Source organism: Erinaceus europaeus, chromosome 9 (genome assembly GCF_950295315.1).
Source record: "Erinaceus europaeus chromosome 9, mEriEur2.1, whole genome shotgun sequence".
NCBI lineage: Eukaryota > Metazoa > Chordata > Mammalia > Eulipotyphla > Erinaceidae > Erinaceus > Erinaceus europaeus.
Window position 1 is genome coordinate 38,197,190 of NC_080170.1, and position 70,530 is coordinate 38,267,719.

Sequence of the window (70,530 nt, forward strand, 5' to 3'; positions counted from 1 at the left end):
ATTGCTGCCACCAAGTTAATTTTTGTTATTAATAGTATGTTACAAAATTGTGAGATTACAGTGTATAGTTCCACACTACACCCACCACTGAAGTTGTATATCCCCGCCAAAGATAACCACCATAGTTCTCACAAGTCAGTAAGACCAACTTTTGCTCACATTTGTTTAAAAAACATTTTTGTCCAATCCCTGGTATTTTTAGATGCCTAAATCTGTATATGTATTCAAACATTGTATATGTTTGCTGTTGGTTTCATCTCTGCCTTAATATCTTGGTATCCTCTGAAATAATTGACCTATATTTTCTTAACTCTTTTTTTCTCTCTCTCTCTTTACTTATTGGGGGAATTAATGATTTGTAGTCAACAGTGAAGTACAATAGTTGGTATATGTGTAACATTTCTCAGTTTTCCACATAACACTCTAAGCCTCCCCCCCAGGTCCTTCCTCAGCCATCATGTTCCAGGACCTGAACACTCCCCCTCCCGCCCCAGAGTCCTTTACTTTTGTGCAATACACCATGTTTTCGTGTGTGTGTGTGTGTATGTGTGTGTGTGTGTGTGTGTGTGTGTGTATGTGGTACCTTAGCAGTTTTTTAGGTTTTTACATTTATATTGGTGGTTTAAATGGATATGTATTCCAGCCTCCCCAATGAACTCTTTCTTAATTTGTTAAAATTCATATTTGTGCTGGGGAGACAGTATAATGGCTATGCAAAAGACTTTTACGTCTGAGGCTCTGAGATTCAATCCCTAGCACCACTATAAACCAGAGTGAGTAGTGCTATGGTCTTTCTCTCTGTATCTCTTTCTCATTAAAATAAAATATTAAGAAATATTTTAAAAGAAGAATTAACCCCCCCACCACAAAACTTAAATTTATTATACAATTTTCTTTGATTGTGAGAGAAAGAGACACTAGAATACCTCAGGCATTTATAGAGTTCTAATCTTGTTTGTCTGGTTTTTTGTTGTTCTGGTTTGTTGTCATCCCATGAGGAAGTTAAAACCTATGGCCTCAAGTCTGCAAAACACGTGCTCTAACAAGGAGACATCTGCCTGGTCTTAGAACCTGCACTTATAAGTGTTTATTCCTAGGAATTTTATACTTCTACAAAAGTTCTTTTACACTTTTTAAACATTAAGACTGTTTCTTTTTTTTTTTTTTTAAGACTGTTTCTAAGTTCGGCAAAGTGTATCAAAAAATATTTTTTTGAAAAAGCAGGTACGTCTTGCAGACAATCAGCCGAAAGAGTAGAAGCTATTTGGAAGCATCTGAGTGTGTTTATTCTATTTTAAAAAAGTAAACACTGACAAAACATAGGATAACAGGAACAACACAATAGACCCCTTTGTGGGCCCCCATAGGACCTTGCTCTCAACTTGGATCAACATCTGTAGAGAATGTTCCATCCTCCAAAGGGAGCATGGACAACATACTCTATGCTACACCTGAGGAAGATGGGTCCTGATATTGGGCAGCTTGGAGCGTTCCTACACATGACCACAGAATGTGAGCTCAGATCTATAGGGATGCAGAGGTCACATAGGCTCCTAAGATGAGTGTGCTTTTTATGCTCTGCGCGGCAATGAGCCCCTTCAAAGAATTATCTGTTTAATGACATAGGAAATTGGTGCAATCTTTATGCTGATTTTATGCAGAAGATTGGTGCTATTTTTATTCCCATTTTTTTACACAGGAGACTTCTCAGTCCTAGTAAGTTTGAGGAAGTTGACAGAAATCCTTCACTGGGTAGGTGGATTTGATCCCAAGTCTGTGCATCTCCAAGAGCATCCCATAATCAGCCAAGAGAACTGGAGCTGGGCCACCACAGGAATTGATTCCGGGTAGTGCCTTTTCAAAACGTACTGAATAATAATAATAATAATAAGTAATAATAATACACTCCTTCGGCAGGTCCAGTTAATGTTTCCAATGGGCTTCCTCCAAAGCAGGGGTCAATCCAGACTTGACCAGAGAACACTAATTAACAGTTATGGGACTCTTGAGTAATCATAACTGGTTTTTTTGGAGCTTTCGTGAGAATCGACCATTTCTATGGCAGGGCAAGGTTTGAAAAGAAAAGACAAGACAGGTGGAAACTACAGTAGGTTCGCTGGAGCAGCTAGCGCACGTGGAGACAGAACTTTCTGGGCAAAGTGTGGCCGCGCTTCCCGCGCGCTGCGCGCAGGTGGCGCCCAGCTCCGGGGCTCCCAGCCGTGGTCAGCGGGAAGACGACGAGCCGGGGAGCCCGGGAGGCCACCCCGAGCCTCCGCCAAGGTGAGATAGCTCGCAGCCGCAGCGGGGGAGGAGCGCGGGCAGGAAGCCGAGCCAGCGCCGGCGAAAGAAAGACTCCAATTCCCAGCCCCCCGCCCCGCGGGGTGCGGGGGCCGGCGACGCATGCGCAAAGCCCGGCCCCCAATTCCCCCAGCGAGCGAAGTAGGCCCCCGGCGGCCAGGAGGCTGCGAGCTGCGGCGGGACCTGAGCGCACGCAGAGGCGCAGCGGTTGCGGGGGGCAGCCTGGCTGCGGGGGGCTGCAGTCCGGAACGTGGGGCACCCGCGCGGGCCCGGCACTCTGCGGGCACCCAAGGAAGGGCCAGGCGTCCGCAGCCCCTGAGAGGGATGCGTGAGTCTCGCCCCGGCTCGAGGGCAGGATGTGGGAGCAGGACAAAGGCTGGGCGGGGGAGGAGTCGGGGGCGGCCAGCCGGTGACCGGCGCCGGAGAGCCAGCTTCGGGCAACGGCGACTAGGGGAGCCGGCAACTTTCGCTGCAACTTTTTGCAAAAGGGGAGCCAACAGTCCCGCAAGTGGCGGCACAGCTCCGGGGCGCCCCGCCGCCCCGAGAGCAGAGGGGAGGAAGCAGCGCAACCTGGCCAGGACGGGAGGCGACCGCTGGCGACGCTGAGCCGGGCAGGAGCGAGCTCCGGGGCCAGACGGAATAGTGCGGGGTGGGGGCCAGGGCGCGCCGCGGGCGCTGAGGCTGCGCGTGTCCACGCAGGGTGCGCGCTGGGAGCCCAGTAACCACGGATCGCGGCGCTACGGACGCGGCGATGGATGAGCCGTGGTGGGATGGGCGCGTGGCCTCGGACGTCCACCACACTCTGCGCGAGAAGGTCAGTGCCCCTCGCCCGGCCACTCGCAGGGCGTATAAAGCCCCTCCCGCCCTCAGCCCTGCGCCCTCTCATCGTCCCCCATGGGGAGGTGGGAAGTCCTGGTGCCCAGCCTCCCCCTTGCCCGTCGTTTGCTCCCGGAGCGCAGGGTGGAGAAACAGGATGAAGGGGTTTTCCTGACTGGGAGCCCCGAATTCCTGGTCCACTAAACGGAGATATCACCGTGCTCCCGATATCACTGTTTCCCATATGTTGCCAACCTAGGTGACTTTTACAGGGTATATGAACGAACTCAAAAAAAGAAAAGAAAAGAAAAGATTCCTGAGTGTCTATTTGATGTGCAGTAAAAAAATAAGTATCTTGGGTCCTAAGATAGCTCAACTGGGCCGGTACCTGCTGTGCCATGTGAGAGAGCCCTAGTGCACAGAGGGGAAGAAGCTTCAGTGCTGTGGTGTCTTTCCCTCTCTCTCTCTGGCTCTCTCTCCGAAAAAGTCGGCATGGAGCGATGAAATCCTGGAGACTAGGAAAACAAGTAAATAAAATAAACAGATAGCTATCAAGTTTTACCTAGGAAATGCTACTGCTTTTGCATTTACTGTAAAGATGTAGCAGTTCCCTTAAGATAAATTTATTGAAGTAAATGTAGTGAATTGATATAAACATAGTAAATGTTGGAGTAAAGAAGTATAAGGAATACTTGTGCCTCCCACGAAGATGTCTCTAGTATGGGATTGAATAAAATTTAGGGAACACCAGTCTAAACCTGAGACTGTTTCAGAAGAAAACAAGCACTCCCCTGCCAGTTTACCTCCCCAGGTGGAAAAGGAGCAGCTGAAATGTGATCCCTGCCCTCCCCTTAGAGGGATGAGATGAAGGCTGGAACAGCCCAGGTGCGTGGCTTGTGGGTCTGGCCTGCTGCCTCTGGGCAGAGACAAGGGAAGGGTAGTTTCGAGAGAAGGAGAGAAGTGTGTGTTGGTTTTTTAGAACTACTGTAATGAAGTTCCGCACACTACCAACAATAGGAAAACAGGAGACATCACAATCAGACTTGAGGTCCTGAGAGCCCCAGGTTTAGTTCTTGGCATTGCCACATGCCAGAGCTGAGCAGTGCTCTCTCATGCCTGAGCCTCTGAGGTCCCAGTTCAATCCTTGGCACCACCATAAGCCAGAGCTGAGAAGTGCTCTGTTCTCCTTTCCTCCATCTCTCTTTTCTTCCCTCTCTTCTTCCTTCCCTCCTGTCCTCTCTGGATGTTTATCCTGTATCTCTTTAACATTAATAAATAAGGTACTTTTTAAAAAGAAAATAAACTTATCAACAACATCAGAAATGTGTTCTGGGGACTAGACCTTTCCAGTCAAGGTGTGGGTAAGGTCCAGCTCTTTCTAAAGCCTCTAAAGGACAATCTTTCCTGACTCTTGCTGGTTTCTGGCACTGACACATCTCAGCACTCCTCCACTTGTAGACGCCTCACAGCAGTTTCTGGCTCTTATTGAGTGGCAGCCTATATGTCTGTCCTTGTTCAGAATCTCCATACAGTCATTTGGCACAAGTATACATAGAACTCTTATCCAAATCCACTAGCTACTCAGGGTTTTCTCCTTACTAGTGGGTAACTGTCTTCCAGCCAAATTACCCCCCCACCCCCACACCCCTTCTAATTTCTATCTTGCTCTTACATTGTTTTTCCAGACTCTGGCTTTCCTCTCCTCCCTTGGTCTTCTCCTAGGAGTATGGGACCAAGGTGCAATGCTGTAGTTATCCAGAAAAGAAACCCCTGTCTGGTGGTTCAATGACAGTGGGGTGGGACACCAGATATGTCTTGGTTCTTATTGGAGGTAGTGCTTAAATACAATTTAGCAAGGTTACTGGTGAAAATGGGGCTTCCTTGTTTATCATTGGCCTCTGGTGGCTATTATTTCTGCTTTTAGCTTGGAAGGAATGACTTTGACCTCATTTGTCCCTTTCTACCAGGAAAGGTTTCTGAGCTCAAGATAAACTCAAGTCAGCTCAGTTATTTTAGAATCCCCAAGCATTTGCATGTGAACTTGAGTGTTCTGAAATCTCTTAAAGCCTCTCAAGGGAACAGGGTAGGTCCCCATTAATAGTGTCTTCCCCATGCCATGGTGTCATCCTTGACTGATCAGTTGCCTACCTTAGAGGGCAGCAGGGTTAGTCTAGCTCTTACCTGTTGGAAAGCGAAAATGCAATCAGTTCAGAGCAGCGTTACTCACAATGACTTAAACAGGGAGTCACCCAAAATGCCCACTGGCATATGAGTGAGTGAAGAAGTTATGGTATATATATCCAGTGGAATACAACTCTGCCTTTGAAAAAATGCAGTCATGCCTTTTGGAACAAAATAGGTGAAACTTAAAGTGATTATGCTAGTGGAATAAGTTAGGAGTGAAAGATAGTTACTAGATAGTTTCACTCATATCTAGCATAAATAAGTAGAATAAAGAAACTGGATGAAGCCCCGTGGTGGTGCACTGGGCAGAACATGCACATTACCATGTCTGCAGACCCAGTTTTTAGCTCTAGTTCCCCACGTACAGGGAGAAAGCTTCACAAGCAGTGGACCAGTGCTACAGGTGTCTCTCCCTGTCTGACTTTCTGTGTCACCTTTGATCAAAGAAAAAAAAAATTGGCTGCTGGAAACAGTGAAGTTGTTCCAGCACTGAAGCACTGAGCCTCATTGATAACCCTGGTGACAAAAACAGAAAACAAAAATCAATAAAGGGAATGACAAAACAACAGTACTAACTCTTAGGCTGGGTGAAATCTACGGTGGTTATTTATTCAAGGGAAAGAAAAAAGTCAAGATGGGTGGGGCGGGTGGCGGCGCATCTGGTTGAGTACACATATTGCAATGCGCAAGGACCCAGGTTTGAGCCCCTAGTCCCCACCTGCAGGGGGAAAGTTTTGTGAGTGGTGAAGCAGTGCTGCAGGTGTCTCTCTATCTCCCTCTCGATCACCCTCTTGATTTCTGGCTGTCTCTATCCAATAAATAAAATTAATAAAAAAAAGAAAAAGGTCAAGTGGGAGGAAGAGCTAGAGGTTTTTGTTTGTTTGTTTGTTATTGTTTTGTTTTGTTTTTCCAGAGCACTGCTCAGCTCTGGTTTATGGTGGTATAGGGGATTAAGCCTAAAACCTTGGAACCTCAGGCATGTGAGTCTCTTCGCGTTACCATTATGCTCTCTCCCCCACCTGAGGGGTTTTTTCCATAGTGAGATGACACTGGAATTTTGGTGATCAGCTCATTCAGTCTTCTACACATAAAGAGATGTGAAACAAAATCCCTGAAACTACAGGGCACAGTGCACCAATGATAAATCAAAAAGATACATTTCTGTGCTAGAAAGAAAAAAATTCCCAGTTGATATGGAGGCTCTCCAGTGCCTGGAAGCTGACATTACTAGAGCAGATGAACCCTAGGTGAAGCTCTAAGCTCTAAGGTCACACCTTCCGAATATATTGTTTTCCCCTTGATTCTCCCTGCACTAAGATGCAGATGCTTCTTGAGTAGGGCTGACTTAGTCACTTGAGAGTGCTGAGTTCAGTGAAGACTCAGGGAACCTTCCCTTGAGGGGTGGGGCAAGTCCTTTGTTTTGCAGAAAGCAGTGGTCTGTGAGGTATCTACTGAAGTAGCACATTTTGAACACACAAGCAGTGTTCCATTTGTCTGCCTGTATTGCCAGATGAGTACAAAGCAGGCTTCCATATGTGTTGTTGACTTGACTAGAGTAGGGACCATGGAGGGAGTGGGAGTGAGAGCCCCTTGGCTGGAATGCTGCCTTCCCTTAGTTGTGGATACATGTGAGAAGACAACCACTTTCTCTCTCTCTGCCTCCCTCCATTCCACCCCCCCCACCGTGTGTGTGTGTGTGTGTGTGTGTGTGTGTGTGTGTGTATGTGTGTGTATTGTTTTTATTGCTACCAGGGTTATCACTGGGGCTCAATGTTAACACTGTGAATCCACCACTTCTGGTGGCCATATTTTCCTTTTTTTCTATTCTCTATTTTATTTTATTTTTCCTCCAGAGTTATTGCTGGGACTCGGTGCCTGCACTACGAATCCACTGCTCCTGGAGGGTTTTTTTTTTTTTTTTTTGCCCTTGTTGTTTATCGTTGTTGTTATTATCATTGTTGTTGTTATTGCTATCATTGTTGTTGGGTAGGACAGAGAGAAATGGAGAGAGGAGGAGAAGACGGGGAGAGAAAGATAGACACCTGCAGACTTGCTGTGAAGTGAGCCCTCTGCAGGTGAGGAGCCAGGGGCTCAAAACGTGATTCTTACACTGGTCCTTGCACTTTGTGCCATGTGTGCTTGTAGATGCCATGTGTTCAGTGGCCCTGGACCAAAGTACAAAGTAAACATCTTAGGGAAAGAACTATGAGTGGGACCCAGACAACAGAAACCTAGATTATTCCTCCCAGACTTCTGGTGTTTTTGAAACTCATTGTCCAGTGAGCAGCACAAATAGATAGACTCTGCTGGTCCCTACTGATTTAGGCCCACCTTCCATCAGACCTTCACTCTAAGGTACTAAAGCGAAGGGAAATACTTAAGGAGCCTCACTTCCAGGGTAAATGGAAGAAGACTTTCTGAATACAAACGGCTCACCTCAGAGACATGGCAGGTTCATTTCCAGACCACTGCAATCAAGTGAATAACGCAGTTGAACAAGTCACGCCTGTTTTTCAGTTTCCCAGTGCCCATGTTGTGGTTGATTAAGTGCGCAGTAGTAGGATATCTGAAAAATCAGTGTTTGTGCCTTAAATTAATTATGACTCAGAAACATGAATCTAGCATAGGCTGTTGGGAAAATGACACTAGTAGGGTCACCATGAACCTGCAGTTTGTGACAAAGGCAAAGATCAATTTAAGGAGTGTGCCTGTAGAGGAATACAAGGAGGAAAGAAACTCCTTTTCCCAAAGCCATGTGCCCCAAACCTGACTGGCCATTAATAACTCGTGACCACCTTCAGACAAAAGTCTTCTCAAGTACCACCAGATGACGTGACCTTTAATGACGATCTTAAGGGCTTCTACTTGCTGTGTGTGTATATATCAGGCAGTATACCAGATTCACCCTGGTTTTATTTTTCATTATTGTTTATTTATTTTTATTTTTTCATAAGCGCCGTTCCCACCACCAAAAGACTGTGTCCCATCCCACCCTCCCCCTGTTTATTTATTTATTTTTTTATTGACACAAGCATTATTGCTGCGACTCAGTACCAGCATTACGAATCTACCACTTCTGGTGGCCATTTTTCCTTTTTTGATTTCTGTTTTAATTTTCTATTTTATTTGATAGGATAGCAAGAAGTTGAGAAGGAGCGAGAAAGATACATATAGACCTGCTTCACTGTGAAGCATTCCCCCCACAGGTAATGAGTGTAGACTCGAACCAGATTCCTTGAGCATGGTCATGCCACCACCTGGCTCTTCACTGTGGTTTTATCTGTCCCCATGTTGCTCTGGTGATTGAGGTGTTAGTTGTCTTTGGGTACGCTGCCAGAGCTTGAGAGAGAACTGACTGAAAAGCATCCATGCTGACAAAGAATGGAAGCAGGGGACAGGGAACCTTCAAGGACTTGTCACTTCTTTGTATGGTTTGTGTTATGGTGACTCTCTGGGAGCTGATCCCCTCAACCATCCTGAGAAGTCAGTAGTTCAGGTGCTGGCCCTGCCTCGTGCATCAAGAAGGGCCAGTTGCAGGCCAGAGTCTTGGTAGGTCCTGGTGGGTGCCAGTGCCTCTCTCTGTGTGGTACTTGTCAGGTGAAGTGAGAACCCCTTCTGTTCTAAGCCTTTGGGGTGAATGTGGTGGACTACTCAGACTTTCTAGAGAAAGGGGGGCTACCTCATGGGTGCCCCTCTGTCATCTGAACTGACAGCTAAAAGTAGGAGAATCTTGTTCTAGCTCCATTCTTGGGTCCAGGCAGTGTGATCTTCAGCTGGAGAAATAGCTCAGCAAGTTATGGACTTGTATGCCTGCGGGCCCAGAGGACCCAATTTCAGTCCTTAGTACCACCTTCAACAAAGCTGAGTGCTGCTCTGATTATCGCATAAAATTCTGTCTATCTAAACTGCATTATTTTTCTATTTATTTGTTTATTGAATAGAAACAGAAAAAAAATTGAGAAGGAAGGGGAGCATGGGGGGGGAAGAGAGACACCTATAGCACTGCTTCATCATTCATGAAGCTTTCTCCCTGCAGGTGGGAAAGAGAGGCTGAAACCTGGGTCCTTGGGCACTGTAATACATGCACTAAACTGGATGCACCATCTTTTGGTCCCAAAGTGCATATGCTTTTGGTGACCTCTAAAGCCCTGCTGCTAGTGAAGTTTCCCCTGTGCAGGTGCTTTCGTGTGGTGATGGGGCCCTTGAACCTGGACCCTCAAGCATGATAAAGTGCGTTCTACTGAGTGAGCTAGTTCCATTTGCTTTCTCTCTTCTAACATCAGAGTATTTTCCCTTCTCATCACCGATTCCTCAAAGTTCTCTATGGCATCTACTTCCTTGTAGAAAGTGCTGACTCATAGAGAAAGTGTTTCCTTATGGAAAGTGGTGACTCCAGTCCACCCTCAGCAGTTTGGCCCAAGTCCCCCGCACTCCCACTTTGTGTCTTCTTCCCTTTCTTTTCTTCTTCTTCTTCTTCTTTTTTTTTCATTTCATTAAAATTTTATTTACCACATAAAGCAAACAAAAAGAAACATTTTGCCCCATTAGATGTAATCTTTGTTCTGTCTTCTTCTTTTATTTTTGTTTATTTTTTTTATTGAGGGGGTTAATGCTTTACAATGCAGTCATTGTCACATGCATATAATTTCATTGTGCACCCAGCCGCCTTCCATTACCCCCTCCCTCCCCAGAGTTCCTTGCTTTGATGCAATATACCATGCCCAGTTGATGTTTCAATTTGTTTTCTCCCTCCCTGTCCCTAACCTGTTCCCTTTCTTATGGGTTTCTGCACTCCCCAGGGAGCAGTTCTTCCTAAGTGGTGAGATACATCCAGATCTACTGATAAGGACGTGTCTCAGACACTGACCATGGAATGCTTCTGCTCAGCTAAGTTTCAGGACCATACACAGTCATGTGTCGATTAATATTGGTTGAGAATGAGTGGCATATAAGACAGTGATTTCGTGGGCTGTACCATACAGCCCCGGTCTGTAGTGGACTCTGTTCTCTAGGTTCATGTAATTATACTGTATGATGTTAAGCAACCACAAAATCTAAGAATGCGTTTCTCAGATTGTCCCAGTAGTTACACGGCAGGTGACTTGATACCTGGGCACTGATCTTGAGGAGCCCTTAACTACTGATGGGGTTGCTTTATGGTCCTGTTGTGAGATCCTCAGTGGCCAGGCTTCTGGGCTCTTCTGTTTTCTGTGGTCCAGCTTGCAGAAAGTGACCTGGGCTGTCAGTGCAGAGGTATACATATGCACAGTGAATGAAAGGTAGGGAAAGAGCTCAACTGGTAGAGTGCAGCACTTGCATACCTGAGTCGTTCTCCCATCCCTCTCCCCCCATGGTGAAACTCTGTTTCATATGAAATAAATAAATAAATAAACAAATAAATAAATTTTTTAATAAGAAAAGAAGACACGAGGGCCAGGTGGTAGCTTACCTAGTGGAACATACATTAGAGTGTGCAAGCCTCCACTCCCCATCTGCAGGGAGGAATATCTCATCTCATCTCTTCTCCTACTCCACCCCCTCATCTTCTCCCTCCTCCTCCTCCTCTTCTTCTCCTTCGTCTTCCCCTCTCTCTCTGCATTCCCACAATACTTAGCTGTACTTGGTCTCAGTGTACCTTACCTGTCAACAAAATGAATGACCTTGGAGCCTTGCTTTTATCTGTAAACAGCCACTGGGACCCCTACTTCATGGATGTCCAGGGAGAAAGTGGGGATCAGCCCCTGGGCTGTGGGTGGAGCAGGGGCCAGCAGGATCCCTGGTTGGTTGGGGAAGCCTGTTAGAGGAAGACTTTTCAGTTTGGCCTTGGTCTTGTGTCCTTGCCCTAGACTTGTTCTTTGTCTTCCTAAATCACATAGCCCCTTGGGTAAAAAGAGCTTGGGCAACCTTTCTCTAATGTCTGAGTGCCTGGCAGAAAGAAGTGACATTGTGGGTTGCTGTTTTCTCTCAACAACATGTTTTGTTAAGTTATTACACATAGAGAGAACACTTTTGTTTTTTGCTTGTCACTTTAGGAAACTATATAAAGGGTCAGTACAGTCAAGTGAACTTTCCCCTACCCCCAGTCCGTGGAAGTAATTGCAGTGGATGTGTTGGGGTAAATTCTTCTCTTCCTTTGTGTGTCATGGTGGAACATTCTTTGTTTTTTTTTTTTAATGGAAAAGAATTCAAACACTTGGTTCATTCAGCATATGGTTAATATGCTCCCATTTTGTTCTTCTCCATCCCACTCCTGATTTTTGAATACAAGCAAAAGTAACTGGAACCAGTCCATTGAGTTTAGTTACAATCCATAGTATGTCAGTATAGTTAATGAAAATGTCAACTCACTGGTAAGAAAGAGTAGGCAGTACATAGGCTTCTTCCCACCCGTTCTCCTAATTGCCTTCCCCAGAAGGCACCACCACTGGCCTCAGTTTCTCATGAACTCTATGCCAGTTATTTTGTGCTTTTGTGAACACAGGTGTGTGTGTGTGTGTGTGTGTGTGTGTGTGTGTGTGTGTGTGGTGTGTACGTGTGCACATGCTTTCTAACATAAGTGGTGGTATAGTTGATATGTTTTTCTGTTTCATTTGTTTGCCTCCTATCTTTTTTCTTTCTACTTTTTTTTATTTAACAGAACAGAAAAGTTGAGAGGGAAGACAGAGAGGGAGCTAGAAAGATAGACATCTGCAGACCTGATTCACCACTTATGAAGCATCCTCCCTGCAGGTGGGAAGTGGGGACTCAAACCTGGATACTGGCACTTGGTGATATGTGTACTTAACAGAGTGTGCCAACCTCTGGCCCTCCTGAGAAAATTCTTAAAATGGGATAACAAGCTGGCCACATGGTATGTATGACTTTGAAAACATGGCATGCTCACAGTTACTAAAATCCCCCAAGATTTCAGCAGTATGGAGGAAGACCTCCTGCTTCCTGAGGACTTTTCTAAGCCTGAATATTGTCCAGTACCCTCCAAGAAGGTTGGATGGTATCTTTTGACTGTATTTTATTTATTTATTTTTAATTTTTATTAGTAATTTAATAATGATTAACAAGATTGTGTGATAACAGGAATACAATTCCATACAGTTCCCATTACCAGAGTTCCGAGTCCCATCCACTCCAATGGAAAATTCCCTATTCTCGACCCCTCTTCCCAGACTTTTGGTATGGACCAAAATCCTTTATGGGATGCAGAAGACGGAAGTTCTGGCTTCTGTAATCGCTTCACCACTGGGCGTGGATGTGTTGGCAGGTGGATCCATGCCCCCAGCCTGTTTCTTTCTTTCCCTTGTGGGGTAGGGCTCTGGAGAAGTGAGGTTCTAGGACACACTAATGAGGTTTTCTGTCCAGGGAAGTCAGGATGGTGTCATAGTAGCATCTGCAACTTGGTGGCTGAGAAGTGGTAAGATATAAAGCAGGAAATTGTATAATAAAGAGGAACCCAAGGGCAGGAACAGAGCAGGTGAAATTAGGGGTTTCCCGCTTGACTGTATTTTAAATAACCTGGAATCCAGAGTGAGAGAAAAGCACTGGAGATTGGAGAGGAGAGGCACAGACAAACTTAACTCTGAATACCCTCCATCACTTGGGGAACCCTATCTGCAACTGAGGCCCAGCCTGTACCCTTTGTTTGGTGATGTTTGACTCTGGGAATATTCCCTGAGTTACCCCTACCCCCCACCATTGTGGTGTGTACTGTGCTGGGTCCCCAAGGGCAGTTACTTAGAAACTGAGTCCTATTGAGACTGAACTTGTATAGTCCTGCAGCCTTGGGCCTCTTGCAGGTCACTGGAGCAGATGGTGCTAGAGCCTGGAAGTCTTTGGGACAAGGGAATCCATGCCCTGCCACCAGCAATGGTCCAGAAATGGTCAAGTGACTAGGCTGGTGGGTTGTAGGAGACAAGAAGGGGCAGGGAGGGTTATCAGAATGGAAGCATTACAACTTGGACAGATGTAGCTATTATCAGGAAAAGCTGGAAAAAACCTGGATGTCCATCAGCAGGGAGTGGAGTTCACTCTGGTTCATCCTTCACTAAAGGGGGTGGAATTGTCAGAGGGGACGAGAGAGACAGCTTCATACTTAATGAGGGTGGAGCTTTCTCCAATCACTGTAAAGTGTCCAAGGAGCTCTTCTGGCTATTGGAGCAAACTACTTTTTTTCTTCTTAAACCTTTTATTCCAGATATTTGAAAAGGTGCTAAAAAAAAAAAAAATGAAGAGGACAGTAGGACGAGCCCCTCCCCCATAACCTCTGCCCAGCTGCAGTGCCAACAGCTCCACCAACAGCAAAATCACCTTACCCATAGCTACTACCAACAAACAAAAGACTTTTTAAAGATGGGGGGTGGGGTGGGAGAATGGCATATATGCAGAGCCAGGGATGGACCCAGGGCTTCAGGAAGTACATGCTGAGCCACCTCCTCATTTTCATAGTTTTTTTTTTTTAAAGCACAAGAGTTCTACCATTATTAAACCAAGCAAAGGCAGTAGTAACTCATCCTTATCTTCTTTTGTTAGGTTTATAATTCTTCCCAGCTCTCTCAAAGAAGGCATTAATAGCTGGTTTGCTCTGATAAGAATTTATATAAAGTCCATCATATTTGTACATTATTCTTAGGTTGGTCTTTAGCTTGTAACTCACATATCTCTTCCCCAGAGCAGCCTCCCCTGTCTTCTCAGACAAGGTCATTGCTGGGCCTCATGCCCCTGTCTCAGCCCAGCCTCCTCCATTCCTTCCTTCTGTTCAACACAGTTCGTAATTACAGGCATGATTCTGTGATTGTTCAATTCTAGCTGATGGGCTCATGAGGGCAGGCAGGGGTTGTCTCTCCCCAATTGTGAGCAGAGCTGCTGTAGAAGGGGTCCCTCCATAGTGTTCCTTGAAGACCTTTATCAGGGGGCCTACATTTTTAGCCCACACACTGACTTCCTGGGCACCCCTCATTCAATGACCTGGAGGGGCAGGGAGCCCAGGACAGATGCCTCTACCCTACTGGTAAAGAGAGGTCTCCATTGGTGTCTGCTATCTACAAGGACCCTTTTCCTAAGTGGGAGAACAAAGCCTTCAAACCTCGCCACCTGTTGTCCTGAATCTGATACACACACCCCCCCCCCACACACACACACATATGAGAGGAATTGCACTGAGTTGGGCAGTAGTGATGGTGTAACTGCCAACTTCCCCTTCTGGGTCATGCCCTAAGGACAGGGGGAGAAGGTGGGGTAGGTGGTACAGCTGTCAGCTTTGAGCTGGCCTCTCCTTTTCTGGTAATTTTCTGTTTTGAAATTGTTTCAGACACTGTAGTCACATTGGTAAGAGTGTCTGCCTATTCACCCTCTCATCATTCTCTTTTGTCTTTAGATGCTTATTCCACAGAGCCAAGTTGCAGACATAATAAACCCCCTTATCTCTGAGGCTTAAAGATTTATTTCATTTGAGAAATAAATCCTTTCTCAAAGCAATGGTGGTTTTGGGGTAGTGAATGTCAGACCACTGTGTCATCCCCCTGGTGGCAGGGAGAGGGGATTCTGGAGGAAGCCTTTGCTGGCTGTGGGTCTGGGGAGGACTGGGCCCTAGCTACTTCCTGGCACAGTCTCGGGCTAGGTAAGCAGAGAGTTGTACCATTCAGTAGTCATTCAGTGAACTCCAGGTATAACCTGAGTAGGGGGACTCTGGGCACCATAGACCCATGCCCTACCCTGGGGACCCTCAGCACAGTCGGGGGTAGCGTCACATAAAGCCATTTAGCACCATTTTTGCCACAGTTCCTAATGGCCAATGAAGGTCAGTAATGTTGATCTCTGATCACTTGGGGCTGAGCATGCCTGCAGTTAAGACTTCAGCATCCTCCCCCTCCCTCAACTCCCTTTCAGGACCCCACCCCCACCCCAGTCTGGTAGCTGCTGGTATTCTCCCTACTTCACAGGAGGCAGACAACTAAGAGAAGGAATAAGTACCCACAGTCACATAGCAGCTAGGTGGTAGAGCCAGGTGTGAACCCAGAACTCCCATTCCCGACTACTACATCAGCAGTGACTTTCTGTAGCCCCAACGTCAAGAATAGTTTCAAGAAGGAGAGGCAACAGGATCCAGGCAGTGATGCAGCCATTATCATGCACAAGGACCTGGATTTGAACCCCTGCTCCACCTACAGCAAGGGACACTTCACAAGTGGTGAAGCAGGTCCGCAGGTGTGTGTCTTTTTCTCTTCCTCTCTATTGTCCAGTCACCTCTCAACTTTTCTCCATTCTATACAATAAAAACAGAAAGGAAAAATGGCCACCGGGAGCAATGGACTCGTAGTGATGGCACTGAGTCACAGCCATGACCCTCATGACTAAATAAATCAGATAAGACAAGATAGAATAAGCAAGTAAATACAAAGAGAGGCAGTCTGGATTGCAGAGATAAGTCACAGGGTGCCAGGCAGGGAGCTTTGTGGAGGAAATGCTTGTTCCAGGGCCAGTGGGAGGGTTTGGGCAGGCAAGGGGTTCCTTGGAGAGAGTGTAGTGAGGGGTAGATGAACCTGGACCATCTGTTCAGGGGTGCAGGTCTCCCCAGATCTTACATGTAACCTGAGCACATGGAGAGGAGGACAGTACTGGGTTACTGGAGTATGACCTTGACCTTAGAGACCAAATTCATTTGGCAGCAATCCAGAGATGGTGTTGAACCAAAGCAGGAAATGGGGGGCGGGTGCTGGGGAGGTGATGAGGGTTTCAGCAAGGAGCTTCAGAAAGGTCAGTGAGAAGAGGAGTGGACGAGTTCAGAGTTCAGGTTTGTTAGTTGGAACTAAGTCCTTTCGGTTGCTGAGCACAATTGCCTGGTTTCTTGAAGCGCTCCCAAGAGATGTTAGTTTCTCTGGACTCTTGAATGAACCCCACTGCCCACAAAATTAAAGGAGTTAATGTTTACTGGGTAATAGCAGTGTCCTAGATATCGTCACATGCCCGATGCACAGTGTCTCATTTGATATTTAAAGTTGTCTTTATTGTTCTTAAGATATATTTATTTTATGAGAGATTATAATGCAAGTAGAGCATCACTTAGTTACACATAGTGTCAGGGATCAAGACTTCAAACTTGGCGCTAGTGCGTGTAAGTCCTGAACTACCCACTGAATTACCTTCCTGGAGCCACCTTCCTGGAAGACTACTAATAAAAATCAAGGACAGGACAGGGACATAACTCTGGTAGAGCATAGGACTTCCATACATGAGGCTTCAGCCTTGATCCTCAGCACCATAAGAACTGAACAGTGCTCTGGTATCTTTCATAAAAAAAAAAAATCAAATAAAACAAGACACTAAATCTTGCAGCCTGGGATGCAACCCGGTGGCTAGACCACTAGACTTGTCAGCTTGTGGTCCCAAGTTCAGGCCCTGACATTGGAGGTGCCAGCGTGATGCTCAGAAGGAATTAGAATGTTGGGGAGCAGGAGCTAGAGGAATGGAGTTAAGAGCTGTTGAGGTCTAAGGCCAACGCTGAGGAGTGGTGCCAGGAGAAAGGAGGGGAGAGCCAGGGTTGGGGCTCTGGGCTGGACATGTAGACATCCAACATGGGGTGGGAGGGCATTGTCTTCCTTGTCCCCAGTAAAGGAGGGCTTGGGGGAGTAACTCTGGCTCCCTCCCCCCCAGAGAATGCAGAGGGATGTGGTTGTACCAGGAGGAACTGAAGAATGGGGGGGGGGTGTCTTATAAAAGGCCGCAAGTATGCTCTGTAGGGTTTTTGGGAAGGCTTGATGGCTTTCGCTTGTGGGGGACCCTTGAGGCATGGGCAGGCAGGTCTTTGGACCTGGATGGATGCCTGGCAGGCATGGCTGGGCATGGTGCAAACACCAGAAGGGGGATTTATGACTCTAGGGAATGAGGGGGTGTATTCAGAACTGACTCCCCTGCCCTTCCTCAGATGAGCTCTTGGGAAGTGTTGCAGAAGGTGTGATTGGGGGTGACCTGTCTGTCCCCTCTTCTGGCAGGAAGCTGCAGGCCCAGGGGGTGAGGATGTCACTGACATTCTGTCATGTGTTGAAACTGTTCCTGCAGAGAAGCTGATGTTTTAAGGGCAATGCCTCCATGGGCCATGTGAAGCAACGGTGGGTAGGTGGGGGGTCGGGTGGGGGCAGAGGGAAGCAGGATGATGCTCTGGCCCTCCCTTGCCCCTTCTCTCTCTACTTTGTAAGTCTGCTTCCTGTTGGTCACCTTGGTTATACTTGGTGTTTCTTCATGTCTTGTTGCTCTTTGTTCTCAAGCACGCCCGACCCCTTAAGCTGTTGCCCCACAAGCTGGCTGGGTGCCTGGAGGCCCAGCCTCCCTGGGGAGGCAGCAGTTGGCAGCAGGAGGCTGAGCTGGCAGGGAGCATAGAGGAGGCAAGAGTGGACTGCCCCTGGTGGGGGAGCTCAGCCCTGACCCTGTGTTAACCACACAGTTGTCACACTCAAAATCCCAGGTCACATTCTGACTCTAGCTACCTCCACTGACATCCACACCCTGGATTTGCCACTAACCTGCCTGTGGCTGTGACAGTTCTCTTCTGTGACTTAGTTGCCCACTGCTAATACCAGTGTCAGTGATGTTGCTTTGGCCCAGGATGGCAAGTGTTGGGATGGAGGGCCTAAAAGGGGTTCCAGTTGTCGGGGGGCCATTGTCCCATGAGAAAGATGTGCGCAGAGACAGGAAACCTATACACATGCCTAGTTCTTTCCTGCTGGTGGATGGCTGCTGGCTTCAGCCTTTTCTCTGCTCTTTCTGGACTTTATCTTGTCACTAGATATTTCTTTTTTTTTTTCCTTTAAAAAAATTTTGGGGGAGGATTAATGTTTTACAGTCGACAATAAATACAGTGATCAGATGTTTCATAATCAATTAAATACAAATTATTTTTGGAAGAAAAACATATGCCAACCTGAGCTATCCCAGGGAACCCCCAGAATGTAGTGTTAGAGCACTGAGGTCAGAAAGCCTAACTGCAGACCCGTTCTTTGTTTTAACTTTGATGACTGTTATGTGACATTCAGACTCTCAGGCAGAGTGCCAGTTCTCTTCCCCCCCTGCCCTTCGCCAAAGGCCTGCAATTACATATACACTGCACATGCATATATATTAGATATATTTAACAGCTGAGGCAGGCAGACTTTCCAAGGCTGGCAGCCCCTAACTCCTGACTGGCTGGGGCTCCCATGAGTAGGCATCATCTGTGGCCTCTTGTGTCTCTCCTAGATTTCCTGATGCCACAGCCATATGAAAAGTCTCACCAGGACATTTCTGTAGGTGGAAATTAGGGCTTTTCATCTCAGCAAGCTTTCTAGTACATTTTCTCTATCTAGAGTCTTGTAGTTTTTTTAGGCATGGACCCAGGCATTCTGGACAGCATCTTGCCTTGCAGACGCCCAAGGGTTTAATTTACCCCAGCTCACCACCAAATACCCAGTTGCCAGCAGCCTTGAGTGCCAGTTCCCAGAACAGATTGTCTAGGATGTCGATATTCTTCCTCCTGCAAGGCATGGAAGGCCATCATAGTGGTCTGTGGATAAAGAAACATAACCCAGAGCTTCCCCAAACTGAGTGTTTTCCTAACCACGTTTCAGGCCTCTAATGGGCTGAGAAAATATTGCTTTTAGAGCAATGTGATGTGCAGTGTTTCTCAAGCTAACAGTCCACAGAAACCTTTTCTTCAGGGAGTGTGTGTCAGCACCAGGGTTTCCTGGAATACAAATTGGGAAACGCTGGCTTTGAAATGCCTGAGTATAGGTTGCATAGTCAATTAATCTTTCAAAGCTCCTAGTCCTCTGTAAGCACTGACCTGCTTTCTTCCTCCTTCCCTTCCCTCCCTCCCTTCGGTCCTTCCTTCCTTCCTTCTTTCCTTCCTTCCTTCCTTCCTTCCTTCCTTTCTCCACCAGGATTACCACTGGGCCTCTGTGTCAGCACTAAGAATCCACAGCTCCCAGTGGTCATTTTTCCTTTTTGTTTTTCTTTCTAATTGTTGTTATTTTTGATAGGACAGAAATTGAGAGAGGAGGAGGATATAGAGGGAAAGAGGAAGAGAGATACCTGCAGACCTGCTTCAGTGCTCATGAAGCTTCCCTCTTGCAGCTGGGGAGCATGGGCTCCTGCTTTCTTCTAGTTGACTTGCTATTGCTCTTGAGTAGATGGAGGCAAGCACAAAGCCATCACTTGCCCCAAGATTCAGCCGTCCCAGTTTCTTGTGCCTTCTCTGGCCCTCATGAGCATTGAGAAATTCTTATTATGACTTAGTTCCACACAGTCTCTGGTCCTGAGCACATCATTACTGATTTGCCTTTTATTTCGGGTAGTCACCACCTTTCCCACTTTGGCTTTGGTGATCATTGAGCATTTCTTACGTATTGCAGAGCTGAGTAAGACAAACCCAGTCTCAGTCCTCGTGATGTTTGTAGTGACGAGTGAAGGACAGCCAAAGTGGATGGTGGGTGGATGACTGGGTGGGTGGGTAGGTAAATAGAAAGTCCTAGATGCTTGAGGAGTATCTGACAGAAGCACAGCCAGGGAACGTTCTTTTGAGAGGTGACTTCTAAGATGATCAATGAAGGGGGCAGAACGGGTCAACAATGAGAAGTCAAACCACGAGGCAGAAATAACAGCAAGAGTTAAGTGAAGACTTCCCTTCTCTGCTTCCCCCCACACATGAGAAAGGTAGGGTGACTGACAGAACAGTTCATGTGACCTTCAAATATCTCTGAGGTTAACCTCAAAGTACCTCAGAGCAATTGTATGACAAGCACTCACTGACTTCTCTCCCTTGGATAGCTTGCACAGTGACAGGCCAGGACCTGGTCCACAGTCTTAGTTGGGTCTGTGGCCTGCTTACCTGCTTCTTCAACTAGCTTTGGTATTTTGCAGGTGAGTATTTGCCACGATCTGAACCCCTGGGGAGGAGACACTCCTGAAAACTTGGAAGTTCTACTACGTCTGTATAGATTGGTGTGGGGCTTTGTGTATGTCATGGTGCACTTGACCTTGACCTTTCTGTGTGCTCGCCCTCTCAGAGAATCCTCTCTGCTTTGGAATCTCCCAGGCACCAGCTGAATAGTTTGTAAAGACTTGAGCCTGTCATCTTACCCACCCCCAGAATGATTCTTCTGGTTTGGGTCTGGAAAATGCTACCCTCACATCATTGGGGTGGTCAAGGAGGGGGCTGTTGGTCACCTCCTGGGGGAAGGAAGGGTCTAGAGGGTCAGTGGCTCAGGGATGATTCATTCTTCCAGTCGGGTTTGCTCAGTCACACTCACATTCATCACAGCAAAATGCTCCATTCGTTAGGGAGCTGGGGCTTGGTGCCTGCACAATGATTCCACTGCTCCTGGCAGCCATTTTTTCCTTTTATTTATTAACTTAATTTAATGTTTTCTTTATTTGATAGGATAGAGAGAAATCGTGGAGAGTGGGGGAAGATAGGGAAATGAAACAGAGACAGCTGCAGTACTTGCTTCACAACTTGTGAAGCTTCCTCCCTGCAGGTGGAGACCAGGGACTCAAACCTGGGTTCTTGTATATGGTAACAGGTAATGTGTGTTTCACTGCTGGGCGCACCACCACCTGGCTCCTGTTTTTTTAAAGAGATTTAATGACAGATCCCTGTCATTATACATTTGTTCAAACCCAGAGACTGCAGTACTAAAAGTGAACCCCAATGTGGCCTGTGAGTTTGGGGTGGGAGTCGTGTGACAATGTAGAGTCACTGCATTCATGAATCTCTCTGGTGTGTATGGGAGGGGGAGTGTACTGATAATGGGAGTCAGTACTGTTGGCGTGGAAAGAGGTTTTCAGCTTGAGGGTTTAGTGCTGGGCCGCTCTATAGAATGCAGATCTGCCTTTTAGTCCTCTGAAAAACTCCAGGCTTTGCAGAACTAGAAACCTCAGCTAAAGTCTCTGCAGAACAAATAGCCCTGTGGGAGTCAGTGTGCCTGTCCTGTTGAGCTGCAGCGTCCAGCCGATCATTTCCCAATGAGGGGGAAAAGGCATTCAGCACAAGGGTTGTGCTCTAAGGATCTGCATTCCTCTCCAGGCACCCTTGACCCCTGGCGGCTGGAAAGCTGCTGCAGCCCACTCAGCCGCCAACCCCTCTGCTGAGTAGCAAGATTCCAGAAACAAAAGAGCAGCCTTTCAGGGGCAGCTTGGTAAGACTTGGCAGCTGGTGCAGCCTGTGGCTCTGGATGGGGAAAGGAAGGAACCCAGCCAGGCAGGGTGGCCTTCCCCTCAGCAGAGCTGGGGTGGCATCAGTGTGGCTGGCAGCAAGATACAGGAAGGGCAGCAGACAAATGATGGAAGAGTGAACAGAGGTTTCTAGAACCCTCTCCCCCCCACCCCTGCAGGCCCTTCCTCACCTGAGCCAGGCAGGTGGCCTCAGGTATATGCATTCACAAGCCAAAAGGGGAGCAGGGGGAGGACACAGGGGAGGATAGCCAGGAGGGGCTTGGGGAGGGAGGAATTTTCCTTACAAAAGATGCTTTTTTAAAAAAAGAGTTTGGAATTTTTTCTTTTTAAAAATATTTATTTATTCCCTTTTTGTTGCCCTTGTTGTTTTATTGTTGTAGTTATTACTGTTGTCATAGTTGTTGGATAGGACATAGAGAAATAGAGAGAGGAAGGGAAGACAGAGGGGGAGAGAAAGACAGACATGCAGACCTGCTTCACCGTCTGTGAAGCAATTCCCCTGCAGGTCTAGCAAGTCCGCCTTCCTTTTAGAAACATTAACACTGGGCTAGAAGGACTAGAACTAGTGTTACCAGTGCTTATCTTGGAGGGGCTAGGGTCTTACATGAACTTTCCTCTAATGCTTCTCCAAATTGTCTAGACTTTTGTAATAATTCATTGCATAATCCCTTGATTATTTCAACGACTGTTTGCAGAGTAGAAAAAAAAAGGAAAGGAAAAAGGGAGACAGCATGATGGTTATGCAAAACTTTCATGCCTGAGGCTCAGAGGCCCCAAGTTCAATCCTTAGCACCACCATAAGCCAGAGCTGAGCAGAGCTCTAGTCTCTCTCTCTCTCTTTCTCTCTCTCTCTCTCTCTTAAAATAAACTTAAAAGGGAAAAGAAAAAGGTCAAAGAAGGTCCAGAGGCCTGCTGCATCAAGGCCCAGCTCTAAGCGCATCCCAGGGGCTCCCCATCAACCCCACATCAGCACTCTGATAAAGCGAACCCTTTAATAACACTCTCCATGCCTGGAACTGAGTGAAATGGGCAGAGGCATACAATGCCTAGGTCCTGCCAAAGTCCTATCCAGAAGAAGTGTTTTTCTTTTTACTAATCATGTGTTCACTAGCACATTTCAAATATAGAAAAACAGGATAAACATCACGCATGATCCCTTGCACAGAGAGAAATACTGTTAAGTCATACATGGGTTGCTCTGAGGTTTCTCAGTACAGGGACCCATGCAATGGGCTCCTAATACCCAAGTAGGCTATATGTATCTCTTTTTTTTAGAGAACTGTCTTTTATATCTTCTGCCTACTTTTTTTTTCCTTTTTGTTGAATTGTATGAGTTCTTTATAGATGTTTGATATCAACCGCTTGTCTGAAGTGTAGTATGCAAATATCTTTTCCCATTTGCTGGGTTTACTGTTTATCCTTATGAAATTTTCTTTTGAGGTGTAGAAGCTTTTTGATTTGATATAGTCCCATTTGCTCATTCTTGATTTTAATTTTCTTGCCCATTGGATGGAGTCTCCAAATACATCTTTAATGTTAAGGTCCTGAAATGTTTCACTGATGCATCCTTCTATATATGTTATAGTTTCAGGTCTAATATTCAGATCTTTGATCCATTTCGAGTTAGTTTTAGTGCATGGTGTTAGGTGGTGGTTTAGTTTTGTTTTTCTAAATGTGGCTGTCAAGTCATACAACACCATTTGTTAAGGAGACTTTTCTTTTCCCCATTGGGCAGTTTTGGCCCCTTTATTATATATAATGTGCCTATACATGTGTGAATTTAGTTCTAGACTCTCTGTCCCGTTCCATTGTTACATATGTTCATTTTTTTTTTTTTGACATTTATTTCCTTTTGTTGCCCTTGTTGTTTTATTGTTGTAGTTTTTGTTATTGATGTAGTCGTTGTTGGATAGGACAGCGAGAAATGGAGAGAGGAGGGGGAAGACAGAGATCGGGAGAGAAAGACAGACACCTGCAGACCTGCTTCACCGATTGTGAAGTGACTCCCCTGCAGGTGGGGAGCTGGGGGCTTGAACCAGGATCCTTGCGCTTCGCACTGCCTGCGTTTAACCCGTTGTGCTACCGCCCAACTCCCACATATGTTCATTTTTGTTCCAATATCACACTGTTTTAACTACTCTTGCTTTGCAGTATACAATGAAGTCAGGAATAGTGATGCCTCCATTTTCCTTCTTTTTCCTTAGGAGTGTGCCTACTATTTTGTGGCTGACATCTCTTTTAGATCAAAGTACATGCATGCCAGAGAGAGGAAACTAAGAAATGTCAATAAGTAATGAATCTGGGTCAAGGCTGTTTATGCTGTGTTTTAACAACTTTCACACATTAAAATTAAATTTAAAATCATCTCACAGTCCCATGCACAGGGGAATGAATCCTTGGATCCTGTGTGACTGCTGTTTCCTGGTGATTCCCATTCATTTTTCATCCAGTCCTCACCTACTCAATAATTCTTTCTTTTCCTCCTTCGCCACCCCTTTTTTTATATCCTTCCGTGTTGTGCTTACTCCTCTCCCTTCTCCTTCTCCTCTTCTTCTTCTTCTTCTTCTTCTTTTGGTAGGGACAAGAGAAATTGGTAGGGAAAGGGGAGATAGAAAAGGAGAGAGACACCAGTAGCACTATTTTACCACTCATGAAAAAGGAGAAAGAGAGACAACAGTAGCACTATTTTACCACTCATGAAGCTTCCCCCCTGCAAGTGGGGAGTGGGGACTTGAACCAGCATCCTTGCACATGGCAATGTGCTCTTACAGGTGTGCCACTTCCCAGTTCCTATTCTCAGCTACTTAGGGACACAGGTGAAAGCAGTTGTACAGGCTCACACCTCTTGGTGGAGTGCAAGAAACAGGGTTCAGATGCAGGTCTTAGACTTTAGGATCCAATTTGTCATGGCCTCAGTACCTCCATCAATCCTTCCTTCCTCTGGAGTCTTGGGAGCTGAGTTTCTCCTTCACTTGCCCCCAATCACTAAGTAGGTATCTGCTACTAACAGACTTGTAAGGGCTGATGGGGCTGTCCAGAAGTTTCCACAACATGGGAGGCCTTTTCCTGGGACTTTGGGAAAGCGAACAGGGTGTGGAGGGAACCGATGGCCTTCATAGACAGCAGGCAATGTTTCCTCAGGGACACTGAGGTTCTGCGGACATTGCCCTTACTCTCCTGTTCCCTCCTCTTGCAGGAGCAGAAGCTGCCCATCTTCCATGCCCACTCCCCACTCCTGAAGAGTCGCCGATTCTTTGTGGACATCCTGATTCTGCTGAGTAATCATTGCCAGCTCTGTCCTGCAGCCCGGCACCTGGCGATCTACTTGCTGGACCACTTCCTGGACCGCTACAACATCACCACCTCCAAGCATCTGTATGCTGTAGCCATCTCCTGCCTCCTGCTTGCAAGTACGTGCGTGCGTGGATGCGCCCGCCACCTGGCTGTGCCTCTCCTGCCTCTCAGGAGCCCTGTAATAGGCTTCCTGACACCTTCCATTTCTGTGGCCTTTTTGTGACTTCTGCATTCATTCTTAACTGAGTGTGAATGGCAATGACAATAACTAGCATTTTCTTTAGCATCAGTAACACTAAATGGGCTAAATGATAGGACATTAACAGTGTGGCCTTAAACCATCCCCAGTGATTGTGAGAGGTGGATGTTTGGAGCATCTTGTTTTATTTGGAGCTGGGGGGCTGGGGGCAAGGATGATTCAGAGTGGCCCACTGCCATCATGACATTAGTATTCACTGCCACCAGGGTTATTCCTGGGGCTTAATGCCTGCATGATAAATCTACCACTTCTAGTGGCCATTTTTCCTCCACTCCTTTCCTTTACTGGATAGGACAGAGAATTTGAGATGGAAGGGGGAGACTGGGAGAGGGAGTGAGAGATATCTGCAGCCCTGCTTCACTACTTATGAAGCTTCCCCTCTTCAGATGGAGACTAAGGGCTTGAACCTGAGTATTGCACATGGTGTGATGTGCACTCAACTGGGTGCATCACAACTCAACCTCTCGACATCCAATAATTTATTCTTCAGCTTCAGCCATTTAGTTTTGACTCTCTTCTCTGTACTATTCTGTTGCTGTCCTGTTGATCAACTGCCCCCTTCATCTTTGTCCCACTAAAGCTGCAAGACGGCACCCCTTTACACCCTGAGGCTTGATCTACTCCTAGCATGCTGTGTGAACCTCCGTAGCCTGGCCACCCAACTCCATAGTTTTATGCCTGCCCTGTTGGGACATAGCTCAGGGGCAGAGCACATGCTTCCAAAGTGTGAGACCCTGAATTCGATCTCCATAACACCACAAAATAAACATAAAAGCAGTGAGCCCACAGGGTAGTTTCTCCTTTCATGTGCCACCGAAGCTCTAGCCTTTTCCACTACTACTACTAATTATTATTATTACTATTATTATTTTCTGCCAGAGTTATCTCTGGGGCTTGGTGCCAGAACTATGAATCCACTGCTCTAGGCAGGCGTTTTTTTTTTTTTTCTTTTCTCTTCTTTCCTTTCCTTTTCTCCTCTTTTACTTTTTCTCTTTTTTTAAAAAAAAAATTTGATTGCATAGAACAGAGAGAAATTTAGAGGGGTTGGGAAGAAAGATAGATATTTACATACCTGCTTTATTGCTTGTTAAGCATTCCGCCCCCACTTCAGGGCAGTGGGCGTTTGAACCCAGGTCCTTGAGCACAGTAGTATACACATCCCCACCTGCTGTGTTTTTAATTTTTTTATTATCTTTATTTATTGGCTCGAGACAGCCAGAAATCAAGAGGGAAGAAGGAGATAGAGAGGGAGAGAGACAGAGAGACACCTGCAGCACTGCTTCATCACTCACAAAGCTTTCCTCCTGCAGGTGGGAACCAGGGGCTTGATTCTGGGTCCTTGCACACTGTAACATGTGCGCTCAATGAGGTGCACCACTACCTGCCCCCCCACCTGAGGTTTTCCCCACCTTGGGCCCACTGGGCTTACTGAGGGGCATGGAAAAGCAAGGCTTGATCAGACTTTCCGGATGATTGCCATTTCTAAGTTTCAGATACACATGCAGCTCTTGGCTGGGCAAGGGATGCAGAGCCTGAGGGGCATCCCTGAATTGGCATCATATTTCAGGCAGCCTACTACTCTGTACCTTGGCCTTTGGCCTGTGTGTCTGTGATCAGTGGACTGCAACAGGTCTGGGGGAGGGTGGAGTGGGCAGGGGGCTTGGATTTCCATGGGGGTTCTGGAGGTGATGCTCTGGCATCTGTCAGGGCAGCTGGGGTGTGAGGTGCACACTGGAGGCTCCTTTGTGCTATGGAAAGGGGGGAGCTTTTCAGATGGAGAGGCAGAACCACCACCCCCCCCCAACATGTCTGCAGGCAGTGGGAAGGGATTTTTTTGGTCTACCTGCCATATGCTCAGAGGCCCCAGGAGGGAAAAGTTTCCATGACAGCCTGAAATCCTATTCCTCCCTCCCTCCCCTCGCCCCAGGCTGACCTTCAGCCAGAGGGGGGTCACCTGGCCTCAGGAAGTTCTGAGTTCTGTTCATTACAGGTACCAGTTCCTTTTGCCCTCACCTGTGACTTAATAGGTTTTTTCAGCTGCTTCCAGAGAAGGGTCTTTGTACTAATAGCACCTTCTCACTCAACACATGCAGCCCTCTGAATAGGTCAGTGGCCCGTGTCTGAAGGCGATGGATTATTCGGTGGTAGATGAAAGGTGAAACTGCCCTATGGGCTTGCTGCTTTTATGTTTATTTTGTGGTGTCATGGAGATTGAGTCCAGGTCCTCATGTTTCGGAAGCATGTGCTCTGCCCCTAAACTATGTCCGTCAACTCCCTGTGGATTCTCCAATGAGGGTTAATCACTGGGGTTTAAATGCTCTCCAGTTAAATGCAGCAGAGCTACCCTTAATTCTTCTGCTTTAAAAAAAATCTAATATGAAACCCACAGCTCATCCTTTTGTTATTGCTGCTGTATCTGTTTGAATAAAAGGATAATTCGAGCACTAAGGGAGGAGGCTCAATGCCTCCTCGAGTGCAGGCCTTGATTTATATGTATACGGCACTGCAGATAGCCAAGTGGTACTCTGGTTTCTCTCTCAAAATAAGGAAATATCTTAAAAAGGAAGGACATAGTTGGATAAAACAGATGAAGTCCCACAATTCTCAAGTGCGTTGGCTCAGACAGCCTTATGACACACTGGTCCCTTCCTCTGTGTCCTGCATCAGAGCACTTCACATATCTGTCATGGAATATTCACAGCTATATGGTTGTGTTGCCTTCTGCCCAATCTGTAGATTCAGAGAGGCCGGGCACAACTCATCCATGGCCATGGCATAGCTTAGAGTTTTTTATTTTTTTTTATTTTTATTATTGAAATTAAAAATGAATTTATGCAGAGTTGGTGAATGTGGCTAGAGTATCACACATGTGTGATAACCATGGAGCCATCTCCCTAGCACAGATTTTATTCTATATATATATATTAATATTTATTTATTTTCCCTTTTGCTGCCCTTGTTATTTTTTATTGTTGTTGTAGTTATCATTGTTGTTATTAATGTCGTTGTTAAATAGGACAGAGAGAAATGGAGAGAGGAGGGGAAGACAGAGGGGGGAGAGAAAGATAGACACCTGCAGACCTTCTTCACTGCCTGTGAAGCAACTCCCCTGTAGGTGGGGAGCCAGGGGCTCAAACCGGGATCCTTATGCCGGTCCTTGCGCTTTGTACCACGTGTGCTTAACCCATTGTGTTACCGCCTGGCTCCCTGTTTTATATATATATATATATATTTTAAAATATTTATTTATTTATTTCCCCTTTTTGTTGCCCTTGTTGTTTAACATTGTTGTGGTTATTGATGTTGTTGTTGGATAGGACAGTGAGAAATGGAGTAGGGTAAGACAGAGAGGGGGAGAGAAAGATAAGACACCTGCAGACCTGCTTCACCGCCTGTGAAGCGACTCCCCTGCAGGTGGGGAGCCGAGCCGGGGGCTCGAACTGGAATCCTTACGCCGGTCCTTGCGCTTTGCGCCACATGCACTTAACCCACTGCGCCACTGCCGGACTCCCTCCCTGTTTTATACTTTTTAAAATAATTTATTTATTGGATAGAGACAGGGGAATCAAGAAGGGGAAGGGGAAGTAGAGATGGAGAAAGTGAGACATCTGTAATACTGCTTCACCACTTCTGAAGCATCCCCCTATAGGTAGGCACTGAGGGCTTGAACCTGGGTCCTTGTACATTCTAACATGTGCTCTATCAAGGGCACTACTGTCTGGTCCCTCACTTTTTAGTCTATCTATTTTTAGAAAACTTGTATCTATTTATGAGAGAGAACACCACTCTGGCAGATTTGGTGCCTGAGATCGAACTCAGGACCCCATACATAATGTTATACTTGGCACAGCTTTGCCACCTCCCAGACAGTTGTTCTGTAGTTCCAAGAGAAGGAGGGATTAAGGAAGGGAGTGAGGGAAGGAAAGACACACAAAAATACACCACACTCCCATCTATGGAGTTTCCTTTGGTGCTGTCCATAGTACTTCCACGTGCCAAAGATAGAACCCAGGGCTTTGCTCATGGTAAAACATGCATTTTACCTGCTGAGCTATCTTCTGGGCCCCACTTTTTTTCCCTGATGCAAAATTTGTACCAGAACATGAAATTCAACTTTTAAACTTAAAAAATTATTAGTGATTTAATAATGATTAACAAAATTGTAAGATAACAGGGGTACAATTTCATACATTTCTCACCACCAGAGTTCTGTGCCCTATCCCCTCCATTGGAAGCTTCCCTATTCTTCATTCCTCTGGGAGTATGGGGCAAAATTTCTTTCTTTTTTAAAAAATATTTATTTATTCCCTTTTGTTGCCCTTGTTGTTTTATTATTGTAGTTATTATTGTTGTTGTTATTGGATAGGACAGAGAGAAATAGAGAGAGATGGGGAAGACAGAGAAGAGGAGAGAAAGATAGACACCTGCAGACCTGCTTTACCACTTGTGAAGCAACTCCCCTGTAGGTGGGGAGCTGGGGCTTGAACCGGGATCCTTAAGCAGGTCCTTGCGCTTTGCACGACCTGTGCTTAACCCACTGCACTACTGCTGGACTCCCTGGGGCAAAATTTCTTTCTTTTTTTTTTTTTTTATAATTTGTTTCTTTGTTGGGGAATTAATGTTTTGCATTCAACAGTAAATACAATAGTTTGTACATGCATAACATTCCCCAGTTTCCCATTTAACAATACAACCCCCACTATGTCATCTATCATCCTTCATGGACCTGTATTCTCCCCACCCACCCACCCCAGAGTCTTTTACTTTGGTGCGATATGCCAATTACATTCCAGGTTCTACTTGTGTTTTCGTTTCTGATCTTGTTTTTCAACTTCTGCTGGAGAGTGAGATCATCCCATATTCATCCTTCTGTTTCTGACTTATTTCACTTATCATGAATTTTTCGAGGTCCATCCCAGATCGGCTGAAAATGGTGAAGTCACCATTTTTTACAGCTGAGTAGTATTCCGTTGTGTAAATATACTACAACTTGCTCAGCCACTCATCTGTTGTTGGACACCTGGGTTGCTTCCAGGTTTTGGCTTACAAATTGTGCTGCCAAGAACATATGTGTACACAGATCTTTGTGGATGGATATGTTGGGTTCCTTAGGATATATGCCCAGGAGAGGAATTGCAGGATCATAGGGTAGGTCCATTTCTAGCCTTCTGAGAGTTCTCCAGACTGTTCTCCACAGAGGTTGGACCAATTTACATTCTCACCAGCAGTGCAGGAGGGTTCCTTTGACCCCACACCCTCTCCAGCATTTGCTGCTGTTTATGGGGATATACAAGGTGGAAGGTCTGGCTTCTTCCCCACTGAACATGGGCATTGGCAGGTCGATCCATACTCCCAGCCAGCTCCTATCTTTCCCTAGTGGGGTAGGGTAAAGATTTTAATTAGATACAGAGAAAACAGACGAGACCAGAGCACTGCTCAGCTCTGGTGCATACTGGTGTAAAGAATTGAACTTGGGACCTCTGAGCTGCAGGGATGAAAGTCTGGTGTGATAATCTTGTATATGTCCTGACCCACTTAAACCATTTTAAAGCATTCAATTATATGATATTTATTTAGCACAGTTAAGATGGTTGCCATGTAACCATCCTCTCTGTGTAGTTCCAGAGCATTCTTATCGCCTTAAAAGAAGACCCAATTCCCATTAAGGAGTCCATGTCCATTCCTTCATCCTCAGTCCCTGGCCAGTTGTTTTCTGGCTGTGTACATTCACTTATTCTGGGTATTTCATATAAAACAGCTTATATAGTAGATGGACTTCTATGCTGCTCTCACTCAGTGTTTTAGAGTTCACAGGTGTTGTCCTGCAGTTGCTTACTTTCTTCTAAGCTATACCTGATAAGTTGCCCTTTTGTGTATCTGTTCATTGGCAGTTGATGGCACTTTGTTTGGGTTGTTTTCACCTTTTGACTGTTGTGAATTGCACTGCTAGTGAACATTCATTCAGGTACCAGATTTATTTAAACACCTGTTTCAGTTCTTACACGTATACACTTTGGGATGGAATTGCTGGTCATGAGATCATTCCATATTGAACTTTTTAAGGACACTTGGAGTTTTGATCTTGGCTTTGACACGGTTGGTTCTGTTCAGAGGTGACTGGGTGCTGAATCCTTAGCCCAGGGCCTGGGCCAGTCTTGGGGAGGGTTGTGGAAAGGGATGGTCCTTGCTTTATGGTAGCACAGCTTCAGTTGTAAAGCCCTTTATAATGATATACAAAGTTTAAGGTATATTTTTGTTAACATTTGATAAATGTTGCTGGACCAGGAAGATAGGTCAATTTATGAAAGCACAGGACTTGTATGTCTGAGCTCCCAGAGATCGCAGGTACAGCCCCTGGCACCATCCTGCATCAGAGCTGAGCAGTGATGTGTTCAGAGTTCCCCAAAAACCCATTGTTCCAATTCCAGTTTGCTGTCTATTCTTATAGATCAGATGCACTTAAGTGTTTTCATTTATGGAGGAGAGGGCCTATATCATAGATATAGATATATAGATATCTAGATATATAGATAGATATATAGATATATAGATATATATAGATATATATCTATATAGATATATAGATAGATAGATATCTATCCACCCCCCCCCACACACACACACACACACATACACTAAAGACTCAGCCTGAGCCTCAGGCCTTAAGCCCGCCTGAGATTAAGTTAAAATAGCAGGTGGAGGGACTGGGCAGTGACACACCCAGTTAAGGGCACATATTACCAAGCATAGGGACCCAGGTCCGAGCCCTGCTTCCTACCTGCAGTGGGGGGAAACTTCATGAGCAGTGAAGCAGGTCTGCAGGTATCTATATTTATTTACTTATTTATTTATTTATTTATTTCTATATCTATCTATCTATCTCCCCCTCCTCTTTCAATTTCTCTCTTAAATTCAATAAAACAGAAAAAAAGGGGGTGAATGTGGATTAATAGTGCTGGCACTGTACCCCAGTGGTAAGCCTGGTGGTTATTTTTTTTTAAAGATGGCAGGTAGACTAGAGCATCTGTGGTCAGGATGGGTGCTGGTGATCTAGGAGTGAATGTTGAGTTCTGGTTTGTGTTGACGATTGGATTTAAATGGAGGAGTAGCAAAAGTATAATTATCATAGTAATTGGCAGATGGTGCCGACTCTTTCTATTCACTGCAGAGTTCTCTGCATTATAAATGCTCCCATCTACTTAAGGGGGCCTCTCAGTGGGCAATACATGACCATCTGTTCTTTTCTCTGCTGTAAACACTGTGACAGCAACTGCCCACTCTCTCAGGCCTGAGAGAGAGAGAGATCCCCAGAGCTGGAGTTGTTCTGTTCAAAGACTACAAGCTTCTAAGATTTCGATAGGGAGATCTAAGTTGCCTTGGAGAGGCTGGAACAAAACTGACAGCTGACAGGGCCTTCTTTTCTTTAAACTGAGCGCAATTTGTGGGAGCCTTTGCAACCATGCTTCTCGACTTCAACAGTGAGCCATCACCCTCTCCCCTCCACCCTGGCCCCAGGTTTGCAGCTTTTCTTCTGTGTTCCCAGCAAGCAGTATGTTTGCATTGCACCTTTTTGCCTCATTCTACCAGGAGTCAGTTCCCAGACTAGGGTTCCTTAAGCAGGAGGCCAGTACTAGCCTTCTCTTCTCTTTCTCTTACCACCTCCCTTTCTTCTCTCTTTCCTTACCCCCTCCTGTCCTTCCTTCCTTCCTTCCTTCCTCCCTTTTCCCCAAATAATTTTATTGGGAAAATAATGGTTTACAGGATAGTTGTTGATATGTGAGCACAGTGCCTTCTTTTTTTTTTTTTTAGCTGCCACCAAGGTTATTGCTGGGTTTTCGGCGCAACAAATCCACTGTTCCTAGTGGCCTTTTTTTTTCTTCTTCTTCTTCTTCTTTTTGTTAGGACAGAGAGAAATTGAGAAGGGAGAGGAAGGTAGAGAGGGAGAGAGGCAGGTAGACGCTTGCCAGGCTGCTCCGCCCATCTTGAAGTTTCCCTTCTGCAGTGGGCGTCGGGGGCTCAAACCCAGGCAGGTCCTTGTTCATGGTAATGTTCACTCAAGCAGGACTGCAATGCTTAGCCCACATGAGCAGTTTCTTATCTCCCCATGATAGGTGTCTGCAAACCACTCCACCACCAGCCCAAGTCTCTCTTTATCATTGTGCTTTGCCTACCAGATGCGCCCTTCCCCTCCTTCCCATCTCTCCATAGTCGCTGCCTTTGCTTGACTGCAGTACACCTCACCTAGTCCAAGTTTCACTGTTTCCTTTTTTTTCTTCTTCTTAAGTATCACCTTGCAGTGAGATCATTTAATATCTGTCCTTCTCCTTTTGGCTTATCTCAATTAACATAATTCCATCACATTCCATCCAAGATACAGAAGGAGAAAATTTCACTACTTCTAAGAGCTGAGTTGTATTTCATTGTGTATATTTACCATTATCTTTCTTTTTTTTTTACTTAAAAAATTTTTTTTTTAATTTAAGAAAGGATTAATTAACAAAACCATAGGGTAGGAGGGCTACAATTCCACACAATTCCCACCACCCAATCTCCATATCCCACCCCCTCTCCTGATAGCTTTCCCATTCTCTAGCCCTCTGGGAGCATGGACCCAGGGGCATTGAGGGTTGTAGAAGGTAGAAGGTCTGGCTTCTGTAATTGCTTCCCCGCTGAATATGGGCATTGACTGGTCGGTCCATACTCCCAGTCTGCCTCTCTCTTTCCCTAGTAAGGTGTGTCTCTGGGGAAGCTGAGCTCCAGGACACATTGGTGAGGTCTTCAATCCAGGGAAGCCTGGCCAGCATCCTGATGGCATCTGGAACCTGGTGATTGAAAAGAGAGTAAACATACGAAGCCAAACAAATTGTTGAGCTATCATGGACCCAAAGCTTGGAATAGTGGAGAGGAAGTGTTAGGGAGGTACTCACTGCAAACTCTAGTGTACTTCTGCTTTCAGGTATATATTTTGCAGTAGTTTATGGATACGTGTGAACATAAGCTCTCTCTCACAGAAACTGGTGTATATCTAGGTTTTGGGACTTTGTTAGAAAGTGAACCACCTGAGATGAAATTAGAGTGTACTATAAAAGGAAAGGTCTCACCTGAGTAATGAAGCTGAAGGGTTGTCATTCCACACGTGAAGTCTCTGGACACAGTCTGAGGTGAAGCATGTTGAGGTGGCAATCGTTGCGTTGGTTAGGTTGTGATCGGTGGATGCAATATTATTTGATATGGATTGGGAGAGGCATATGGGAAAGTGGGCCCTATCCAAGGGTTCCAGGACTGGGGGAAGTAGGGGCTCTATAGTGGAGATGTAAGGTTCCTGCTGTCTTAGGGTTCAAAAAGACAATGGATAGTTAATGTTATCATCACATTATTTGCTAATTGGGTTAACTTTGAAAAGTCTTTGTTAGGGTTTGCTATCCAGTAGCCAGTATCTTGTATATAGCTGTGCTATTGGATGCTTCTAATCTACTTGGTCTAGGCTTTTGAGAGAGTCCGCATATCAAATACACAGCCTATATATTAAAAAGATTCAGTTTGTGTTTTGGAAAACTTTGAGACATACAATTGATTTTTCCCCTCTCATATTAATTAACTAGTGATTTATATGTCTACATTTTGCTAGGAGTGTACACAAACACCATTCCCACCACCAAAAGACTGTGGCCCATCCCTCCCACCCACTCCCACCCCCCACTGGCCCAGGAAGCTGCATGTCTACCCCTCACCACAGGGTTTTTACTTTGGTGCCCTACTTACAATTTGGTCAGGTCCTGCTTTTAGTTTCCCTTTCAGATCTTCTTAGTCAACTTCTGTTGATGAGTGGAATCTTCCCATACTCATCTTTATCTTTCTGACTTAGCTCACTTAACATAATTCCTTCTAGCTCTGTTCAACATGGGTCAGAGAAGGTGGGTTCATTGTTCTTGATAGCTGCATAGTACTCCATTATGTATATATACCACAGCTTTCTCAGCCACTCATCTGTTGTTGGGCACCTGGGTTGCTTCCAGGTTTTAGCTATTATGAATTGTGCTGCTGTGAACATAGGAGTACACACCTCTTTTTGGTTGGGTGTTATGGAGTCCTTGGGGTATAACCCCAGGAGAGGAATTTCTGGATCATATGGAATGTCCATGGAAGGTCCTTCTAAGAGTTTTCCAGACTGCTCTCCACAGAGGCTGTACCAATTTACATTCCCACCAGCAATGTAAAAGTGTTTCTCTGTCCCCACATCCTCTCCAGCATTTATTGTTGCTGTCCTTTTTGATGTATGCCATTCTTACAGGACTGAAGTGGTATCTTAGTGTTGTCTTAATTTGCATTTCTCTGACACTCAGTGACCTAGAGCAGTTTTTCATATGTTTGTTAGCCTTTTGGATCTCCTCTGTAGTAAATGTTTTGTTCATATCCTCTGCCCATTTTTGCATGGGGTCATTTGCTTTTTTGGTGCTAAGTTTGCTGAGCTCTTTATATATTTTGGTGATTAGTTTCTTGTCTGATGTATGGCATGTGAAGATCTTCTCTCATTCTGTTAGGGGTCTCTCTGTTTGTTTAATAGTTTCTTTGGATGTGCAGAAGCTTTTCAATTTGATGTAGTCCCATTGGTTTGTTTCTGCTTTAGTCTTCCTTGCAATTGGGTTTGATTCATCAAAGATGTCCTTTAGGTGTAGGTGGGAAAGTGTTTTACCAATGTTTTCCTCTAAGTATTTGATTGTTTCTGGTCTGGCATCTAGGTCTTTGATCCATTTGGAGTTGATTTTTGTTTCTGGTGAGATAAAGTGGTTCAATTTCATTCTTCTACATGTTACAACCCAGTTTTCCCAGCACCATTTATTGAAGAGAGCCTCCTTTTTCCATTTAATCCTTTGGGCCCCCTTATCAAAGATTAGATGTCCATAGGTGTGGTGATTTATTTCTGGGCTTTCAATTCTGTTCCACTGGTCTGTGTGCCTATTTTTGTTCCAGTACCATGCTCTTTTGATGATGATGGCTTTATGATAGTTCGAGATCTGGGAGTGTGATACCTCCATTTCTGTTTCTTTTCCTCAAGATGGTTTTGGCAATTCTAGGTGTTTTCAGGTTCCAGATAAATGATTGTCGTGTTTGTTCTATTCTCTTAAAGGAGCTTGGTGGAACTTTGATGTATATTGCATTAAATTTGTATATGGCTTGGGGAGAATATTCATTTTGATGATATTTATTCTTCCAATCCATGAGCATGGGATATCTTTCCATTTCTTGGTATCAGTTTCTATTTCCTTGAGTAGCGACTCATAGTTTTCAGCATACAAGTCTTTCACTTCTTTGGTCAACTTTATTCCTAGGTATTTGATTGACTTTGCTGAAACAGTAAATGGGAGTGATTTCTGGATGTCTTCTTCTTCAGATTTAGTGTTTGCATAAAGAAATGCCACTGATTTTTGTACATTGATTTTGTAGCCTGATACCTTGCTATATTGCCTAATAACTTCCAGTAATTTTCTGCTGGATTCTTTAGGTCTTTCTATGTATACTATCATATCATCTGCAAATAGTGAGAGCTTGACTTCTTCCCTTCCAATCTGTATTCCTTTGATTTCTTTCTCCTGCCTGATTGCTATGGCAAGAACTTCCAATACTATGTTGAAGAGTAACGGTGACAGTGGACAGCCCTGTCTAGTCCCCGATCTGAGGGGGAATGCTTTCAGCTTCTGTCCATTGAGTATGATGTTGGCTGTAGGTTTGCTACATATAGACTTTACTATCTTGAGGAATTTCCCATCTATTCCCATTTTTTGTAGAGTTTTGAGCATGAATGGGTGTTTGATTTTGTCAAAGGCTTTCTCTGCATCTATTGAGATAATCATGTGGTTTTTGGTTTTGCTTTTATTGATGTGGTGAATGACATTGATTGACTTACCGATGTTGAACCAGCCTTGCATTCCTGGGATGAATCCCACTTGGTCGTGATGAACAATCTTTTTGATATGTTGCTGTATCCGGTTGGCCAAGATCTTGTTTAATATTTTGGCATCTATGTTCATCAGAGATATTGGTCTGTAGTTTTCCTTTTTTGTTCTGTCCCTATCAGCTTTTGGTATCAGGGTGATGTTGGCTTCATAGACGGTGGAAGAGAGTATTCCTGTTTCTTCAATCTCATGGAATAGCTTAAGAAGTATGGGTACTAACTGTTTCCTGAAAGTTTTGTAGAATTCGTTTGTGAAGCCATCTGGTCAAGGACTTTTGTTGTTGGGGAGGTTCTTAATAAAGGTTTCAATTTCTTTGTCTGTGATTGGTGCATTTAGATTTTGTAGTTCTTCTTGGTTCAGTTTTAGAAGGGCATATGCTTCTAGGAATTGTTCCATTTCTTCCAGATTCTCTAGCTTGGTGGTGTATAGTTCTTTATAGAAGTTTCGCAGGATTCTCTGGATTTCTGTGATGTCAGTTGTGATTTCTCCTCCATCATTTGCAATTCTATTAATTTGAGTCTTCTCTCGTTTTTGTTTGGTGAGTCTGGCTAGGGGTTTGTCAATTTGTTTAATCTTTCAAAAAACCAACATTTGGCTTCATTGATCTTTTGTATGGTTCTTTTATTTTCGATGTTGTTTATTTCTGCTCTAACTTTAGTGATTTCTGTCCTCTGGTTGCTTTAGGTTTCCTTTGTTCCTCTTCCTCTAAGTCCTTGAGGTGTGCAGTAAGGTTGTTCATTTGAGCTTCTTCTTGGTGTTTAATATGTGATTGTATGGCTATTAGTTTCCTCTCAGTACTGCTTTAGCTGTGTCCCAAATATTTTGATAGGTTGTGTCTTCATTTTCATTTGTTTCCAGGAACATTTGAATTTCCTGCTTGAGTGAGTCTCTGACCCAGTGGTTCTTAAGGAGTATGTTGTTTAGTTTCCAAATTCTGTGACTTTTAATAATTTTCTGTTTGTTGTTAAATGTTAGTTTTACTCCACTGTGGTCTGAGAAGTTATGTGGGATGATTTCAATGCTCTTGAATTTATTGATGCTGTCTTTGTGGCCTAACATGTGGTCTATCCTTGAGTATGTGTTATGTGGATTTGAAAAGAAGGTGTATTCCAGTTTTGGGGGGTGAAGGAGTCTGAAAATGTCCAAGAGGTCTAGTCTGTCAATCTCTTCATTCAGTTCTCTTTTATCTTTATTGGTTCTCTGCTTTGTTGATCTGTCTAACTGTGAGAGTGGGATATTGAAGTCTCCCACTATTATTGTATTACTATTGATGTATTTTTGAAATTCTTTCAGTAGGTGCTTAATGTATTTAGATGGTCCCTCATTGGGTGCATAGATGTTAATAATTGTTAGGTCTTCTTAGCTGATTGATCCTCTAATCATTATGTAATGTCCTTGCCTATCTTTTATTACTTTATTTAATTTAAAATCTATCGTGTCTGAGATGAGAATGTCTGTTCCTGCCCTTTTTTGTGGTCCGTTAGCCTGTATGATAGTTTTCCATCCTTTCACTTTAAGTCTGTGTTTATCTTGTTGTGACAGATGGGATTCTTGCAAGCAGCATATGGTTGGGTTATGTTTTCTGACCCATCCCCCCACCCCGTGCCTTTTGATGGGTGAGTTTAAGCCATTGACATTTATTGATATTATGGATTTAATGTAGTGCCATTGTTCTAAAAAAAATTTGTTTACTCTAATATATTGCAAGTATTATAGTGATGTTCTTGTTTATAAGAGGTCTTTTAGTACCTCTTTCAGGGCCGGCTTGGTGATGGTTGCCTCCTTTAACTGTTGTTTGTCTAAGAAGGTTTTGATCCCTCCATCTAGTTTGAATGAAAGTCTAGCAGGATATATTATCCTTGGTTGAAACCCTTTTTCATTCAGGGCTTGATAGATATCTTGCCATTCCCTTCTGGCTTTTAGAGTTTGAGTGGAGAAGTCTGCAGATAATCTTATGGGTTTTCCCTTGTATGTGACTTTTTGTTTCTCTCTTGCAGCCTTTAGGATCCTTTCTTTACCCTTACTTCTTCTCATTGTGACTATTATGTGTCTTGGTGTCTTCAGGTCTCGGTTGATTCTGTTTGGTACTCTCTGGGCCTCTTGAACCTTGATATCCTTTCTGTTATTCAGGTCTGGAAAGTTTTCTTCTATTATTTCCTCTAGAATGTTTTCTTCCCCTTCCTCTCTTTCTTCCTCTGGCAGGCCAATTATACGAATGTTACTTCTTTTGAGATCATCCCATATGTCTCTGTTGTTGTTTTCAGTGTCTCTCAATCTCTTTTTAAGCTCTTTCACCTCTTTCTTTGTTTTCTCTAACTCATCCTCTATCTGACTAATTCTGTTTTCTGCTTCTGTTAGTCTGCTTTCCCTTGCCTCAGCTTCTTTCTTCATTACAGCTATTTCAGCTTTCAGTTCTTTAATTGCCTCAAGATAATCAGTATTTTCCTTGGGGGTCTCAACTGTTGTTTCCCTAATAACTGCCATTCCTTTCCTCCAATGTTGTTTTCATTTCTGTGATTAATAAGTTTATTATTGCTTGCATACTTTTTTTATCTATGGTTACTTCTGGCTGATTTGTTTCTTCTGGGCTCTTGTCTTCATTCATTGGAGTAGCAGTTTTATTTGTTTTTGATCTACCCATTTTTTTTATTTATGTGTTTCTTTTTTTTTATGCTCTGTTGTTCCTCAGTTGTTGTGTCTTGAGTACAAGTAACACTGTACTAAATACCTTTATGACAATTGCACTCACCAACCTCAGGAATTACAGTAGCAACTGAAGCAAGTATTGAAGCAGTTTAATCGTTACCAGTTAACCAATTTCTCCAGTCCGTGAATAAATAGTAACCAAATCCCAGTGAAGAAGAAAGAGAAAAGAAAGAAAGGGTAGCAAGAGTAGACAGTTATGCAAATCTACTATCCACTGTATATTCTAGTGGAAACAAGAGGGGAAAGGGAAATAGAGCAGAGATAAACACATAGAGAGTTCACTCTGAGTCAGATTTTTTCCCCAAAATAATTCACAAATTCAGAAAGACAAAGAAGAAGGAAGAAGTGTATGACAAGATAAAAAAAAGAAAAGAAAAGAAAAAAAAGATACAAGAGAGAGAAAAGGGAAAAGATAAGAAAAAGTGCTATAATTAAAGAGCAGTGAAAGGAAATTCCCAAATGTGTATCAGTGAATTCAAAAAAGCACACTGTTTATTGGTGTGGGGGCTGGGGGCTGTGACTTTGGAAGCTGTAGGATTAAGGAAGAAAGGATGACAAGAATGAGAAAAAGAAAAAAAAGAGAGAGAAAAAAGAAAAAGATAAGAAAAAGAACAGTCATAAAAGGGCATTGAAAGGAAAGGTTTTTTTCTAATGTATTTATTTTTAATTATTTAATTAGCTATGCGGGGTGAGGTGGGGGGGCGTTTGGCTACTTAGAAAGAAAAAAGGCCAAAGGTTTCAGAAGGGTATAGACTTAGAATTAATGATACTCCCTGGTGTGATAGGAATTTGGTAAAGAAAAGGAGCTCCTAGCAGGGGATCCTGCTAGGAGCTGGTCCCCAGGGACTGGTTATGGGGGGTGGGGTGGTGAAGGAGGTATGCTTAAAAATTAAAAGGAAAAAAAAAATTTTTTTACCCTTTTTTCCTACTCTAATTTTTAACCGAAATTAAGGTATAGCCACCTCCTTGGTGTCACCGCTAGGACCCCTTATTGGCTGGCCTACTAAAGGCAGAAAATCCTACCGTTTCCAGGAGATGTGGTCAGAGCTCAGCCACTAGCAGCTTTTCAGTCTGCCATCTTCCGGGAACCCCCACCATTATCTTTCTTAACTACTTATCTTGTCATTGGACATCTGGGTTGCATCTTGGTTTGGGCTAGTACAAAAAGCCTGTGCCATATCTCAGGGAGGTTCCACCAAAACCCTTCCCTGCTGGGTGCCCTAGGCCTGGGGAGATACTAAGAGAGGCCTGTCTTCCTACCAGCCAGGCCCCTCCATTCTCTTCACTTCCTCCTCCTGTTTTCACTTCCTCTGCCTAGATGACTTGGCAGTGGTAGCTACCAGTCAAAGAGCAGCTTCCCCAAAGGCAGGGCTGGGTCATAACTGGAGACTTTGGGAATCTGAAAGCAGTCTTAGGGGGCCAAGTGCTGGCACACCTGCTTAAGTGTACACATACAGTGCTCAAGGTCCTAAGTTGAAGCCCTTGGTCCCCATGTGTAGATGGAAAGCTTCATGAATGGTAAAGCAGGTCTGCAGGCGTCTTTCTGTCTCTTTCCTTCTCTATCTCCCCTTCCCCTCTCAATTTATCTCTGTCTTTACCCAGATATATATATTAGTCTTAAGCCCTCCTGGTATTCAGGATGAAGGACATGCTGTCTTCCTGCCTGAGAAAGGTAAGCACAATGGCTCCCCCAAAGCTGAGGACATTGGGGGATGTCCCTCCCTCATTGGGGGCAGCAGATGTGATGCAAAGGGGGCGATTTTTTCTAGATGGTCTTGTCAGGGGTGTGTTTCAGGCAGAACATGAGATTCATTCATAAGACTAAGCCCAGATCTGCAAGGACTGTGACCACCGCCCCTGGGCATCTCCTGCATTAGTGGGCGGGAGGGACCCTGTGATTGTTCGCTCCCGGTGTCACGTGTCACAGGTCAGAATGTATGTATTTCATGAGAAAGTCCTCCTTTGTCCCTGAAAATACAAAAACAAAACAAAAAAAGCAAGCAAAAAAAAAAAAAAAAACCTCTGTGACTTAGATGGCACATCTGCTCAGTGGTATGTCAGTGGTGGCCATAGGATGGGGTAGACTGGGAAAGATGACTTGTGGGCCCCAGTGTCACAGTGCAGGGAGCTGAGGACATGACAGCTTGCCATTTCCTGTCCCTGTTTCTGCAGGCAGGCAGGCCTGTAGAAACTGCTTCCGGGCGGAATTTTCTGGGAGTTCAGTCGGCTGGTGCAGCTGGAAACTCAAAAAGTGTCCAGTTTACCTTCTGGTAGGGTAACCCAGAACTGTTTGTCTGTGTTTGGGGCTCCAACTATTTTGGGGAGCTGGGGTGCCCTTCATGAGTGTGTGCAAAATTCAGGAGCCTGTATCCAAATGCAGGAAATCCTTCCTGAAACACTGGTTGGACCTCTGCTGTTTGTGGCGACCTAACTCAGTCCAGGGAGTCATTGTGGGTGGCAGTGATGTCTGTGAACAGTCCCAGGACTGATGTTACATACATACCCACTAAGTGCAGTGTTGTGGATGACAGTGGAGCAAAAGGCAGATGAAGTCCCTGCCCCTGACTGCTTATCATCCAGAGGAGTCTGTTAACAAAACAACCTCTAGGCCTGGAAATGTTGGGCACATGCCAAGGACAAGCCAGTCAATGTCCTAAGAAAAGCCAAGTGTCCTTCTAGTTAAGAGAATGAGCTGGCTCCCACAGTCAGGGCAAAGTGGCTGAGGCAGTGACGGCATCCCTCATGGCTGCCCACGCTCCTGCAGTGTGGCTGCTGGGAGGTGCACACTCAATCTTCTTTAATGTTGATTTACTTCAACCTTGAACCTGTTCTGTAGTCATAGCGATGACTGCCCCCTGCATTAGCCAGGATTGAGCAGAATTCTTTTCTTGTGATTCTCTGTCATTGTCTTCTTTTGGGAAAAGAGTCATTTTACAAAAAGACAACCATTGTTCAGGCGCATATGTTCCTTTTTTAAAAAAATATTTTTATTAGCAATTCAGTGCTGATTTACAAAATTACATGTCAACAGGGATATAATTCCACACCATTCCCACCACCAGAGTTCTGAATCCCAAGTCCCTCCATTGCAAATCACTGTGGTTCTCCCCGGGTTGCAGACATGAGTTAACTGTCACCTCTACAACTATCTACATTTGTACATAATTGCCCCCTTTTTCTTCCAGGTCCAATCCTCTCTTCCCCTCCAAGCCACACATAACTCTATTAATACATCCAAATATCTCTCCCCTTTTCATTCTCTCTCTCTGGGACCTGATAGAGCTGGAGTTCAGAGCCCTCCTATCTTCTTCCTCCTATCACTTCTCCACTGGGAGTATGAATCAAAGTTGTTTTTGGGGTAGAGGAGGTAGGAGTTCTGGCTTATGTAATTGCTTGTCTGCTGCATTCGGGCATTGGCAGGTTGATCCATACTCCCAGCCTAGCCCGTTTCTGTCTTTCTCTAGTGAAACAGGGCTGTGGAGAAGTGAAATTCCAGGACCCATTGGCGAAGTCTTCTATTTTTAGCCTTTCCAGGACACCCAGGGAAGTCATGGTGGAATCGTGATAGCATCTGCAACTTGGTGTCTGGAAGATGGCAGGACATAAGCAGGCACATATATTTCTGTTGTTTTTTTTTTTTTTCTAGCAGTATGCTCTTAAAATATTTTATTAGTGGTTTACTACTGGTATACAAGGTTATAAGATCATAAAGGTATAGTTTCGCACTGTTCCCCAGAATTGTGTTCTGCTCGTGCCCCTCTTCTCTTCCACCAGGATTTTTGCTGAGGTTCAATACCTGCACAGCAAATCCACCTTTCCCACTGACCATTTTTTCCCTTTTTCCCTCTCTTTGTTTCTTTGTCCCCTTCCCCTTTCTTTCCTTCTATCTTTTGATAGAAATTAAAGAGGTAGAGAAGGAGAGGGAGCGGGAGAGAGAGGGAGGGAGGGAGGGAGGGAGAGACCGAGACCTGCAATACTACTTCACTGCTCACGAAGCTTCTGCCCTGTAGGTAGAGACTGGGGACTCGAACCTGAGTCCTAGTGCATGGTAACGTGTTCAACTGGATGAGCCATTGCATGGCCCCTTCCATACTCCTCTTATCCCTTGCTCATTGGACTCTTTGTTCCCTGGGTGAACCACTCAGAGTAGCTTTTAGGAACAGTCTGCTTGCTCACAGCTGTTTCCTACTTAGCATTGGTTGTGATGGGATGGTGTTGGCTGGGCAGCCAGCTTTGTTTTTGTTTTAGGTTTATCTATTTCACAAGAGAGAAAGACCAGAGCACCTTTCTGACTTACGTGGTGCCAAGAATGGAGACCAAATCTGGGGCCTCACACATGCAAGTCTTTTGCTCTATCACTAAGTCACCTACTTTGGTTTTAAAACCATGTTCAGAAATGAGGAGCTATTTCTTTTTTCTTCTTCCTTCTTTTTTTCCCAGGGTTATCGCTGGGGCTTGGTGCCTGTCCTATGAATCCACTGCTCCTGAAGCCTTTTATTTTTATTTTTTTGATAGAGAGAAACTGAGAGAGATGGGGGAAGACAGAGAAGGAGAGGGAAAGTGAGAGCTAAAGAGAGAGAAAGAGAGAGGGAGAAGCCCCCGGTTCCCCACCTGCAGGAGGTCACATACAAGTGGTGAAGTAGGTCCGCAGGTGTCTTTCTCTCCTCTCTGTTTTCCCCTCCTCTCTCAATTTCTCTCTGTTCTATCCAACAACAATGACAGCAGTAACCAACAACAACAACAACAATGATAAGACAACAAGGGCAACAAAAGGAAAAAATGGCCTCCAGGAGCAGTAGATTTGTAGTGTAGTGAACTCCGGCAATAACCCTGGAGGCAAAAAATTTTTAAAAATGTAACAGAGAGAGAGACCTGCAGACCTGCTTCACCACTTGTGAAGCGACCCTCTCCCCTTCCCCCGTAGGTGGGGAGTGGGGCCCTCAAACTGGGATCCTTGCTTGGGGTTCTTGTGCTTTATACTATGTGTGCTTAACCCGTTGTGCCACCACCTGGAGCTATCTCTGTTGTTAGAACATAAGACTTTACTTGCATAAGGCCCCAGAGGTACTAGGTTTGATCACTGGGACCTCACTCTGATCTCTCTCTTCCTTATCAAAGAGTCTCTTCTTTCTTACTGACATGTTGGGATTTTCTAGGAAAGGTTGGCACTTCCTGGCATGTGAGCACTAGAAAAACAAATTCCTGCTTCCTCCTGAAAAATTCACCCACAACCTCACCTAGAGTGTGTACTGTAAACCACCACTAACCTCCCTTCTTCTTCTAGCGTTTGCCCTTCTTCCGTAGCCAGTCAGCAGCGTCAGGCTGAGCCTGATGTAAAGTTTCAAGACCTCCTTTGAATCTGGAGAGGTGGCAGTCCTTGACTATGTGGGTCATAGTCTGTCTGTAGCCGCAGGTGCAGTTCGGGTCGTCTCTGGCTCCCCAGCGACCTCCCAATACAATGAGAAGAAAAGCTGTGGATGAAATTGCAGAAGCAAACAGAGGGTGAAGATAGCATGTTTATTGTGTGTGTATGGGGTGGGGGCGAGACTGGTGGAACCCCCACATGGCCAGGACTTCCTGCCTTTGGTGGAGATTCACTGTGGAGGCTTTCTGCAGGGGGGAGGGGGAGTTGCCTCATGACTGTATCTTAAACTTCCTGCTTGTCATATAGAAAGCTCTGGACTTTGAAGCCATTTATGAGGCTACTAAAGACAACAGCCAGATCTTTTATTAAGTATTAACTTGGAGCCAGATGTTGTGCTAGGCACAGAGGATCCACAGTGACCCCCCAGGCCAGATGTTGTGTCGTTCCCCCCTCTACCACTATACTCCATCCTTGGGAGCAGCAGACAGACTCATTTTGCTCTCTTACCAGGTAGGTGTTTGGTGCAGCCATTTACCCTTTTCGAACTTCTGAGTCCATGTGGATAACACTGCTAACTTCCATGTGCCCCAAAGGACCACACGGGACCAGGAAGCTGTAGGCAGCCATCTTTATCCCCACCTCCCACTGTGGCCCCCTTCCCTTTATCTTTAGCAGCCTACACAGGACAGGGGACAACAGGCAGGAGAGTGTGGGGTAGCTGTGGGGATTCAATTCCGAATAAACTACTGTTTCTTATCCTCAGAGGAAAAGCGGGGGGGGGGGGGAACCTTTAAGTAGAAGAGTGGTCCTTCTTCTTAGGGAAGAGCAGCTTTGTGTGTATTTAAAGGTTTTGCACTTGTGCAGTGAATATGAGCAGCCAGCTGCTGCTTTAAAGTGAGGCAGTCAGGGCCTCAGGTATGCTCAGTGGCAGAGCACAGGACTTTAGGCACGGGGCTTCAGATTCTGTCCTTGCTGGGTCGTGCTCTGGTTGATCTTCTCAAGTAAATCATTTTTAAAACTCACATTTTTAATGCTGGTTTATGATAGTGCCAGGGATTGAACTTGGGGCCTCCAAGATACAGGTGTAAGTCTTTCGCATAGCTGCTATACTGTCTTCTCGACCATGGCTTTCTGACTCTCTATTTTTTCTTAAATCCTTTTTTAAAAATATATATGTATTATTTATTTATTATTGGACACAGAGAGAAATTGAAAGGGGAAAGGAAGGTAGAGAAGGAGAGAGAGAGAGAGACAGACAGACAGACAGACAGACATACCTGCAGCCCTGCTTCACTTATGAACCTTCCCCCCCCCCGCTGGTGGGGACCAGGGGCTTGAACCTGTGTCCTTGTGCACTGCAATGTGAGGTGTACCACTGCCTGACTCCTTTTAAATATATATTTTATTTATTTATTTATTTCATTTTGTTTACCAGAGCACTACTCAGCTCTGGTAGTGCAAAGGATTGAACCTGAGACTTTGGGGCATCAGGCATGAGAGACTCTTTGCATAACCATTATGCTATCTACCCCCACCCTATTTTTTAAAGCTTTATGTGTGTATTTATTTCTGTTGCCAAAGCAGAGTCAATAAGTGAATTTTTCAGTAAATGAGGAGCTGCCCCGAAAGATCATTAAGTGAGGACTTGCTGTACTTTGTGAGCAAAAAGTCCAGTGCACCTCTCTGGAATATGTGGTGGTGAGGACTGAACCCAGGACCTCATGCATGTGAGTTCTGCACTATAACTGAGCTACCCATTTGGCCACTAAAAGCTGGTTCTCACTAACCAGCTAGCCCTTTGATCCTTTCTCCCACCTCAGAGCTTAGAATTAGCACCACCATGGGCAGCAGGCACCCCTGAGTGGGTCTAGATGGGCAGCTTCAGTGCGTGATGGACTGTGGGAGCTTGGCCAGGAGCCAGTAGTAGAGCAGCTCATGCTCAGTGCTGAGTGCCAGGTCTGAGTGTCACAGTGCAACACTGGCCTTACCTGTTCTGTGCCACTTACCGTTTGTTTATTTAAGAATTTTCCAAAATACAACGTAAGTATTGGTGATTGTTGTTAAAGCCTGACAGTTTATTCTTGGGGGCCAGGGGTTCATGATAACTTTTTTTTGATAAATTTAAAATTTTCCAACATAAAGAGGTTTTTTTTTTAAATTTTTTTGACATAACTAGAAATGCTATTTCTCTTGACCCCAGTTTAGAAAAGTCAGGAGTCCTGTTTGGTCTGTTTGAAGGCTTGGATGCCAGGATAGCAGGCAGAAAGGAGAAAAGCCAGTCTGAGCCACTTCAGATAGACAGACAGTGATGGGAAGGGGTGGGGAGCTATTCAGTGGGTGCAAAGTCTTGGTTTTGCAAGATGAAAAGAATTCTGGAAACTGGTTTCACAACACTGTGAATGCACTTAGTGCCACTGAACTGTGCACTTAAAATGTCTAAGCTGGTAAGTTTTACATTCAGTGCATTTTACCCCTCCTCCCCAAAACAAAAAGTCATTAAAAAAAAAGGCTAGGGAAATTGCTCAACTGGTAACACACTGGGTTTGTATATCTGCGATTCTCCTTTCGGTCACTAACACAGCATGTCATCAGAGAGTTGCTCTGGCTTTCCCCCTTTTCTCTCTGCCTCTGTCTCTCTGTGAAATAGTCTCTTCTCATGTAAAAAACAAAATAAATCTAAAAAGAAGGGTCAGGAAGATATCATATTGGTAGGACACAGGACTTGCATATAAAAGATTGCAGGTTTAATCCTTGACACCACCAATAGTGAGAGCTAGGCAGAGCTATAATTCTGTAGCCCACCCACTCACCCCCACCCCACAAAAATATCAAAAACTAGGGGGGAAAAGTTGGTTTCTGAGGGTCCTTCCTGAGTCTGGTTGGTTGGACAGTGAGTTGCCACTGTGGCCTGGTTTGTGGGTGAGACTGGAGACCACTTGGCTGACCCATGGCTGACCCAGCCTCTGCATGGTGTGGGTCCACAGTGAGCTGGAAGTGCAGAAAGACTCAAAGGCTCCATGATGGGCAGTTTTCACCATCACCACTAAACCCTGTGTGTGTATCTGGTTAGCAAGAATCCGGCTGAGCACTATAGTAGCTTAGGGTTTATTTTAATATTAAAGGCATGTTGGTGGAGCTCTCACGGTTCAAATAGGAGGCAGCATAGTCACCTAGAATGAGAAATAGAGATGGAATGACAGAATTGTTCAAAATTCTTCTTCCATCCTCAATATGCCTCATTGATTTAAGCAAGGATCATTGGTATGGATGTCAGACAATTCATTGTGTTACAAGGAACAAGGAAATTCAGAATCACCTTGTCACTCCACAGATTCCTACTTAAGTTGACAGAACAAAGTTTCTGGGAGCCTAGTGGTGGTGACCCTGATTGAGAGCATATGTTATGATATTCAAGGACCTGTTTCACTCCCCTGCTCCCCAACTGCAGGAGTGGCAAAGTTTCAATAGAAGTGAAGCTGAGCTGCAGGTATCTTTCTCCTCCTTTATCTCCTCCTTCCCTCTCAATTTCTCTCTGTCTTCATCCAATAAATAAATTAATAAAATATTTTTAAAAACCAACAGATTTAAAGAGAAGAGAAAGGGTTCCTTTAAAATGAGGAGATCTGATGTCACCTCTTTAACAGGCACTTAGTATCACTGTGATTGAGCCACACAGACAGCTGAGGACGGACATGACCTGAATGCTGCTCTTGTCTGGCTGATCACAAGGGAGCAGCAAGGGGACCCAGACTGTGGGGTATTCTACACGACCCCCGGCCTGAACTCAGCTAGTCGGTGACACCAAAAACATGTAAAGACTGAGACTAAAAACATTAGCAGACACCATGTGTAAGATTGTTGGATTTAGGATCCAAATAAAACAAAGATTACAAAAGGCATTTTCAGGAGTGGGGAAGGGGGCCAAATCAGATGTGAACTGATTATTAGAAAATGCTGTTGGATTCATGTTTGGAATTGCTAATAGCATTATAGGTCTGTAGGAAAATGACCTGAGGAATGGATGGTGACTTGTGCAGGGGATGGCACGTCAAGTTGAAAGCTTAAACACAAATACTCCAGCACACACACACACACACACACACACACACACACACACACACACACACACACACACACGGCTCCATCAATAGTTGGGGAATCTAGGTGAAGGGTTATCTGGGTTCGTTGTTCTGTTCTTTCATCTTTTCTGTGGAGTTGGAAATTTTCCCTGAGACCATCAAATAAGTCAAAGAGAATTTGTGGCTCTTGTTTGAGTAGGAAAAACTCCTCCCAGGGGACCGCCCAAAGACTTCCAGGCATCTGCTGCTTGTGCATTTTGTTGATAAGGAGCCAGCAGCTGAGTGGTGGTGCTTGGTGGTGGTGACAGTGCTGAGGACAAAGGGCCAGTGGCATATAGGCAGGGGAGGTGGGGAGAAGGATGGAAATGTCTGTCGAGCATGTGCAACAAGTGGAAACTCATCAAGTCTTTTCTGGCCACAGACTGTGTTGTGCTGGGTTGTACTGCCTGCACTGGATCAGCTGACCAGAATTTAAAAGCAGGGCTCAGAGGCCACTCCCAGGTGGAAGCCAGGATTTCTCACCTCTGGTTTTTCTCCACCTCGGGATCAGGGCTGGGTCTTCCTGGGAGGATCCATTGTGTATCCGGCACGGACAAAGCACTGCACCCTGCCCAGGCTGAGAACGCCATCCTTTGTGTCTACTGAGCGTTTCTAAGCACTTGCTGCTCTGCACAGCCGTTTCATCTCCACATGGAGCATATTCCCAGATGGCAAGGAAAGCCCTTGGATATTATGGTAATGTTGGGTTCAGAATCAACATGTGGAGAATTTAATCACAGGCACTGGGGGCTGGGCGGTGGTGTTCCAAGTAGAGCACAGATGTTACCATGCATAAGGACCTAGGTTTAAAGCTCCCATTCCTCACCTGCAGGGAAGAAGCTTCATAAGTGTTTAAGCAGTGTCATAGGTGTCTCTCTTCCTCTATTCTGTCTCACCCTTCCTTCTCAATTTCTGTCTGTCCCATCAAACAGAAGAAAGGGAAAAAGGGGTGAGGGTGAAATGGCCACCAGGAGCAGTGGATTTGTTACGAAGGCATCAAGCCTCAGCAATAACCCTACTGGGGAAAAAAATTACAAGCACTGGCTGCTTGGCTCTGACCTGCAGTGTGGTAGGTCCCCAAGAAGCCTCCATCAGTGGGGGGCAGAAAGAGCAAGTGAATTAGCACCACCGCTCAGTAATCCATGGTCTCTTCCATCTGAGGGCAGTCATCCCAGACTTCGTAGCTGCTGGGAAAGGCGGAGCTCTGAAAGGGTTGAAAGGGGGAGAGGGCAGTGGGACACTAATCTGATCATGTGCACCTGCCAGCTGCCATCCATGACTGGTCATGGGAGGGTCTGTGCTGCTCCTGGCACCAGGTCTGTTGTGTGTGTGACTGGCAGTGGCTGCCTTCTGCTGCTGGAAGAAGAGAGAATCTGTGTGCTGAGTGTCCATGAGCACCACTACTGGCTCAGTTCAGCACGAGGTTCAGGGGAAGTTCTACCAAAAAATAAAGGAGGAGAAGAAAATTATTTCTTTTAAAATTGTACATGCAACCCAGATTCATGTCCAACCCCAGCCTCACTGGAGGGAGTTTTGGTAGGTACTGCTCTCTCTCTCTCTGAAAAAGTCAATCCAGGCCAGTGAATTGCTAATGACAATGACAAAATAACCAAATAACCTTAAAGCTGTAAGAGAGGTGAGTGGGCAGGGAAAGTGAAGGACTTGCATGGATGAGGCCCTGAGTTTAGTCCCTGGTACTTAATATATCAAAGCAGATTAATCATCTGGTCTTTGTCCTTTCTCTCTTTCCTTCTCTCTCTCTCTCTCTCTCTCTTCCCCCCTCCTCACAAAATTAATAAACATAGAATTTGTGATTATTAGGGAAAGGGGATACAAATGAGCAGGAGGGCATCAGAGACCACTTCAAATGGCTGAAGATCCCACTTTCTTAAGAGAGTTTCAGCCAACGGAGCACCAGGCATTGTCCTGGGACCCAACACCACTGCAGCCAGCAGCTGGGAAGTACTTCTGCCCCCTTGGGACTGAGACCCATTCTGGGCCTGGATCTTCACTCCATCACGATAACCCATTGACAATAAACAGAGGGTGAGAAGTGCCCTGGGGACATCCAGTAGCTTCTGAAAAGAGATTACCACCATGACCACTATCCCCCAAACCCCCCAGCTGGAGGAGAAAGATCAGAGCTGCTTGGGGCTGAATCTTATCCTAGAGAGGGTCCTGCAGAGGTCAGCCAGACCCCATCCCAGGCTCTGCAGCCACACAAAAGGCTCCTCCCAGTGAGCAGCAGTGACCTCACCCTTATTAGGGGAAGGCACGTGCTTTCAGGAGTTTGGACCTTGCCAGGCATGAACCAACTGCTGAAAACAACTGGGAACCATTTGGCAGTGGCCTCCACTCTTCTCTCCTAGTGCATTTATCCCCACACTGAGCCTGCCTATCCAACCCCAGAACCTCCCTACACGTACCTAGGCCCACTTGGTGGATCATTGATACAAAGCTTCCCAGAGTCCGTCTTGCTTCTGAATGTGTGTAGCTGTTCTGTGCAGCTTCGAGGGCTCACTTGCTCTCTCCCCAAGTGTGAAAGTGCACTGAGAACTGGGTCAAGGGATCACAGGTGTCTGAGCTAACGGATGTGTGCGCGCCATGGGCAGCCCCTGAGGTGTCCCTGACCCCAACAGCAGCCACTGTACCCTGTGACCTGAGGTGTGGACACCACAGGTGACTAGGTGGAGGCCAGGTCTAGGAGTGCTGGCTGATGTAGGGGTCTGGCAGTTTGTAGCAGTTGTGGGTCTGAGGAGACTCCCAAGGGTCAGTGACTTCCAAGGTGAAGAACGAACTAGGTGAGGTTGGAGGAGTGGAGGAGGGTAAGTGGCGAGGGAGCTGGGCAGAGGGTCTGCAGGCAGGAGGCTCCAGGGCTCCGAGCGGGACAGATGTGATGGGAGCCACAGCCAGGTAGTGCCCAACAATGAGGGGTGTTGATTTCAGAGGTCCCTGATAGCACCCCCACAGGCCTCCCTTATGGAGGCAACCCTTCTCACCACAGCCCTGCATCAGTCCCTCCATGGACTTCAAGAGTGCACAGGTCCCCTAGCCATTCACAGCAGGTGACCTTTGACAGGTAGAACACCAGGTTTTGGATTTGTAGAAGGTCTCACTCTTGTGGTTAAGCTTCAGTTGCCCCCAGCAGGACCATGCTTGATAATGTGCTTTTTTTAGCATCTTCCTTCCCTGTTGCTGCCTCCGCCACCATCTCTTCCTTCCTCTTCCCCGCCTCTCCCCATATGACTTTCCTTTCTTCCCTCTCCAGCTCATGGCTTCTGAGGGACTTAAATGAGACCAGGGAGTGGGATGGGTGCTAAAGGGCTCCCACACTTGGAGGGACAGGTCGGAGTTGCAGGGTCTCTTGCTGACAGGACTTCCTGGCTAAGTCCAGAGACTAACCAAGATAGACTACAGAGAGGGCCCCCAGTTTCTCAAGCCCTCGCCTCCTTTGGTGGCTTCCACTCAGCGCCTCCTATGTTTCACGTGCTGGGCAGAACATTTAGTATGCTTCCTTATTAAACTTCACAGAGGCCTTGTGGTGTTTAAGTTCCAGCTTACAGAGGTGAGAACAGAGGCACAAAGAGGGCCAGAGCCCCATATGTGGTTATGCGGCTGGAGGTGGAGCCCAGATGTGACAGGTAATGGAACAAGTGTTCTGATTCCTTGGACCTTTAGCATCCCTCACCTGCAACACTGGTCAGGCATATGCAAACAGACTGTGTGTGTGTGTGTGTGTGTGTGTGTGTGTGTGTGCGCGCGCGTGCGCGCGCACGCGCATGCACACCCATGCAATGTGGGGAGCCAGGCAAACACTACCTTCTAGTAACCTCTCCTTGCCTCCCAGGTAAGTTCGAGGACCGGGAAGACCGTGTGCCTAAACTGGAGCAGATAAACAGCGCTCGGATCCTGAGCAGCCAGAACTTCACCCTGACGAGGCAGGAGCTGCTGAGCACTGAGTTGCTGCTTCTGGAAGCCTTCCACTGGAACCTCTGCCTCCCCACGCCCGCCCACTTCCTTGAATACTACCTTTTGGTTTCTGTCAGCCAGAAGGACCACCACTGCCACAGCTGGCCCACCACCTGCCCTCGAAAAAACAAAGAGTGCCTCAAGGAGTATGCCCACTACTTTCTGGAGGTCACCTTGCAAGGTGAGGACCCTTTGTCTGAGATGGGGGTGCCATATCCCACCCTCTTTGGCCAGGCTCAGGTGGCAGCTAGTGACATGTGTGTCCAGGGAGTTCTCATTTACAAAGGAGGAGTGGGAACTCTCCCAGTGTGCCACTCAACTGTGTGAAAACAGCTGGTCCCCAGCAAACTTAGTCATCTGGTAATGGTTCTCAGGGTAGCCTGGGGCACTGAAAATGACCTAAATGACTCAGGTTTGCAGACAGAACCTCCCCGAAGAGCTAGTATCACTCACATAGGGTCACGGAGGGGACTGTGTATGCATCTGTTTTTCACAATAACTTTTTCTAAGTGCTGCTTTTGGAATCTCTCCCCAGGGTCTAAAAAATCTAAGTATTAGGTGAAATACTGTGTCACCCCCCCAAGACAAAAAAAGGTCTGATAGCAAGTGATGATGTCACATATTAAGTGGTGACTTAATGTGTACAAGAGGCCTTCTTGTAATGATTGACTTGCTTTATCTTATTTGTGCCACAGGACAACTCCACCTGAAAATCATTTCTTAATCCTGTCTTGTAGACCCATGTCTTTAGTTGATGCTTGCTTAAGAAATGAAATGGCGGTAGTCAGGCAGTAGTGCAGTGGGTTAAGTGCACATAGCTCAAAGTGCAAGGACCAGCTTAAGGGTCCCGGTTCGAGCCCCTGGCTCCCCACCGACAGGGGAGTCGCTTCACAGGCAGTGAAGAAGGTCTGCGGGTATCTCTCTTTCTCTCCCCCTCTCTATCTTCCCCTCCTCTCTCCATTTCTCTCTGTCCTGTCCAACAACGGCGACATCAGTAACAACAACAATAATAACTACAACAGCAATAAAAAACAAGGGCAACAAAAGGGAAAACAGATAAATAAATATTAAAAAAATTTTTTTAGTGAAATGAAATGGCCTATCCAAGGTGCTTGCTAGAATTTGAACCTGGGCAATCTGACTCTGTGACTCAGCCTGTAACTATAATGGCACCTGGCTTGCCTCATTCCTTTTAAGTATCAGCATTGAAGAGATTGAAGATCAGATGCAGAGAACAGAGAAGCAGCCTCCAACCTGATCATTTCTCCACCAGTACTAGGCAGCATTCGGGGCACTGCAATACAGACTATGCTTCTTTTTTTTAGATCACATCTTCTACAAGTTCCAGCCATCCCTGGTTGCTGCAGCCTGCGTGGGGGCTGCTAGGATTTGCCTTCAGCTTTGTCCCTACTGGACCAGAGACCTGCAGAGGATCTCAGACTACTCCCTGGAGCAAATTAGCACATGCATGGAGGTCTTGCTGGTGTGAGTTTTCCCCCATGCCCTCTGGATCAGTCTAGAGTTTACAGTGACCTGTCAGATGGCCCATGGTGATGTCTGGTAGGACTGGGACTGGGGAACTGGTCCTTCTCTTGATGGGAGTAGTTTTGGGGGCAGGAGAGGAAAAGGGTTTTGTGCATACACATCTAAATGCTTGGGCTCTTGAGTCCTAGTGTGTCTCTCATCTCACATTCATTATAAGCTGCTGACCTTAGTGTGGCTATAAAGCCAACCTCTTAGCCTGCAAAGCCCAAAGTAGCTTAGCCTTAGAGACTGCAGCCTCCTCCAGAGATCCTGGGGATTGAAGAGGAGCAGTTGAGTAGATTAGAGAAGATGCTCAAAGACACTATTGATACAACCCCTCGAATCTGACCAGAGGCAAAAGAACTCCTGCATGACCAGGGGCTCAGGTCCCTGAAATACCTCCACTTGACCTCCTGTTGGGAGCTAGCTGCTTTGCCCATTGACTCTTCACATTCCTCAGAAATTTCTGTCCTGCTCCTGGGCTTGCGTTTCAAAATCAGTGCTTTTGAAGAGGTGACCAGAGATGGGGAACACAGTCCAGTCTGGATGCTTGCGGTGCTTGGACACATAGCTGCCACCCTGTCCCTTCTCTGCAGCTGGGTTCTGGGATGATTCCTCAGACTTGTGCTGCCTCACTGTCCCTATCCTACATAATGAGCCTCTTACTGTTTTTCATAAAGGCCTTATCCTTGGAAATAGTTTTTTTCCCCTTTAATATTTAAAAAGTTGTTGTAGGGGTCCAGAAGGTGGCCCAGTGGGTCAAACCTTCCATGCAAGAGGCTCTGGGTTCAGTTTCTGCCATCAAGAGAGCACCAGGACAGCACCAAAGGGGAAGAATAATGAGTGGCACTTGATGAAAGAGTGGAATGTTGCCTTGGTGTTTCTCCCTTGCCTCCTTTCTCCCTCTGTCTATCTCTCCCCCTACCAAAGATAAGATAAAAAGAGGACCAAGAAGGTGGCTCAGCAGTATCATACATATCTGCACAGCCCCGAGTTTGATCCCCTGCACCTGTTTCACTCCCCTTTTCAAATGGAGAAATCTAGGCCCAAGGGTGGGTTGCTTGAGACCTGCTGGTTCAGGAGATCTGGGAATGGGGCTTCCAAAAGTGCTTGGGAGGTAGAGGTATGCCCTCCCTTTCTAGCTGGGGAACTTTTGCTTTTTCACTGTCCTGAGCTGAACCAGGGAGGTGGGGGGTGGCAGTCACAGACTGCATCAGTGAGCCAAAACAGATAAGGGGGGGATACCCTCTCAGAACTGACACTTGACATCAGAGGCCAGGTAATGACCCAGAAGTTATAGTCAAGGGTGTTGAGATGGGCTCTGCAGGGGTGGGACAGGGAGACACTCAGCAAAAACTTTTCATTTTCTAAGACTTATTTATTTTGACACCAAGGTTATTGCTGGGGCTCACAACTCCTCCACAGTTCTTGGTAACTATTCCTGCCCCGCCCCCCCCACCTCCTTCTCCTTCTCTTTCTTCTCCTTTTTTTTTTTTTTGATGTCAGGTGTTGGACAGGACAGAGAGGGACAATGAGAAGGAGAAGCACTTGAATGTGCTCATGAGCACCCCCCCCCAGCAGGTGAGGACTAGGGGCTTGAACCCTGGTCCTAGAGTATGGCAACGTGTGCACTCTCCTGGATGAACCACCACCCAGCCCCTCCGTGATTCATTTATTAATCAGAAACAGGACCATAAGCTTTTCTCTGGCATATGCAGTGCCTAGAATCCAACCTTGAACCTTATGATGCAAGTTCTGCACTTTGAACCACATCCCTGACCACTCAGCTGGTCATGAGAGGTTGAAAGAAGATTGTGCTACTCCTGGATGCCCAGCCCAGCACCCAGATCTCCTGGGAACCCACTTAGCTGGGCAGGTGGGCAGGCGGGCAGGCTCACTCTTGAGTCTAGTGCTGTGCCTTGGGTCCTCCCCAAGTCTCACTGGGATCCTTCCCTTTCAGAGCTTATGACAACATCCTCAAGGATGCCGTCGCTACCAAGAACCAGGCCTTAGCCATGGTGCCCAGCACGTCCCCCACCACTACTACACAGGTGTTGGTCCAGCCGCCATCCTACTCAGCCCACCCAGCCCTCAGCCAGCCTGCCACGGCACCCCCACCACATTTCCAGGCAGTCGGGCAGGACCTGTGCTTGGCCTATCGGGACTCACTGCAGGCCCCCCGAACTGGGAGCCTACTCTCAGGGAGCACTGGCTCATCCCTCCACAGCATGCACCCTGCCCTCCAGCCACTGGACATGTGTCCTATGCCTTTGCCCCCATCCCTCCGCGTGCAGATGGCTCTTGCGACTGAGCCCAGGCACTGTCTTGCCTCCACCTACAGAAGCAGCTACTTCAATGGAAGTCACGTGTTCCCTGCAAGCTGTTTCAACCGATAGCAGGAGTAGGGGCCCTGCACACTGGATAGAAGAAGACGCTGAAGGACACATCCCTGGGGGAACACTGCCTTGCTGACTTGGGCATAGTGGGTTTGTGGTCTTTTAAATAAAAGTAACCCAGAGCAAAGCAGGCCATGGCATAACTTCCCTGAGAGCAACCTCTGGCAAGCATCTTCCATACAAGGTGTGAGGCTAGAGTTGGAGAAAGTGATAAAGGTGAAGGAGCCAGGAGACTGGGCTCATCTTCATCTGCCAGCCTGTTGGGCTTCTTTCTTCTTTGCCAAAGGCAGCGATATCTCCAAAAAGGAAGAAGCAGCCTGTCCCGCTCTGGACCTCTGCCGGATGCCATGGACAGATGCCTCTCACCTTTGTCATGGAACCTAGAGCCTGTTTGTGTCCCTCACGCCCACCCCCCAGCAGGTTGGCGAACTGCTGCTTCCCCCAGTGCCCTAGCTTTCTGTTCAGTCAAATGTCTTGTTTACATTCTGCATCAGGGATTTGGTGATACTTGAAATTTCCTTTGGAGCAAAGAAAAAAGAAAACATTGCTGGCTACAGAGCTCATCCCACTTGAGGGCTGTGGGTTGTCACAGCCAAGGTGGGCAGCTGGGCCTGGGGGTGGAGGGTGGGGGAGGCACAGCAGAGCTCTCTATGCTAAAGCCCATGGTCAGCCAAAATGCCTTGTAGATTCTCCATCCTGGATGCTGTGCTCTCACCTGCAGAACTTCTTTAACAGTATGTTGTTGAAATCAGGCTGAGAGTGAAGACCAGCACCCTGCATCCCCATACCCCATGCAGACAGCAGCTGAGTCGGGCTGATGGCAGAGGGGAATGGTGTGCGCTATCTGCCTAGCATCAAGTGGATTTAGGGGCTGGGGGAGTCCCTGGGCCAGTAACCACTGTGGTGGGATCAGAAGCCAGTAGCGTGATGAGAGGACTCTGGAAGCTGCTTGGAACCATGTGCAATATGTTCTTACCCTGATAATGGCTTGCATGCAGCATGGTTTTTTGGTTGGTCCTAGGTCCCAGCACGCCCAGCACACCTGAGACATGCACAGAGATGTGGAAGTTATTTTTGTTGTTATTTTTTAGAAAACCCAGCTGGCCTTGACTTGTTTGCCCATGCCAGGGGGCTGTGTCAGACGCTGCCTGGAGGTAGCCATGTGCTGCCGAGTCAAAGCTGAGGCTGATTTATTAAGCAGATGAGACTTCTGCATGGAAACAGAATTTCAGGGTGAGGCTGCGTGTGAATTCAGCCATAACCCGGTTGTCACATTAGCATAGGAAGCTGCACATTTATTTTTTGTTTGTTCTTTTCTTTCAGCCAGTTGCCTTCTATTTATGTGCAAATGGTTTGGATCCTGGTTTGGATCCCAAGTTATTGTGTTGCCCTGGCAGTTCTGAGCCTGGTGACTTGTAGAGCCTCACAACCATCCCAGCATCCCCTCAATAAACACGTTACCTGTTCTCGTTCTTGATTTCTTTTCTGGTTCTTTTCCTGGGCTTCTCTTGCCAGCCCTTCTCCACCCTGACTGGTAGTAGGGTTATGAGTGTGGCTTGACCTTCCACCTCCATAGCTGACAAGAACCTTCTGAGAAGCAAATCTCATTTTATATAGAGTAGGGATTTATTTTTAAAACCTTGGCTTATGTGATTGGGGAGTGACATGTTAGGAATCTACAGGGAAGTCCAGCAGGCTGGAAATTCAAGTGAAAGTCGAGGGTGTAGGTAAATCTAAGTCAGTGTGGCAAAGAATTCAGGCATGATTTCGTGTGTGTGTGTGTGTGTGTGTGTGTGTGTGTGTGTGTGTGTGTGTGTGTGTGTGTGTGTGGTTTGTTTTCCTGCTTGGGCTTTACTGTGACTTCATGGTTGCAGGATTTGTATTCCCAGTGAACTCTTGACTTTTTTCTATTTTCCTAATAGTGGGCATGCCTGGGGTTATCTTGTTAAGATGCTCAGGTACAGTCAGGTTGGAACACTTTGTCCTGCTCTTGAAGTTCAGTCTACAAGTACATCTTGCTCACAGCAGAGCACCTGGAAGGACTCATAATCCCTGCTTAGCCAGTACTTACTAGGTGCCTGCATTTGACACTTTGCTCATGTTCTCTTACCCCTCTTCTCAATTCCAGGAGCTAGTATTTTTTTTAAAGGTTTATTTTTGTAATGTGAGAGAGACGAGAGCATTGCATATCAGCACAGTGTAGTGCTGGGGCCTCACGTATGCAGATAATGCACTTGATCTGCAGAACCGCCTCCCCAGTCGCTACAAGTCCAGTGTTCAAACCCCTGAGTTCTAGACTCCCCTCTTGAACAAGCTATTATTATTATCACCGTTTTCCAGGTGAAGATACTGAGGTTCCGGGAGGCCTGAGGTTGTGGATGGGGCTGAGGTTCACATTGAGAAATGCCAGCAGGAGAATCCCTGTGACCTTAGCATTGTCACCTTAGAAGATGCATAAGGCCTGTGTGCTGGTCTAACCACCCAGGAGTTTACTGTGCACACCTTTGTCTTGCCCCCCAGTTTACATTGGCACCTGGGTGTCTCTGGGGCAGCAGATAGGGCTGAGGCGCCACCTAGTGGTGTCCTTTAAACATTCTTTGGAGCTTCAGTGGATGGGTTTGACTGGAGGGAAGGGGTTTCCCAGGCTGAGTGGAAGAAGTGACTTCTGGGGATTAGAGTGCAGGTTACAGAGGGCACTTGACCTGAGATCTGTAAAGATCAGCGGGATGCAGCATCATCTAAGTTCATTTCCCACGTCTGCGCTTGACCGGACCTGCCAATATACGCGGATATCTTCGCCCACCCTGTCCAACGCTTGACGTCTTGTCATCCAATCTGGTCCCCTACGCCTACACTGAACCTCTGTTCCAGACTCTTGGAAACAGAGTTGGCAGTCAGCTGAGGTAAAGAACAAACACCTCATCACAGACCCCTGCAAGCGTCAACCCGGCTTTGACCTAGCACGTTATGATTGGGCCCTCCTCAATCGCTGTCGAACAGGCCATGGCCTGTGCACCGCTATGTTCCATCGCTGGGGAGCCAGAGACGACCCGAACTGCCCCTGCAGCTACAGACAGACTATGACCCACATAGTCAACGACTGCCACCTCTCCAGATTCAAAGGAGGTCTCGAAACTTTACATCAGGCTCAACCTGACGCTGTTGACTGGCTATGGAAGAAGGGCAAACGCTAGAACAAGAAGAAGAACTACTGCATCCTCTTCCATTCAGCAAAACAATGGTGGCCTCGATTGCAGTGGCTGAAGTAGCAGGCTCGTAGCATGCCGTACTTATCAGGTAAATTAGTATATTCCTGCATACCCTACATGCTCTCTCATGAATCTCTAAATCGTGGACACCACCAGCTTGCAAACTGATTGGTGATGACAATGTCCCTTTATCATAGAATCGGTTACCACGGTGAATGCAACCTCACTTTTTTTCTTTTTTCTTCTTCTTTATTGGGGGATTAATGTTTTACAGTCTACAGTAATACAATAGTTTGTACATGCGTAACACTTCCCAGCTTTCCACATAATAATACAACCCCCACTAGGTCCTCTGCCATCCTGAACTCACCATTTTTCATAGCTGAGTAGCATCCCATTGTGTAGATATACATAACTTGCTCAGCTACTCATCTGTTGTTGGAAACCTGGGTTGCTTCCAGGTTTGGGCTATTACAAATTGCACTACCACAAAGGAACCCTCCTGCATGGCTGGTGGGAATGTCAATTGGTCCAACCCCTGGGGAGAGCAGTCTGGAGAACTCTCAGAAGAAGCTAGAAGTGAACCTACCCTATCACCCTACAATTCCTCTTCTGGGGATATATCCCAAGGAACCAAACACACCCACCCAAAAAGATTTGTTCACTTTCTCTTTCTTAATTTTCAGTTCAATTACAGGTAACTCTGTGTGATCTAGAGACTTATTATCCCAGTTCATTATGAGTCATTGTTTGGTGATGTGATTCGTGGGGGTCCTGGCTGGAGGGGAAGCTGTTCTTGGAGAGATGAACCAGTTTCCCCACAGAATGTGGGAGGTGGTGAGTGAGCTTCCAGTGAGGGCGGGGACAAAGATGTCAGATCTGGGGGGAACATTCAGTCAGGGTGCAGGTTCATCAAGCACCTGCTGTGTGCAAGGTGTTACCAACCCTTATTTCTCACACCCCACATGTGGGACTTGTCAAGATCATTTCATGCTCAGAGTATATTCTCTCTTCAGTAGGCTTGGTGGGAACTGTGATCAGAGTCTCCCACTTGATGCTGCTTTGTCTTTTACATCCCCCCCCCCCACACACACACTCTAGGGAGGCCTCATGCTCAGGGTCTTGCAAACAGCAGGCTCCAGCTATGAGTCCACAGTGCTGGCTTTTAGTCATGATGTGCTTATGGTAGACCATGTTGACTTTGCATGTGCAGAAGTAATGTGGAATTTCCATTGTAATTAAAAGAAAGGAATTGCCTGCCATATGGAGAAACATAGCTCCCAGATGGAAACACATCCAAGGGGAGGGGGGGTGGCACTGCACTGGGCTGCAGTGTCTAGAGTGGCAGGCAGATTCCGCTCCCCCCCCCCCCCAACACACACACACACTCATCAGATAGGAGCCACTGTAAACCCATCTGTCAGGACCACAGGTTCCTAGTGCATCAGGGTTAGGGCTAAGGTTAGAAAGGGCTCAAGGTGATTTCGGACCCTTCCCAGCCATATCAGTTTTTCCCAGGCCTCTGGCCCAGCCAGGACAGTTCAGCCCCTTCCTGTCCTTCCAGCCCCTCCCACAGCCTTTTTTTCAGCATGTAGACTGTCATTTCTCCATCCCGTCGTGTACCACTAGGTAAACAGACCCAAAGGGGTGGCTCATAAGCAGATTAATAACAAAGCCTTGACCACCTTCCCTGTTGACCCTGGTGTGTCTGTCTGTCCTAGGAAGCCAGGAAAGTTGTGTTCCCTGTCCTCTTAGGGCCAGCCTCCAACTCCCCAGTGTTTTCTCTCTGCACCCAGTCAGACATGCCCCACGTCACCAGGAAACACAGACAAGTTTCTCAGCAGAAAGTCTGCTCTGAGACCCACTTTATTGGTGCTTCAGGACGCGGGACTCATGGGAGCTCAGGCCAGTCTCTTGCTCACGCGCTCATAGGTCACACCCCCGATGGTAGAAATCTGAGAGAAGCATCCAGAACAGAAGCATGAGTGCGGGTCCACAGCACGATCGAGGGAAGGCCTCCTCCCATCCTAGCCCTCGAAGCAATTCTGCACTTGTTTCTGGGCCTCACGTTCCCAATTTGGGCGTGGGTGAGTTTCCTTGTCTATTCAGTGGAGCTAAAATCCCCCAACTTTGCAAATAACTGAGGTTCCCCTTAACACTCAGAGGTCAAATAGCTGAAGTAACTCCCCAGTATTCAGAGGTCTTCACAAAGCTGCTACCTCACTCCCAGACATACACCCTGCAGCCCAGGAACTGGAGAACACTCACCTCCACCAGCTTGCCGTCCACAATCTCTGAGGTCTGATGGTAGTTGGGGAAGTCCACCACCACCTTCCCTCCCTCCATCTTCACAGTGGCCTGGTGGAGAAGCATGACACTGAGCCTGAGTAGATCAAGGCCCTTATTCCCTACACAGGCCAGCATCATTGGAGAACTAAGGTGTCTCATGGGGACACAACCAAATGCACACAGTCACTTGCCCGAGACAGCAAGGCACTCAACCTCACAGTGCTTCCATCTTCTCTTTACAGTGGGGGCTGTGACTGTACTTGCTGCAGCCGCCCGAGGACACTCAGGTAAAAAACCTGCAGGTGGGAACACTTCACTCCTGAACATGAACTTCAGAGTCACTGCTAGCACACAGGGGCATGGCCTCAGGGAACAATGAGAAACCTACACAGATGGTCGGGGTTCCCCCCTGAAAATAACCTCAGCATCTGTGGGCAAGGAGTATCACATCAATGGTAGCCTTCCCGTGATAGACACTGAGCGGCCCATCTGAGACCAGTGACTGTGCTGAGACACAGGCAGCAGAGTGCTGAGTGGTACAAGAATATGGCTTGAATGGCTTCCAAGTCTCTACCTGGGCTGCTCAGAAAACAAAGGATCCTTCCCAACGTGGTTGGAGGAGGCAGGGAAAACCCAGAATGTGCCAGTGGGGCTGCTAGTTTCTATTTATGTGCTGCTCAAGATTGTAGTCTGCAGGCCCAGGTAAATGTGGTTCTGGCTTGAGCTGTTCATGTCTAGGCCACAGTGAACAACTGCACAGAAAGTATGGGTGCTGCCTGGGGCCATGCCACCTGGGTGGGGTGCTCAGGAAAGGGCAATGGTTTTTCCTATCACTGTCCACCTTTGACTATAAGTCAGGAGTGGGAGAGTGGAGAAACAGTTAACCTGGGAGGTTGCCTGCCTTACCACACATACACAGCCCAGGTTTGAGTCCCAAGTCACTATTAGGGACTCCTACGGTACCAGGGGAAGTTGGGGGTGGCCAGCAGCCTCTCACCTTGAACTTCTTGCCCCCCACGGTCTCCATGTCGCACTCCTTGCCAATGGTGAACTTATTGACCATGGAATGGCCAGAGGGGTAGTGCTGGGACCAGGTGAAGTTCTGCCCGTCCTGCTGTACCTCCGTGACGATCTTGAAGTTGCGGCCCTTTTCAATGGCCTCTCTGGGGAGCCCTGGTTCCGGGGACAGATGGCAGCCATGAGAGAGCTTCTTATAGCCTGTAACTCGAGCATCCTGCTCGCCATGAACCCAAGTCCCTGTCCTGTGAGTCCAGTCACTACTCACCAAGCTTCAGTGCTCTCAGTCATGACTCAAGTAAAGCAGTTGTGTCTCCAGGCTGGGCTGTGGCTTGGTAGGCAGAGTGCACTCTTTGCCTGTGTGAAGCCCTGAGTTCAGTCTGCTCTAGGTCTCATTGAATACATAATTAAAGAAAAAAATGTAGTGTGGGGTTGGGTATTGGTATACCTGGTTGAGAATACATGTTAACGTATGCAAGGACCTGGATTTGAGCCCTTGCTCACCACCTGCAGGGGGAATGCTTCATAAGTCGTAAAGCAGGCCTCCCTCCCTATCTTCTCCCCTCTCAGTCTCTCTCTGTCCTATCAAAAAAATAGAAAAGGAAAAAAAAGAATGGAAAAGAAGGGCTGATGGGAATAAAATGGTGGATTTATAGTGGCAGCACTGAGCCCCAGCAACAACCCTGGTGGCAATTTTAAAAAAGTGTCTCAAAAGATCCTGGCATATAACGTTGTAAATGACAATGGCTCCATTTATAGTAATCCACAAGTATGATAGAAGTTTGCCAACCTCACAAGTTCTAGAAAGAATGGACCGTTTAAGGCATTTATTTTGCAGATAAGAGGATGAGGAAAAGGGATGTTCCCTTCCATATAGAGAACTGGCCTGGCTTAATTCTAGTTCCCACTAGATGTATAGGTGAAGCCGAGTCCCTGTTCCTCCAGTGACAGCCCCCACAATAAACTTAAAAGGGCTCCCTAGAGCCTCAGAACACACGAGGAATCCTGCTTTTAGGACCTTTCAGGCCAAAGAGGTCACAGGCCCCTTAGCGCTGTCTTATGAATCTCAACAAGTACATGGCCCCCAGTTTAGACAGAGCACCCAAGACTCCTGCAGCACTGTCAGACCCACTGCCTCACTGGTTCCTTACAGCTGGTGCTGCAAAATGAGCAACAGAAGGAGAGTAAACTTTGGTCCTTCTGTCCCAGTGTGTGGGCCGTGTTTGTTGAATGACAACAAATAAGTGACATGTCAAACCCTGTCTCTACATTAACCTCTCAGTTTCCCCTCAGGCAGAAGGTAATGATGTCACTCCTTATCTCAGCATAGGTAATAGGTTGTAGTGACCTCTGCCACTGACTTACGTGTGCCCCATCTGTGACATTAGGTTGGTCTTTGTATTGAGCAGGGAAGTACCCAGTATGTGTTGCATGAATGGATAAATGAATAAACCAGTCCAGTCTGCACTTCAGTGATTACTAGCTGTGTGACCTTGGACCAGTAACTCAATTTTTCTTGGCCTCAAGTTTTCCATCAATAAAGCAGAATGTTGGGGCCTGGAGGTGGCATACCCAGGTAAGCACACATGTCATATGCACACATTTGAACCCCTGCTCCCCACCTGCAGGGTAAACACTTCATGAGCTATGAACACTTCATGAAGCAGGTCTGCAGGTGTCTTCCTATCTCCCCCTTCTCTCTCTCAATTTCTCTCTGTCTTATCAAAATAGAAAAAGATAGGTGGGGAGGTGGGGAAAAGAAAAAAAAATGGCTGCCTTGAGCAGTAAATTCAGAGTTCTGGCACCAAAACCCCAGCAATAGTCCTGGAGGGAAAAAAATGTTTTAAAGTCAAAAAACCTTATGATTTTCATTAGCCTCAGAACATGGATGGAGTTATTGCTCAACAAATGATAAATGAATGAAGGAAGTCCTGTGCTGCTCTGTCCAGGAGCTAGGGTTCTGGGGGAGGCGTTTTCGGGATTCACTCACCCAGGCACTTCATGAACTCGTCATAGTTCTTCTCGCTCTCCATCTCATATTTGCCATTGAAGGCCATGGTGCTGGAGGCGGGAGCTGAGACAGGCAGGAGTGAGGGAGAAGGTTGTGGTGCTTCGGGTCTGGCTCCCCCAGCTTATAAATCCTCCCAGAGGCTAAAACTCAGCCCCCAAGTCACCCCACTTCTACCTTCACCCTGAAGAGGAAGCACTTACTGTTTTATTACGTGGGCAGGACCCAGAGGGGCAGAGTGGAGGTTGTTCACCCTGGGGAGGGCTGGCTGCCACCCGGTGCCATACCCAGGGCTAGGCCTGCAAAGGTCGTGAGGGTCATCACCTCAGTCTCCATTCTTCCATGCCCGGGCCTCCACTGTGTTCTGATAGCCCCTACCGTCCCTCAGTCATCAACCACAGTGCTTCTAGTGCCCACTGCACTGAGGGCACACGCTCTTCCCCCAAAGAGCTTACAGTCCAGGGACAGAACGGCCCCATGCAGAGAAGCCTCTACAGGCAGGTGTTGGTGGTCCCAAAAGAAAGGCAGGTGTGTGGCTAAGGACATTGGGAAATTGGGTGTCACGTCTCCAGGGTTATCACTGGGGCTCGGTGCTGGCACCACCAATCCATTTCTCCTGACATTTGTTTCCCATTGTATTGGATAAGACAGAGAGAAATTGATAAAGGAGAAGACAGAGAAAGAGAGACACCTGCATATCTTCTTAACTGCTTGTGAAGCATCCCCCATGCAGGTAGGGGCTGGAGCCTCAAACCCGGTTCCTTACTTGGGTCCTTTCACTTGTGCTCTTAACCAGGTGTACCACTGCCCAGCCCCCTCCATAAAAATCTAAAAAAAGAAAAAAAAAGTGAGTGGGGGAGGTGGGGAGGTGGAGAGAGAGAAAGTTAGAGGAGGCAGAAAAGGTCAGGAGGAAAATTTGAGGGGACAGTTGATGAAAGTGGAAGGGCTGGGCTGACAGCTCTCCTGGATAGTGCACCCAGATGGCTGATGCGCAGGACAAGGCAGTCTTTTTTTTTTTTTCCTCCAGGGTTATTGCTGGGCTCGGTGCCTGCACCATGAATCCACCACTCCTGGAGGCCATTTCCCCCCCTTTTTGTTGCCCTAGTTGTTGCAGCCTCGTTGCAGTTATTATTGCCATTGTTGACGTTGCTTTGTTGTTGGTTAGGACAGAGAGAAATGGAGAGAGGAGGGGAAGACAGAGAGAGGGGGAGAGAAAGATAGACACCTGCAGACCTGCTTCACCGCCTGTGAAGCGACTCCCCTGCAGGTGGGGAGCCAGGGGCTCGAACTGGGATCCTTACGCCGGTCCCTGCGCTTTGCGCCACATGCACTTAATCCACTGCGCCACCGCCCTACCCCCACAAGGCAGTCTTTAAGGGCTCTCATTATCCCCATTACTAATTAAGGACAGCTCTGCAAACTCTTCAACTTTGTTGATCGTCAGATCTGGGACTCTGGTTTCAGAACTTATGGAAAGCCACATTGTCATAGCTAGAGGTAATATTTCTTTAAAAGAAAAAAAGAGGAGGAGAAGGGGAAACAGATAAATCCATGGCAAGGGAAGTGGCTTATCAAGCAGAATGTACAAAAATTTGTAAGAATGAAGCCCTGGGCTTGATGCTCAGCACTGTATATACTATAATGGGACTCTGGTTCTCCCTCTGTTATTAAATAAATAAAAGAATAAATCTTTTTAAATTTGTTTGTTTATTGTTGGGAAATTGTGCAGATGTGGTCACATCCACCATGTTGTCCCCTCAGGGTATTGTCAATTCCCTCAAGAGTTGAAACTCTATTCCAGGAGTGCCTTGTTTCCTAGCCAATCCCGTCCTGACTTGTTACTTCCAGAATTTCTCCCATAAAAGCCCTTCTGCTTCTGCCCCTCCCTCTCTTACCCCTTGTTCACCAGCGACCTGACACAGAAAAGGGTTGCTGTACATAGTGGGAGGTGGCCATTTTGCTAGCTCCACGTGGCCTGAACCACTGTGCTCTCACCCAACTGTGAGTTGCCCGCGTGAATAAAGAATTGTGTTCCCTCTCCACTCCGATCTTTTCTCTCTCCCCTGCAGCACAGCCCAACAGTTTGTTTATTTATTTATTTGTTTATTTATTTTTGCCTCCAGTGTTATTGCTGGGGCTCGATGCCTGCACTATGAATCCACTGCTCCTGGAGGTCATTTTCCTCATTTTGTTGCCCTTGTTTTAAGACTTCACAGGGGTCCAACCCCGGGCATGGGACACGGGAGGCAACAGCATTTTCATAGGGTTCAAATTTATTTTTATAAAGACCACTCGTGTACATTAAAACACAACTGTGAATGGTTCTTCTCATGCTAATGTACATATATTAAAATTTCAGATCAGAGCAAATGAGAGTCCTGGCAAAGATGCCCCTCGATAAGAGCATGGTATCTGGCTTCTAGACTTTGAAATGCAAACATATACTTTCTTATAGAAATAAAACTACATTGTTTGGTTGCCTCTTTTTTTAAAATATTTTATTTTATTTATTTATTCCCTTTTGTTGCCCTTGTTGTTTTATTGTTGTAGTTATTATTGTTGTTGTCGTCGTTGTTGGATAGAACAGAGAGAAATGGAGAGAGGAGGGGAAGACAGAGAGGGGGAGAGAAAGAGACACCTGCAGACCTGCTTCACTGCCTGTGAAGCGACTCCCCTGCAGGTGGGGAGCCGGGGTTCAAACCGGGATCCTTATGCCCGTCCTTGTGCTTTGCACCACCTGCACTTAACCCGCTGCACTACAGCCTGACTCCCGGTTGCCTCTTTTTTTAAAAAAAATATTTATTTTATTTATTCCCTTTTGTTGTCCTTGTTATTTTTTGTTGTAGTAGTCATTGTTGGATAGGACAGAGAGAAATGAAGAGAGGAGGTGAAGACAGAGAGGGAGAGAGAAAGACACCTGCAGACCTGCTTCACCGCCTGTGAAGTGACACCCCTGCAGGTGAGGAGCCAGGGGCTAGAACCGGGATCCTTACGCTGGTCCTTACGCTGGTCCTTGTGCTTTGCGCCACATACGCTTAACCTGCTGCGCTACCGCCCAGCTCCCTGTTGCCTATTTTTATACAGTGATTTTAGTACACATTTCTATCACTGCACAAATGTATGCATGTCCTTTTGACAGTTCCAGAACATTCTACTACTATGTTCATAAGTTACATAACTTTTGCTGGGTCTTCCAGTCTCCTTAACATGGTAGCTTTTTACTTCCATTCCTCCTCCATTCTTCCATTGCTCATTCTTTTTCTTTCTTACTAGTAGTATAGCATGAATAACAGTCACCATGTAAACAGTGTCCATTCTGTTTTTTTTCTACTCTGCATGAGTGTGCTAATGTGGCCCCCTCTTTCTATAAAGCTGCCACATTTTTTGTTAAATAATGGCTGCCCAGTGCTTGCTTTAGGACTTTCAGGAAGGCTACCATGGACTTTTTTATACTTAGAGAATTTTAAAATATATTTATATTTTTGTCTCCAGGGTTATCACTTGGTTTAGTACCTGCATTACGAACCTACTGTTCCTAGAGGCCATTTGTTCCCCATTTTGTTGGTTAAGACAGAAATTGAGAGGAGGAGGAGGAGATAGAGACAGAGAGAGAAAAGGGGACACCTGCAGACCTGCTTCACCACTTGTGAAGGGTACCCCCCTTTAGATGGGGAGTCAGGTGCTCAAACCCAGATCCTTGCATGGGTCCTAGCACTTAGTACTCACCCCCCAATCCTAAATAATTTTTTGACTTAAAAAGCTAGGATAAAATTCCAAAGTAAAGGGATTTTGGGACATGTTTATGATTTGTAGGATGTTTTGTAAATAGAGGCTGGAAAAGTCTGCAGCCAGCTTGCCTGAGTGTTGAATTTCTCAGGACTCAGAATTCAAAATGTCTTTTCCAGATATGTAGAGATATGTAGGTGGATCCCCACCTGCAGGGGGCTACCCTTCACAAAAAGCGAAGCAGGTCTGCAGTTGTCTCTCTTCTTCTCTATATCCCCCTCCTCTCTCAATTTCTCTCTGTCCTATCCAATAAAATGGGGGAAAAATGGCCACCAGGAACAATGGATTCATAGTGCAGGCACTGAGCCTCAGTGACAATTCTGGAGGCAAAAAAAAAAAAAAAAAAGGAAATAATTATTTTTTAGTTCTCCACATATGCCAGATATATTGCCCCTCTACATCACAACCCATGCCATCTTGAAAAATCTCTGTTGGCTGACAAAACAGTTCCCTACTGCTCTGCTTTGTCATGTGTGCAACCCAGGTTTGAGCCCAACCCCTTCCTGCACTGAGGGAAGCTGTGGTGCTGGAGTCTCAATCTCTCGATCACTCTCTTTCTGTCTCCATCTCTTTCTAAAAAATATCTCTTCTCAATAATCTTTGTTGAAAAACGGATCTTTTAACTGTTTGGTTGTAATAGAATAGATGCACAGAGTAGAGAATTTGGGAGACATTAACACAAATAAACTAAAAAAAAACACCTACAACTCCACCACAGGGCCTTAGTTTTCAATTGTACATTGAGTACATGTTTAACTGTGAGCTAGCATATCACTGAATGTAATGCCATGTTACCCAGTCCTTGACAATCTATCCAGCTGATCTGCTTGTTGTTTGGAATGCTGTTTACTTAGGCATTGATTTAGCAACAGTGTATCTTTTATCCCCCAGTGAGATGGTCGCCCCTCCAGGGAGAGGCTGCTCTTCCTATCAGTGTGCAGCAGGACACCACTGACTCATTATTTGTTCAGATTGGTCAGACTAGGCTATGGAGCTGTGTTCTTCATAGTGTGGTCCTAATCACAGATTGCTAAGGGCACTGGAGGGAAGTGAATGCTTGTGAAAGGTAGAACTCCCTTGATCCAAACCCCCAGCAGCTCTGATGTGGTGGCACAGACGAGGCCCTGGAATCGGCATTTGATGA

At 46.2% G+C, this 70,530-nt stretch overlaps 2 protein-coding genes across 3 annotated transcripts; one reads left to right on the forward strand and one right to left on the reverse strand.

Annotated features, from left to right (window-relative positions):
* The first annotated feature begins 2,085 nt into the window (after positions 1 to 2,085).
* CCNJL (cyclin J like) lies at positions 2,086 to 58,549 on the forward strand. 2 transcript variants are annotated; one of them, XM_007529571.3, is made up of 6 exons: positions 2,086 to 2,280; positions 2,998 to 3,112; positions 24,689 to 24,902; positions 53,036 to 53,338; positions 54,483 to 54,642; positions 56,642 to 58,549. In XM_007529571.3, exons 2-6 carry the CDS (start codon positions 3,050 to 3,052, stop codon positions 57,075 to 57,077), a joined length of 1,176 nt encoding a protein of 391 aa, XP_007529633.2. In that variant the 5' UTR covers positions 2,086 to 2,280; positions 2,998 to 3,049; the 3' UTR covers positions 57,078 to 58,549. The 2 variants fall into 2 exon arrangements, with proteins under 2 accessions (XP_007529633.2, XP_016046546.2); XM_016191060.2 differs by lacking the exon at positions 2,086 to 2,280 and adding an exon at positions 2,424 to 2,626.
* A 3,582-nt stretch (positions 58,550 to 62,131) lies between these two features.
* Positions 62,132 to 65,660, reverse strand: FABP6 (fatty acid binding protein 6). Its single transcript, XM_007529572.2, has 4 exons — positions 65,583 to 65,660; positions 63,573 to 63,748; positions 62,555 to 62,644; positions 62,132 to 62,241 (listed from the first exon to the last, which is right to left on the reverse strand). Exons 1-4 carry the CDS (start codon positions 65,647 to 65,649, stop codon positions 62,188 to 62,190), a joined length of 387 nt encoding a protein of 128 aa, XP_007529634.1. The 5' UTR covers positions 65,650 to 65,660; the 3' UTR covers positions 62,132 to 62,187.
* Between the last annotated feature and the right edge of the window lie 4,870 nt (positions 65,661 to 70,530).

What these genes read in the sequence shown, in the direction of transcription:
- FABP6 (XM_007529572.2), bottom strand. Translation starts at nt 65,649, where the DNA reads ATGGCCTTCAATGGCAAATATGAGATGGAGAGCGAGAAGAACTATGAC. An exon ending in CGAGTTCATGAAGTGCCTGG is followed by an intron (nt 63,749 to 65,582) that starts GTGAGTGAATCC and finishes CCCCGGAACCAG; the next exon opens with GGCTCCCCAGAGAGGCCATT. An exon ending in TGGGGGGCAAGAAGTTCAAG is followed by an intron (nt 62,645 to 63,572) that starts GTGAGAGGCTGC and finishes CTTCTCCACCAG; the next exon opens with GCCACTGTGAAGATGGAGGG.
- CCNJL (XM_007529571.3), top strand. Translation starts at nt 3,050, where the DNA reads ATGGATGAGCCGTGGTGGGATGGGCGCGTGGCCTCGGACGTCCACCAC. An exon ending in ACCACACTCTGCGCGAGAAG is followed by an intron (nt 3,113 to 24,688) that starts GTCAGTGCCCCT and finishes CTCCTCTTGCAG; the next exon opens with GAGCAGAAGCTGCCCATCTT. An exon ending in CTCCTGCCTCCTGCTTGCAA is followed by an intron (nt 24,903 to 53,035) that starts GTACGTGCGTGC and finishes CTTGCCTCCCAG; the next exon opens with GTAAGTTCGAGGACCGGGAA.